At 43.7% G+C, this 71,070-nt stretch overlaps 3 protein-coding genes, 1 non-coding gene and 1 pseudogene across 5 annotated transcripts; 2 read left to right on the forward strand and 3 right to left on the reverse strand.

Moving 5' to 3' along the window:
• Positions 1–10,900: 10,900 nt before the first annotated feature.
• On the reverse strand, positions 10,901–10,973 carry TRNAR-UCG (transfer RNA arginine (anticodon UCG)). Its single transcript has one exon. It is a non-coding gene; the product is annotated as a tRNA-Arg (tRNA).
• Positions 10,974–22,340: 11,367 nt separating this feature from the next.
• On the reverse strand, positions 22,341–27,641 carry ATP5PD (ATP synthase peripheral stalk subunit d). 2 transcript variants are annotated; one of them, XM_066618159.1, is made up of 6 exons: positions 27,537–27,641; positions 25,834–25,964; positions 25,147–25,243; positions 23,925–23,996; positions 22,697–22,759; positions 22,341–22,556 (listed from the first exon to the last, which is right to left on the reverse strand). In XM_066618159.1, the coding sequence occupies exons 2-6, from the start codon at positions 25,953–25,955 to the stop codon at positions 22,425–22,427; spliced, it is 486 nt and encodes a 161-aa protein (XP_066474256.1). In that variant the 5' UTR covers positions 25,956–25,964; positions 27,537–27,641; the 3' UTR covers positions 22,341–22,424. The 2 variants fall into 2 exon arrangements, with proteins under 2 accessions (XP_066474256.1, XP_066474255.1); XM_066618158.1 differs by lacking the exon at positions 27,537–27,641 and adding an exon at positions 26,656–26,679.
• A 9,010-nt stretch (positions 27,642–36,651) lies between these two features.
• KCTD2 (potassium channel tetramerization domain containing 2) lies at positions 36,652–50,628 on the forward strand. Its single transcript, XM_066617936.1, has 6 exons — positions 36,652–37,130; positions 41,135–41,243; positions 42,002–42,093; positions 43,546–43,641; positions 45,274–45,399; positions 47,013–50,628. Exons 1-6 carry the CDS (start codon positions 36,801–36,803, stop codon positions 47,040–47,042), a joined length of 783 nt encoding a protein of 260 aa, XP_066474033.1. The 5' UTR covers positions 36,652–36,800; the 3' UTR covers positions 47,043–50,628.
• A 3,851-nt stretch (positions 50,629–54,479) lies between these two features.
• On the forward strand, positions 54,480–67,729 carry LOC136641777 (E3 ubiquitin/ISG15 ligase TRIM25-like). The gene is made up of 6 exons (XM_066617804.1): positions 54,480–55,064; positions 57,864–57,959; positions 59,016–59,249; positions 63,556–63,718; positions 64,257–64,319; positions 67,191–67,729. The coding sequence occupies exons 1-6, from the start codon at positions 54,480–54,482 to the stop codon at positions 67,727–67,729; spliced, it is 1,680 nt and encodes a 559-aa protein (XP_066473901.1).
• A 2,175-nt stretch (positions 67,730–69,904) lies between these two features.
• On the reverse strand, positions 69,905–70,023 carry LOC136643192 (5S ribosomal RNA; annotated as a pseudogene).
• Between the last annotated feature and the right edge of the window lie 1,047 nt (positions 70,024–71,070).

Below are 71,070 nucleotides of genomic sequence, written 5' to 3' on the forward strand. Positions count from 1 at the left end.
TAAGAAGTTGATGGTCCTTCAGGTAACCTTGTCCCAAACCATTTTAGGACCCACCATCATCCAATAAGCCAGCCAGGGACAAATGAAGAGACTGCCAAGGTGGCAACAGATAGCAGTACTGGATATGAGCCCTCCTTTGTGCTGCCATCCATAACTACAGCAGTGTTGAAGCAGAACTGATGTCCATCCATTGCTCTGTCAGTTTTTCTGACTGGTGCCACGGATTTTGCCCAGCTAGGAAAGCTGACTGGAAACCAGGCAGTGGCCAGGTGAAAGTCCTCCTTCACTGCTGCCAGTGTAGCTGCAGGTGACGTCAAGAAGGAGGACCTGCATTCTTCTCTTAGGTGATTTCCAGTTGCCAAGGGGGAGGGGAGTGACTAGCATGCATGCACTTTCCAAAGATAGAGGGAGTACACCATTGGGGAGATCTCACAGGACATTTGCCCAGGGCCCCCCACAAGGTGGAGCCGCCGCAGAGATATCCCAATTTGTCCAAGTCTTCCTCCAAGTATACAAAATAAGAATTTGCCATGTGCTTCTTTCTATTCTAGAGGACACAATACCAGAGGAGGAAGAGACCTGCTGCAATCATACCCTGGTAGGCAAAGACAGTGCCGAAAAAGAGACCTACAAGTTTCTCCAAAGCATCTGTTCTGAGCTGCAGCTAATGAGGAAGGAGGTGTCTGCCCAGAAAAACCAGCTTCCTGCTGATGAGGACTGGAACAAGTTTGTGGTTCTGGTGGAAAAGATGTTGTGTTTCGCTCGCACACTTTTTTCAGTGCTGTTTATAGCTTACATTATTCAGAAATGGATCATGGAAATATGACTCAATGGTCCTGTTGCACGGCTGATAAGCAACTCAGAACGACACAGGGATGAAGGTTCACAGGTTTTTATTTGAATTGTATACAATTGGTCTACGGGACTCATGTCCAAAGCATGGACCCAGTTTTGACTGGGTCCAGAACTCTTATACGACTCTTGGCCCTTTGTCTGAAAATCTAGACTTTCCATTTGCTGAAAATTTGACATCGTAAATGGGGCTAATTCCTAATAGGATATAGATAAGATACCATTTACATAAAAGATAGAAAATAGGTGGGCAATAAGTGGGCAAAACCATTGATTGGCTCTGATTTACATACAGGTGGGGTTTCACCTCAAAACTTAGCCAAAATTACACAATTTCCAAAAGTTTTCAAGAACCAGTAGGGTATGCTATAATATCATTTTATCCAGTACTGACCCAGTACTGACCCTTACTCACATCTATCAATCCAATTAGGGACTTTCTTGACAGGTCTCTGTACCATCCTCATTAAGAGGTGACCGTTATTTCTCCGCATGCTTTTCTCCTATGCTAATGTCAACATGGAAACACCTGTGAAGCCTTCCTGCTATGTTAAGGCTTTTGTCTGTTCTTAAAACTTTTCTAAAATCAAGCATTTTAGTTCTTTAAGAACTACTTCTATGGCTAATTCTATGTAACTATTGTGACCCTTTTAGTTTGGGTACATATGTAGGTTTGGCATCAAAGGTAACTTGGTCTCCATATGTATTGGAAGTATGAAATCTAAAAGTTACAGAGTCTCTCTAGTGCATTCTGGCATTAAGTGTATTTTCTGCCAAGGTCGTGAGGCCCATTTCTCCTGCTTACATTCCAGACATTGAGGCCTAACTGCTTCTGTAAAACTTCTGTGAAACTAACAAACAGCTTCAAACAAGCTTTTCACTATTCTCTGTGTTTCCATGCTTTAGCAATGTGACTTTTAAGCTTTCTGTATAAATGGTATGCTTTTAAAATCAAGCAGCTCTTTAGCATTGTGTGTATGCTATAGTATTTCTGGGCTATCCAGTGGCTCTAAGGTCAAAGGTCACCGGGCCTCAGTCCTTCCAAACAAAATATGCTTAGCTGTGATATAATCAAAAGCAGGGGTGTCCAAAGTTTTTGGCAGGACAGCCGCATCACCTCTCTGACACTGTGTCGGGGGCCGGGGGGTAAAAAAGAATTAATTTACATTTAAAATCTGAATAAATTTACATAAGTTTACACAAATTTACCTAAGTTTACATAAATAAGTTTACATAAATTAATATACTAGAAGTGCAACTTATATGAATGAATGACGGTCTTGCAATAGCTCAAGGCCTATAAAAGGCCTTGCACAAAGCAAGGCTGGCCTTTCCTTTGCTGCCGCTACTGCATCACAGACGTGAAACAGCAAGTAGTGGAGGAAGCCCTCATCCCACAGCTCACGCAACAGGTCAAACAGTCGCCCTCATGCCGAGAGCAGCTGTGTTGGGCCAGTGCGGGCTCCAACAAATCTCCGGAGGGCCAGAGGCTAATTGGAGACTGGGGGCTCCCTGAGGGCCGCATTGAGAGGCCTCGAGGGCCGCATGTAGCCCCAGGGCTGGGGTTTGGGCACCCCTGATCAAAAGAGAGAAGAGTTATGGATGCCATTTGTGCACTCGCAGTTTTGTTTTGCTTCTGGTCAAACAAGTTTTGCACGGTTTTGAAACCATATACTGTACCAACTTGCAAAACCCGAGGCAAAAAAAGGGTGAATATACTGTAAACATAAGAACAGCCCCACTGGATCAGGCCATAGGCCCATCTAGTCCAGCTTCCTGTATCTCACAGCGGCCCACCAAATGCCCCAGGGAGCACACCAGATAATAATAATAATAATAATCTTAGTCGTCAGATTTCTCCTCAGACTTTAATTCAAGGCGGTTTACATAGGCAGGCTATACTAAATCCCATTAGGAATTTTTACAATTGAAGAAGGTTCTGTCTTTCAAGAACCACAACATTTCAGATGGATCTTTTTATGATCTGGTATCACATTCTGGCCTCCATTTTCCTCCCACACAGGCTGACAGCGGCCAAAGAGCAGGTGGAATAACTCAGCTAGGCTTGTCAGCTACTTCAAGGTCTCACCGTTCACGGTGCCGGTGGCCTCAAACTGGCGACCTTCGGATGTTATCTTCAGGCAAACGGAGGCCCTACCCTCTAGACCAGACCTCCTGTCTGATAACAAGAGACCTCATTCTGGTGCCCTCCCTTGCATCTGGCATTCTCACATAGCTCATTTCTAAAATCAGGAGGTTGCACATACACATCATGGCTTGTAACCCGTAATGGATTTTTTCTCCAGAAACTTGTCCAATCCCCTTTTAAAGGTATCCAGGCCAGACGCCATCACCATATCCTGTGGCAAGGAGTTCCACTGACCAACCACATGCTGAGTAAAGAAATATTTTCTTTTGTCTGTCCTAACTCTTCCAACACTCAATTTTAGCGGATGTCCCCTGGTTCTGGTGTTATGTGAGAGTGTAAAGAGCGTCTCTCCATCCACTCCGTCCATCCCCTGCATAATTTTGTATGTCTCAATCACGTCCCCCCTCCGGTACCTCTTTTCTAGGCTGAAGAGGCCCAAACGCCTTAGTCTTTCCTCATAAGGAAGGTAAGCCCCAGCCCATCTTAGTCACTCTCTTTTGCACCTTTTCCATTTCCACTATGTCTTTTTTGAGATGCGGTGACCAGAACTGGACACAATACTCCAGGTGTGTACACCACTGTATACTGTATACACCACTGTATACTGTGCACACCACTAGTAGCAATCCCTCCTTTAAATCCCCTTTGACCCTCTGGAAAAAAAATTCTCCTCTATCTCTAGCCTTCATTAGCTCTCAGACTCAGTTGGTGATGCGGGACAAAATGTACAAGCAGCAGAATATGAAAAACGTGAATATGGAATTCTAAGCATGAGAATACGACACTTCTACTTGTTTTTGCTCATTAAGGTGTACAGTCTCAGTGAATGCAAATATTAAATATCTATCTTAATTGTCATGGTTTTAATTAATCCATTTCTGGAGACTTTGAGGTCAGGCAGAGAATTTGTCTTTGGATTTTTTTTTCTGAGGCTTTGGAGGGCCATTCTGAGGCCTGCAGAGGCCTGTAGAGTCTCTGAGTGGGCTCTGGTAAGTATTGGACTTCCGGATTTGCTCCTATTTGGAACCAAACTGGTGCAAGGGCAGACAGGAAGGCCCAGATTGTGACCCACTGTGCTTGGGGTCCTGACTCACACTTTGGGAACCGCTGGTTTAGAGCACTGGTTCCCAACCCAAGGTCTATGGACCACAAATGGTCCATGAGATTCTGAGAAGTGGTCCACGAGGTTTCAAGAGAAAAAAAAAGATCGCCTTTGATCACGTTCAGCATCTTGCCAAACAAGTACTCCTCCACAGAACCCAGAGTGGGAGGAGAATGGACTGCTCACAACCATAGCTGGCAATGAAAGCAGCACAAATCTTCTCTATAAATTATAAATCTAATAAATTTCTAATAAATCTCTATTAAAAATTGAATTGTATTTTTTGTGTGCAGGGGTGGGGGGGCTGAATGTGGTTCACGACAATCCCAATTTTTGCCTCAGTGATACACAGGCTCCTAAAGGTTGGGAACCACTGCTTGAGAGCAGGGGTGTCAAACATAAGGCCCGGGGTCCAGATGTGGTGCACAGAAGCTTTTTATCTAGCCCTCAGGCTCTCTGCTGCTGAGCAGTGCTGTCACTGCTGAAAGGGTGGCCCGCCTGATCATTGGGCTCTCCTAGATCTTGAAATATGATCAAGATTTGCATATTTTCTCTTCTGTCATTTGCAGTAATGAGTTCCTAAGAGAGAAAAAGTGCTTATTTTTCATCATGACCTGTTTAATGACATCACTTCCAGCCCTCAGCAGGCAACATGAATGCTATTTGGTCCACTGTATGAAACGTGTTTGGCGCCCCTGCTTTAGAGGGAAGAGGATGATTGGAAAATGGCACATAATAAAAACAAAAACAAAACTAATAGGTTCAGCAAGCCAGAAACCAATGCAATGCTCATCTGCAGACACTATCTAGTGAACCACTTTGCTTTTGTGCCATTACATGGAGCAGAATATTTTTTGTTCATTACAATCATGGTTCCTTGGTACAGACAATGAAACATGCGAAGCTGCCTTATAGCACATCAGGCTATTTGTCCAGCTAGCCTAATGCTGTCTATTTTGGCTGACTGGCGTCCCAGGTCTCAAGCTTCTACATAGACTGAAAACAAACAAATCTATTACTAGTAACTACACACAATCCCTACCCTAATTACTCACATTGTTCCAGAGTTCTGGTCTTTATATGTACAAATGCAGTGAGTGGGCATGCCTTTTCAGAAGCAACGGTTGCTGCAAAGAATGGACCTCAGAAATACACAAGAAGATTGTGTGCGTGTGTGTCTCAGACACAGAGAGAGAGAGAGAGAGCTCCCACAATATAGCCTGCTCTACCTGGATCTGAGTTTCCTCCTCTTGGACAACAACACTGTTCCCTCTAAGCCAGTGTTTCTCAAACTGTGGGTTGGGACCCACTAGGTGGGTCTCCATCCATTTCAATATTTTATTTTTAATATATTAGACTTGATGCTGCCATGATATGTGACTGCATTTGGGGAAATGTTACAGAAAAATACTTTTAACAAGCTACTATGTATATTCTTTTAACAATAATAGTAAATGGTACTGACTCCTGGGTAAGTGTGGGTAGGATTGCAGCCTAGGATTGCTAAAATTTTCCCGCTTGATGATGTCACTTCCGGTCATGACATCACTTCTAGTGAGTCCTGACAGATTCTCATTCTAAAAAAGTGGGTCCTGGTGTGAGAACCACTGCTCTAAGCTGTGTGGCTGTGCAGTTTAAATCAGAGCCCCGTGCAGCTTTCTTGACATTGATCTGGAACTCAGTGAGGATGATGACATCATTGCTGAGTGCTCTGGAGCTGCCACCACACCGCACCATTAGGGATCTGTATAGTCCCTGTGCAAATTATAGGCAGCACTGGACATCAGGGACCAGTTCAAATTAAGCTGGCTCCCATTCATGTTTCTTTGTTTACCAATCCAGGAAGAAGAGGAAGATGCTTGAACAAAGGGCAGCATCTAAGGATAATGGCTACTGCATCAGGATGACTCAGCAGAATTTTTAGGGTGTTGAGGCACCTCAGAAGCTTTTGGGGTTCAAAATATGGAAGAATAGACAAAAATTGGGCAGAATCTGAGATTTGTCCTGCAGCACTCATTATACTTGAGTGCCATTTCTCTTGCATCTACAAATCAGAAGAGTGGCTCAAAGAAGCATCTTGCTCCATACTCTGTAAGTTAGTAGTGAACCTCCCCAGCCCCACACCCCAGGGCAAAGGTCCACAATGGCACCCCCTGTAGGATGCCACTGCCCCTGCGAATTTCCCCCCCTCCCCGCTTACTAAAGTGCACAGTGCTTCGCACAACTCCAGGATGTGTCAGGGAAGCCTCCTGAAGTTTCCCCGACACTTTAAACTGTGCTTCCAGCAAACCGCAAGCACACTTTCCAACCCTGTCAGGAGCCTCAGAGAGGCTTCCACAGGGCCCTAAAGGTTTGCAAGGCTCTGCTCCTGGGGCATTTGCCCCATCAAGTGAATGGCAGGTCTGCCACTACTGCAAGCTGTACCTGCCTGAGGGCATAGTCCTACCCTGCGCTAGAACAGGCAAGCCAAGAGGTTTACACTATATCCAGCGCAGGATAAGTGGCTCAGACAGAGGAAAGGGGACACTTTTCCCCTTACCCCTGGGCAAGATGCCCTGGCCCCAATGGGTCTCCTTGGACTTCTCGGGCTCCTCCTTGGACTCCTCCTTGGACTCCTCAGGAGGTGGCATAAGTTCAAGGAGAGCGGAGTGGCTTAAAACTGCTCTGAACTCCCTGGAAACGGGGGTTGGGATCCGGCATAACTGCCGAAACCTAGGCCCACCTCCCGCTCCCCACCCACCCACTCCCGGGGCTACCCACTGCCAGCCCTCCCCCCACCCTCCCCCACCCAGGAACGCCCAGCCAGGCCGACGCAAAGTTCACGGAGTAAGCCGCCACAGAGGCTGGATTCAGCCTCTGTGTGCTGGCACACCTCTGTGCACCGATGCAGTTTACTCCTGAGGAGGTGCAAACATGCTTTACGGCACATTTGCAACCCTTCTGGGCCAGTGCAAGGGACTTGCGCCAGCCCATGGGTACCTCTGGATTGCGCCCTGAGTGAATCAACTCCTCTTTCCATGTGGCAAACTTACCATATAAATCTCCGCTTTGGTCATCTTGCCATCTCAGCCCTGGGAAACTATCTGAAATGAACAATCCTATGATGGCCTGGAATGAAAGAGTAAACAAAGCAGTGAGTTTGCATGGGCCAGATTGCAAGCCAGGGGCAGCAACTGGACACAGTCATAAGGCTTTGAGAAAATTACGTTGCAACATCGCAGCCTTCAAGTGATGGATGTGTGCCAGTGGAGACTAATCCCTACAGAAGCCAAAGTTCAACTGCCTCTAAATCTCGCCATTACATAATACATTAAATTGAGGTGATGGTAAATCCAAATTGGCAAGAGTTACCAGAAAGATAACGTAAGAAAGAAGACACAATAAAATTCAAAAGCATACAGATTTTCACAAAGATTGCTCAATCTAAGGAGTCATTGCCTTTGACAGGTATTGTGATCATACTTTAACTTGGATTAACACCACACTTCCATATCAAAGAAAGGCACAAGTCAGTTAGGAAAGAAACCAGTGCTGGTGGGAAGGCTGGTAGTGGTGTAGCCAGGGGCCGTGCCGTGGGAGGTGATGCCATGCACTGTGAACTGTTACGTCAGTTTTGGGTTTGGAGGAGGGCAGCAGCAGCTTCACAGTGTGGCTGCTACCCATCATTCTCCAGCAGCTTCCTGGCCAACTTTCAGCTTCTGCAGAGCCGCTGCAGGGCCCTGAGCGCAGTACTGTTTTTGGAGGCTTGCAGTGGCTCAGCAGAAGCTGACAGTTGACTGGGAAGCCGCTGCTTGTGGGACCCAGGGCATGTGCCCTACCTGCCATACCTTAGACATGCCACTGGAGGCTGTAGCCTTCCTGCTGGTGCCAACAGCTGCATGGACAGTAAGTTCAGCAAAGGTGGAGGGTGGGGGGGGGATGGAATGGGGCGGGATAGACAGATCAGGCCCAGGAGGGGAGTAGGATTGGTGGTGCCAGCATGTTAGGGTTTTCTTTTGTCATAATCATTATTTTAACATAACATTATTCTCTTATCTAATCAAGATTATATAGACACAATAGTGTCAGACAGGTTTTGTTTAAGAGCTTGATTGCAGACACCTTTTATGTGGTCTTGAAACTTTTTCTGCAAAGAACAAAGATCTATTGATAAGGATGTCGAAATAAATTCAGATATTCCATGTGCTAAGGAAGCTGGAATAATTCCTAAAAACATTAACAAAAGAGAAAATGTTCCCTCTGTCATCAACCCAACCTACTCTGGGGGATGGGGGTCTCCCTACATTGATATCATGGAGGATAGAAAAAAATATATATTTTCTTATCAGCGAAACAACCATTCATAATCAAGAGACTCCAAAAGTCGAAAGATTAAGGGACCTATCCTATCCAATTTTCCAGTACTGCTGCACCTATGGGGTACGCACTGCTTCCTGTGTTGAGGATGCAGTCACAGAGGCCTCCTTAAGGTATGGGAACATTTGCTCCCTTACCCTGGGGATGCATTGCAGTTGCACCGGATAGGACTGGGCTGTAGGATTGGGATTTGATTAAGTGATGCTTGAACCAGACTGGAAACTTCCTGTCCTCCCCCAGGGGTAGTACTATACAATTATTCCATGTTGGTGTTCAATTCAGTAGTCCTTTGAGAGGATCTAAAGGGCTGGGGCTCCTATAATTTGTTTTTATCTAGTGATATGAGTGTTTGTAATGCATTCGTGTCTTCCCTGACTCTATGCTACACAGGCTTTAATTGATTTTCGAAAGAAATACAAAATGTTGTAATTTACAGTGCAACACTGGCTGTACTAAATACAAATGCAGTCTGAGTCAGGAGAAACTGGAAGTTATCATAAAGGAGACGGTAAATAGGTGATCATTTCCTGTGCAACCAGTGAAAGGGGAAGATTGTGTGAAAATGCATATACTAACTTGAAAGAATCACAAAGAACAAAAAAAGTGCTCTATGCCACTTACATGGAGTATAATTGAAGGGTAGTGTATTAAATCCCACAACTGGCGCTTCAGATTCTAACCCACAAAAATAATTCTAACCCACAAAATGAATCAGATTCTTTCCCCCAGCCCACTATAAAATGTTTTGTGTGATGGGCTAGGCACAGTTCCACTTCTTCTAATGTTCTCTTTTGTTCCTTAAAGGAACAGAATTTCCAGTGGAGAACTAAACTTCAGAATAAGGAGAGCAATTTGCCAACCTCTTTTTTGTAGCAGAAGATGCACACAGAGAACTTGAGAAGCCTCAAAAAGGCCCATTGCTGAAATTACATTGTTTGTATGTGAACTGTCTTAAAAGACACACCGTTGATTGATTTAAAAAGGATTTGATCTGTTGAAATTAACAGGATTCAAAAACATTGAATTTGGGCTACATTCACTCATGGGGGTCATAGATGGTGAAGTTGACAGGGAAAATTGAGTGCTCCTGATATGCATAACTCTCCAGCCTGCAGAGGCAGACTAGCCTTTAGCCGCTTGATGGGTCAAAAACCCCAACACTACTGCCTTAGAGATAGGACTGTTGGAGAGGGAGGCCTTGTGTGCCACCCTTTTTTGAGGCATCACACAGAGGCAGCTTAGCAGCTCAGTGGCTGGGCGACGTCCCCTACGTTCTAGAGCAGGGCTGGCCAGTCCGGAGCTTAAGAGCCACATGCAACCCTTTGACATATATTGTGAGGCTCTCGGAAATATGTTGGCTGAGCTCCTTTTTGCATCTCAATTAATATTAAAGATACACAAGAAATTTCTGAACTTTATCATTATTTACTGGGTATAAACTTAAAGTCCACTAGATTAAGACATACGTTTAAATGGTGAGCAAACATTTTTAGGAATTTAAAAGCTTCTTAACTATCGTGGCTCTCAAACATCCCTCTTGCAGCTCTCAAATGTCTGAAGAATCTAAGAGCACAATCCTAACCAACTTTCCAGCACTGGCATAGCTGTGCCAGTGGGGTATGTGCTGCATCCTGCTGTTGGGGGGGGGGGCAGTCACAGAGGGCTCCTCAAGATAAGGCAATGTTTGTTCCCTTAACTCAGAGTTGCACTTCCCTTACCTTAGTGCTGGAAAGTTGGTTAGGATTGTGTCCTAAGGACCTGGGGCTGCAACCCTATCCACACTTACATAGGAGTAGGCCCCATTGACTGTAATGGGACTTACTTCTGAGTAGACATGCCTAGAATTGGGCTCTAGGTCCCCAAATGGAAAAATAGGGAAAGTCAGGAATTTTTTACACAGGTTTGGTCATCCTTCTTTCTTAAGCCAATGCAGTTTAACAACTGCTGAAACTGCCTACGTCAGTGTTTCTCAAACTGTGGGTCGGGACCCACTAGGTGGGCTGTGAGCCAATTTCAGGTGGGTCCCCATTCATTTCAATATTTTATTTTTAATATGTTAGATGCTACTATGGTATGTGACTACTCACAGAGAAATGTCACACATCAGTACTTTTAACAGGCTATATGCTTTTAACAATGATAGACAATGGGACTTACTCCTATGTAAATGTGGGTAGGACTGTAGCCTAGAATTGTTGAAATTTCTCCTTCTTGATGATGTCACTTCCGGTCATGACATCACTGCTGGTTGGTCCTGATAGATTCTCATTCTAAAAAGTGGGTCCTGGTGCTGAAAGTTTGAGAACCACTGGCCTAGATAATTACTCACATTGTCTCAATGTGCAGTGTTCGTACTTGGTTTGCAGTTTCTGTCCTCATGGATTCTCGCAGGGGGAAAAAGTCAAATGCCTCCTTTTCCCACTGATTCCATGAAGGCCAGTCAACCACGAAGGGACTCGAACCCTCAATCTTCTGATCCGAAGTCAGACGCCTTATCCATTAGGCCACGTGGTCATATAGCTGATGGGGCACATTGAGAAGGATGCTGCACAGGAGAATTTTTCTTGCTTAATCTTCCTTCCTCCCACTCATCTCTGTGCGTTCTGCAGGATGCAGCACATGAATGCACAAATGACTCTCACACAATATCGTCCACAGGCTATTCCCACGTCTTTCCCTTAACTCCAAGTGTTTCATGCTCCAAGGAGGAGCATTAAACACACAGAGGCTACAATCCTATGCACGATTTCCTGGGAGCAAGCCCCGTTGAACATAATGGGGCTTGCTTTTGAGTAGACCCGGTTAGGACTGGGCGCGCTCTCTCTCTCTCTCTCTCTCTCTCTCTCTCTCTCTCACACACACACACACACAGAGCCCATGGTTCCCACAGCGAGGACCAGCCAAGGGAGAGCCCAATCCTATGCATGTCTACTCAGAAGTCAGTCTCATGAGAGTCAGTGGGGCTTACTCCCAGGGAAGTGTGGATAGGATTGGGCAGGAGTTGCCTCTGGACTGTGCCTGGAGAGAATAAATCACACGATCCCAGGGGCTGTGGCCTCATGCCTAGCCAGAAGGGGGAGGAAAAAGCCCACCTAAACTCACGTGTGGGTGCGTGCCTCGCTCAGAGTGAACAGCACAAGGGGGGCTGTCATCATGACAAAGCCTCCAGGTGGAGAAAGCCCCAGTGGCGTCTACTTGGATAACAGCACCTCATGGAGCCTCCCTGGCCAGGGGTGCATGCATCTCTCAACCCCAGTGCCCACCCAGGGTGCTTTCAAAGCAACAGTCGTCCCCCCCAAGTTTCTCCTCCATCCACCATCCAGACCCCTCCAAAATAGTGCACACGTTTTAATCCTCCCTCCCAATTTTTCTGGCTCTGTGATATAGGATCGGACCCCATCCTAATAAACTTCTCAGCACGGATGCAGCCCTCAAGTCAAGGAACAAACATTCCCTTAATTTGAGGAGGACTCTGTGACTGCCCCCCCCCCCCAGGATGCAGTGCACACCACACCAGCATGGCTGCATCAGTGCTGAAAAGTTGGATAGGATGGAGCCCTAAATGTGTTCCTGAATTAGACCATTAGACCAACATTCTGTTGGTCTTTTTTTTTTCATTGAAAAGATACCTTGTGCTCATGGTGATCAGATGTCATCACCATAAAAGAGGACCAGGTACCCCAAAATGTAGGATGCCCCCCAAAATGACAAAATAAAAGCTAAAAACATTCGTCTATTGATTTCACATGGTTAATTTAAACACTACATTCCTTATTATGAAATTTAAAACTATGTTACATATAATTTATTAATTACAAGAAGCCCATACACTGCCTGCAGGGGCCTGCTCACAGGGAAAACATTTAGAGCCCAGTCCTATCCAACCTTCCAGTACTGGTGCAGCCACAATGCAGCCATGAGGAAAGGGAACAAATGTTCCCTTACCTGGAGGAGTCCTCCATGACTGCTCCCCTACTGCAGGATGCAGCGCATGTTTCAATGGCACAGCTGCACCTACGCTAGAAAATTGGATAGGATTTGGCCCTGCAGTTCTTTTCCAGGATAGGAGGTCAAAAAAGAGGACATGTCCTGGAAAAAGACAACATCTGGTCACCCTGCTTGTGAGCTCCCGGGGAAAGGGAACTGGCCTCCCAGTCCCTTCTGTTGTAAAGCACCATGCACATTTCATGGCACCATATAAAGGATAATGGTAATAATTATCGTAATTATGATTTTCATAATCATTATCATCCAAGAATACAGAAACCAATGGGGAAAATAGGAAAGAAGTACAGTACACTCTCCCATTCAGTACACATAATTAACCCTCGGCAGAGTTCAGAATTACTACCACAACAATAAGCCACAAAGACCTATCATTATTATTATTACATTATCACTTTTTGAATCATTTTGAACACATTTTGAATAATTACATCCATGGCTGAGCTGATTCTTGGGCATGACCTGAGAAACAAGTAACTACTGTTGAACATAAGCCAGCGGTGTTATGCGACTGTAAAAAAACAAAACAAGTTAATGCAGTGCTGGACTTCATTAACTGAGGCACAGAGTCCAGATCACAAAAGGCAATCATTCCATCCTACTCTGTACTAGTCAGTCCTCACTTTGAATATACTCCATTCAGTTCTGGACACTACATTTTCAGGAAGACATTGATAAACTAGAATGAATTCAGAGAAGGGCAATAAAGATGATGAGGGATCCAGAAGCCAAGCCCTATGAGTAAGTGTTAAAAAGAGTTCAGTATGTTTTCAGCACCATTCTATGCATGCCTACCTGGAAGTGAGCACCATTGAATCAAACTGTACTAACTTCTAAGTAAACATTAATAGGATTGTGCTGTTAGCCTGCATAAGAAAAGACTGTGATGTGATAGCCACCTTCAAACATCTGAAAAGCTGGCACAGGGAAGGAGGAGCTGAGGGCAGGTCTAGAATCAATGGGTTGAAACTACAGAAGAGTACAATAGGCCATGTACCTAGTGATGCTGATCCTAAAGTATTCACTACCTCATTTTGGTTTGGGAAAGAGGAAAGCTGGGGGGTTGCACTATAACTTGTGATCCAAAAGCCCAACTTTGCCCACCAACCATGTAAATTGTCTTGATTGGGGCTTGACAACATGATTTTTTTTGCTGCCTGCCTTAGGATTGCATCACCAGAATGAGAGAAAAGTATCTAGTAAACCACAAGGTGAGCAGATTATGTTCATCTTGGGGCACAATCCTAACCCCTTATGTCAGTGCTTTCCAGTACTGGCATAGCATGCCAATGGGACGTGTGCTGCATCCTGCAGTTGGATATCATTTACAGAGTTCTCCTCAAAGTAAGGGAATGTTTGTTCCCTTACCTCAGAGCTGCATTGCCCTTATGTCAGTGCTGGAAAGCACTGACATAAGGAGTTAGGATTGCACCCTTGCTTGCACACAATTCCTGGAAGCCTGGATTACAGCTGCCTCAATTCAAGAAACAAAAAAAGACTTAATAGCATTCTCATAGGTTTTCAGATGACTCGCCACCCTTCTTCCAGAGGCTTTGTGTCTGCATGACACACAGATTGCACAGGGGATGTTTGGAGGTCCAATGATAGGGACAGCCACAAATGTTGGCTTTCTCATGATTAGCAGCTACAAGTTGTCTCCTTCTCTCCCTCCGCCCTCACCAAGCCACTGCGCCAGCCTGACTTGGCCGGCGTGACTTTACCTGTTGTGCTGTCCTGTGGGACTTGGCTGGCTTCTAGAGGCCGGCACACACCCTCCTCTCTCAGTGGTGCAAACCCCCCGTGCTGGTGCAGGGGACTTGCGCCAGCCAAAGGAGAGCTCTGGATTGTGCTCTGGTCTGTCAGGAAAATACGGTAGATTATGTCTAACTCCCCCCCCCCACACACACACAGTTTGGATAAGTCACATCCAAAAATTAAACAGCCATATATTAGTGAAGAACTTTATTTTTCCATCAAAATACAGATTTTAGGACAGTATCCAAAGAATTGTGCATTAGTTGCAGAACTCTTCAACAAGAAATAGCATGTGGAAAATGCAAAGGAGTGTCAAAAGCAGTTTGTAATATGGAATGGGGAAGGGGGTCTGTGTTCAAAGACAGAAACTCAAAAATCCCCCAAGCACAGACATCTTTGGACAGGACTAAGGTCAATAGTAAATAGTAAGGTAAATAGTCAACCCCATTTCAGACCTTCACATTTCATGTGGCATCAGTTCTCACTCCAACTTCCACACACAGTGATTGGTTACATGTGTAAAGAGCTTGGGTATGTATTCTGTAGTTCCTGTAGCACCTAGCATGTGCAAATAGTGTTCAATTTGTGTTCAGCATGATCCATCCTGCTCCATGCACAGTTCTACAGAATTTGAAAGCCTGAAAACAATTACATAAGAGACGGTTCTCCTTGCAACTTCAAAACACTCACCATTTAGAAAAATAAAAAGAGTTAAAACGAAGTAAAATATTTCTTTTACCTACGAGTGATTTATCTATGGAACTCCTTGCCACAGGATATGGTGGTGGCACCTGGCCTAGATTCCTTTATAAGGGAATGGGACAGATTTAGGGAGGAAAAGACCATCACAGGTTATGAGCCATGATGCAATCTCTGGGTTTTGGAGGTATTTTACCTCTGAATGCTAAATGCAAGAGAATAGCAACAGGATACAGGCAGCTTGTTGTCTTGAGTGCTTCCAGACAGCCCAATCCTATCTACACTTTCCTGGGAGTAAGCCCCATCAACTCAAATGGGACTGACTTCTGAGTAGACATGCATAGGATTGGACTGTGAGTCATCTGGTGAGTGACTAGGACAGGGGTCTCCAAACTTTTCGGCTGAAAGGCTGCATCAAATATCTGGCACAGTGTCAAGGGCTGGAAAAAGAAATAAAATTTAAATAAATACATTAGAGATGGAACTTAGATGATTGACTGAAATGAATGAATGAATGGGTTCAAATGTCCAGGATTTCTCCAAGTACCAACACAGCCCAAGAAATAAAGCACACACCCTTAAATGGACCCCCATTTCCCCACCCCACAAGCACAACTCTGGTTGTGTTTGGTCAGCTGGGCCAGAGGTTCTCTTGGGATCAGAGATTGGCAGCGGGCTGGATAGTGGCTCTCCGTGGGCCGCATCTGCCCCTGAGCCAGGGTTTGGAGACCCCTGGACTAGGAGATTCAGGAAACTGAACTAGATATGCCGTTGGTCTGATCCAGCAGGGCTCTTCTTATTTAAACTCTTTTTGCTTTTCATATTCCTTGAGAATCACAGACAGGAATTCAGTTATATAGACAAAAAAAATTGATTGGCAGATATGAAAAGATAAAGATATTTTGTACTGTATTTCCAACAGATTAGCCCATGTAAAGAAAAAAATGACAAAAGATCTTATTTGAATGCAAACTGTACAAAGGTATGCATGAGGGTTGGGTTGAACAAATTTTGAACAATTACAGATAATTGTGTAAAAATCACATCCACGTCCACTTTTGATGTGCCAATGGAGACCATACAGAGGCAGAGATAAAATGAGAACTGCAAAGATGAGCTGGCTAAGGAAAATAAGTATTTTTTTTCCTCAAAAAAGGTAATGGTTATATCTTATGGTTGCAGTTTTGATTTAAATCCCTATTAAACAAGGCAGATTGCACCCATAATAATAAACTCCACTTGTTTTTTCCCCTGGTATCATACATTCCTCTTTCCCTTTGATATATTTTACCCATGTACAGCCTGGTTCTTGTGATTCATAATCTTACTGGCAATTTAGAGAGCTGGTCCCAAGAGTGAGCAGAGTGCTTTGAGCAATTATAATTGAACTCATCATTAAGACAATTTAGATTTCAAGTTGCATAAACTTCCATCCTTCCACATCTCTAATTGCACATCAAGAGAGCAGAGATGGCATTGTCAGACAGGTTGGGCACTTCCACAAAGGATTAGAACAGGATCACTTGGCTCTGCCTTTTCCTTGCCCATCCAGCAGGCTAGCAAGGAAGGAGAGGAAGCCGGCCTACTTTCTTTCTCTTACCTTAGGTCCACTGCTACCTCTACTGGCCTTGTTGAAACAAACAGGATAGGTGGAGCATGCTGGGAGCCCTCCCACCTTTACAACTGGAAGCAAGCAGGAAGAGGTGCAGAGAACCTCGCAGTAAGAGGAAGAAGGGGAGACCTTTGGATCCCCACTCTCCTTTTCTGCATGGCACAGCGATTTTCAACCAGTGTGCCGTGGTACACTGGTGTACCGCGAATGCTCTGCAGGTGTGCTGTGGGAGTTGATGGGAGGGTCATTCATCAATAGGACCATTGGGGGCGGGTGAGCCCCTCACCAGCAGCATGGCATGCCTTGTTAATTGTCAAAAGACTGATTGTGCACCTTGACAAGTTCAGCACCTTGTCAATGTGCCATGAGATGAAAAAGGTTGAAAATTGCTGGCCTGGCAGCTTCCTTAAACTAAAAAAGGAGAAAGTGGTGGCACCAATGGTGAGATGCACAAGTGCCAATCTGGGTGTGAGTTTGTTGTTGTTTTTAAAAGGATTTCGTATCATCAAGGTTGTCCAGTGGGGCTGTTCTTATGTTCTTAAGGTGAGAATATCATGTATCCTCAATACATGTATCCTCAATCTTGTTGGCAACCTTCAATCTCGAAAGACTATGGTATCGTGCTCTGAATGGTGGTTCTGGAACAGTGTCTAGTATGGCTGTGAGTGACAATCCATTCCACACTGGGAGCAAGTGCAGTCTGTCCCTGTCCCCCTGGCTATGGGCCTTCCTTCTTTGCCTCTTTGCCTCAGTCTATTGGCCAAGTGTCTCTTCAAACTGGGAAAGGCCATGCTGCACAGCCTGCCTCCAAGCTGACTGCTCAGAGGCCAGGGTTTCCCACCTGTTGAGGTCCACTCCTAAGGCCTTCAGATCCCTCTTGCAGATGTCCTTGTATCGCAGCTGTGGTCTACCTGTAGGGTGCTTTCCTTGCACGAGTTCTCCATAGAGGTGATCCTTTGGGATCTGGCCATCATCCATTCTCACAACATGACCGAGCCAACGCAGGCGTCTCTGTTTCAGCAGTGCATATATGCTAGGGATTCCAGCTTGTTCCAGGACTGTGTTGTTTGGGACTTTGTCCTGTCAGGTGATGCCGAGGATGCGTCGGAGGCAGCGCATGTGGAAAGCGTTCACTTTCCTCTCCTGTTGTGAGTGAAGAGTCCATGACTCGCTGCAGTACATAAGTGTACTCAGGACACAAGCTCTGTAGACCTGGATCTTGTTATGTTCCGTCAGCTTCTTGTTGGACCAGACTCTCTTTGTGAGTCTGGAGAACGTGGTAGCTGCTTTACTGATGCGCTTGTTTAGCTTGGTATCGAGAGAAAGAGTGTCAGAGATCATTGAGCCAAGGTACACAAAGTCATGGACAACCTCCAGTTCATATGCTGAGATTGTAATGCAGGGAGGTGAGTCCACATCCTGAACCATGACCTGTGTTTTCTTCAGGCTGATTGTCAGTCCAAAATCTTGGCAGGCCTTGCTAAAACGATCCATGAGCTGCTGGAGATCTTTGGCAGAGTGGGTGGTGACAGCTGCATCGTTGGCAAAGAGGAAGTCATGCAGACATTTCAGCTGGACTTTGGACTTTGCTCATGTATCCTATGTTAATTAACATGACATTTATTGCAATTGTTGCTTTATTATTGTCATATTAGTTAAAACAAAAGGACAAAACCATTGCTGTATTTTGGAAAGTACTTATTAAAAAAAACAAACCACCTGAGCCATGAATTCCAAAGATGGGGTTCCAGATTTCAGAATAATTCTTCCTCTTATTACTACAATCTCCTTTTAAAACGCTAATCAAATAGATCACCTTCACAATGCAGAGTGGACTGTGTCCTTGCCCAGTTTTGTTTTAGGTTCTCCAGAAAATGTTCTCACTGTTACATAACACAATGAAGATAGAAATAATAGGGAATTAATAATATAACTAAACTCATATTTTCAAGCAAGGGTTAAAAATGAATGTTTGTTTTCCCATTCAACGGAGTGAAAAACTATAAAGCAATATCAAAATGTACAATGTGAAGATCTTTTATGTCAAAATTCAAATGCATCTTTTGATTGTTTTTTTACCTGCTTCAAATAAGAAACCTCATAAACTGTTTAACTGCCAAATGGTACTTTCCATTGCATGTTATCTATCAGTGTTGTTTGCTGTTAAATACTATTACTTGTTAAATGCCAATGTTTTTCAAGCTCTCCTCCAAAAAAGCCTGGTTTCTTAGGGAACTTCTCAGGGTATTGCATGAGAAGGAGACTGATGGAGGCAAAACAAACCCAAGCCAACACAGTATGTTTAACATTGCATCTTGTGTGGCCCAGTTCACAGTGGGCAATGGGAACTGTGATGGCCAGCACTACTCTGTAAGAGTGGAGTGTACACTCTAAAAGACCCAGAATCCTTTTAAATGCACAAGGCTTCCTGGCAGACAGCAATGTGAAAAAATATTCCCTGAAGAATTTGAAAAGCATGGACATAATAGACTGGGTAAAGGCTAGCAAACAAATTCAGGTCAGAAAACAGACATACTGGTGATCCAGCCAATGCGGTGGTTTTTGATTTGTTCTGGATGAGGATGCTTTCCTTAGCTTGGATGCTATTGGATTGGCTCTGCTCCAACTTAAGTAGAAGTAGAGTCCAACAGCAAGGGTGTCTTCTATTAACTTTGGTTGGTGTGCCACCTTCGCCCTCTCCTGGGGAAGGAAGATATTGCCACGGCCAACCACGCCTTGATACATTCCAGACTCAATGTGCTTTACATACATATGGCTTTGAAAAGCATCTGGAAACTGCTGTTGGTCCACAATGCAGCACATTAGATCTTAAATGGAACTTTCTGCAATAAGTACATTGCACTTGTGCTTGTGCTTAGAGAACTTCACATGCCTCCCACTCGTTTCTGGGTTCCAGAAAGCAGTTAGAAAGACTAGGAAAAATTCAAAGTGCTAGTGCTGGACTATTTGTTAAGAATCCTAATGAGCACAAAAAAACCAGTATGGTTTTTTGTTTTACAGTAACTTTCTTCCCATTGTAGTTTCACTACACAAGCAAAACAGTATGCAGAAGGAGGGCAAGCTTAAATTTGCCATCCAAAATAAGTTTGCAAAAACAATATGTTTTTGCTCATTGCTGAGTCCAAATGCTAGTCAAAAGAAAGCTGGTTCTCGCTCATGTTCTTCTTTGCAGCTTCCCATGAAGAACAGATCTATTAACACATCCTGAATGTCATCCACATGTCCTCTGTTTGTTGGATGTTGCCATTTGGTTAGGTTCCAGCAGGTCTGAACTGCTGCTTTTAAATTCTTTAAAATTGGCTTGCAGAACTTGCTTGTAAATGAGATTTCAGTGTTCAGTTGATTCTTAATGACCTGAAGGTTGCCAACAGCCTTGTTATCAACACCATTTGACAACCCTCCAAAAATATTTTTCTTTAAGGTGTCTTAAAGACAGGGAACAAAAACATCAGAAACAAAGGCTGATCTTTAAAGTACTTACAGCCCAATCCTAATTGCACTGGTACAGGCAGGCCAGCTGGCCTGCCCTGTATCCAGTGAGGGGTTGAGGCTGTCTGCTGCTCAGCCTGGGGCAAGAGGAAGTGATTCCCCTTACCCCAGGTAACGTGACAGCAGTCCCAATGGGGCTACTTGGATCTATGCCACCTAAAGATGTGGTGCAGATCCAAGCATCCCAGTGCTGTGCTGGGTTGCTTGGGAGTGGGGTTAGGATCCAGCCTAAGTGCCAGATCCTGGCTCCATCCCAGGCCCGGCTCGCCCATGGGCCCGCCCTCCCCCTGCCCTGGAACACTCCAGTTCTGCCCTTTCCATCTTCCCCAGATCCCCACACTAGCCTAACTTGGCCAGCACACACTCACCATTCCGCTGGTGCAATGGCACCGAGTTTGGCCTCCTGACTTCTTACGGCCCTTTTGCAACACCTTGAAGCTAGCCAAGGGCAACTCTGGATGTGCACCCTTAGTAACACATTTGAGACATAGAGTATATCAATCACTGAATGGAAAATATTTGTAGATGGACATGGTGATAGCCACAGAAACAATATTCCTACAGTTTAATCAATATAGCTTGTAGTTCACATTGAGACGCGAACTAAAGGATGAAAAAGGGTATGGATTCCTCCTCAGAATAGTACCTCAATAACTCCACTATTTTTGTGTAATATTTACAAAAATAGAGCCCACTCTTCCTTATTGCAAAGTGCTTTTGTTTTCCATCACAGAGGCTGTGTTTGTTTTTCATCTTCTAGTGCTAGAGTTATTTTTTTCCTTCATGCTAGGGTTACATTTTTTGTTTACCTTCTAGCACATTCCCCAAACTATCTTTCCTGTGAGTTTGGAGCTAGAAAACATGGCCACCACCATGAATAATGTTATCCCATTGCTCTGATCTGAGGAAAAAACCAGGCACAGCCATCTTGTACAGCAAATAGAGAAGGCAGTAGGGGAGGGGTTTTTTAAACTTGGGCAAAAGGAGCCATCCGTTCTCGAAATTTAAAAAGCATTATACAGAAGTTAATAACTTGAAGTTATTACTTTAAGTAACAACTTATTATTAACGGAAGTTAATAACTTACTTTAATAACTATAAGGCAATGATTAAATGTCACAAAAACACTCTGAAGTACATTCAACACAATTTTGCTTCCAATCTTTAATGAATCGAGTTTCTAGCATGCTAGAGGAACACTAACGACTTCACTTCCAGCTATGTTCTAGCCAAAAAATGAATGCGGCCCAAATATGCTATCTGCCTGCAAGAAGTAGATCCAAGGATGCGGGAATTTTACTTCATTTCTTACTCCTGTGTAATCATTAAGTATGCCACATGGAGGGGAGGGGAGATGCATTTTCAGAGGTATTGAGCCACTCACCCCAACATGAATGTTGGTTAAAAATCATTTTTCCATATAATTGGTGTGGAGAATAATGTCCCCTATTTTCCATTGCTGAACTGCTAACCATACGAAGTTAGGACATAATATGTTAGATGACAATGTAACTAAACTCTTCCACCTACAGTTGGAGCATAAACATTTGGGGATTGAGGGCCCAATCCTATCCAATTTTCCAGCACCGGTGCAGCTGCAATGCAGCCCCAAGGTAAGGGAACAAATGTTCCCTCAAGGAGGCCTCTGTGACTACTGCCCCACCACAAGATGCAGTGCATGCCCCATTGGCACAGTTGCCCCAGTGTTGGAAAATTGGATAGGACTGGGCCCTAAGGCCTCCAGAATTTTTAATTCGGGGGTGGTAGTTGCCCCTTTGACAATTTGTTATAACAGTCAAAGGGGTAATTACCTCCCCCAAATTAAAAATGTTTATGTTCCCCCATATGTTTATTTTCCAACTGCAGCTGGATGAGTTTAGTCTTCCCAACTTCTCTGGATTATTAGAATTCAAGTATATCCTGCCTCAGTAAGCACCAGCTATCTTAACAGGATACCACCATTCAGAGCGCGATACCATAGTCTTTCGAGACTGAAGGTTGCCAACAACAGAATATGTAGCTTTCAAATACTTGACTGTCCTTACCTTGTAACCCACAAAACAATTCTAGTAGACCCCAGAACAAGTGACTGAAAAACACTCAAGGCCAGCTTAGAAGCAGGGGCCAGGATCAGCAATTTTTGCCAGATCACAGTAGCTTTCAGTATTCCAGAACAGAAAGGTTAAGGGTGAAATCACATGTAGACTTACTTGGTATTAAACCCTATTTAAATTTCATAGTAAACCTACAAAGGATGCAGCTGTAACACTTCTAAAATTGAGAAGACAAACTGCCAAGGATCCAATACAATTATTTTATTTAACAGGTTCTTGAAGATCCTAGAATTGATGGACATCACAAAATGTTTGTAGGCATAGAAGCTTTTACAAGTCAGCAATTGGCTTGTGTGGCCAATATGGATATTTCTGTTTGTCCAATTTGGTTTCAGGAAACGCTTCATTGTAATCCTCAATTGTCATCTGATCAAAAGGAATCATGTTTTTAAACTTGTGAAGCTTGAAAGAGAAGAAAACAGAAAATCATGATCAACACATCAATAAAGAGGAGTGTTCAAACTAAAAACAATCAAACTTATTTAGCAGTGAATACAGCGCTGTGCAGCAGTTGATTTGCACCAAGAAAGTCAACAGCTTACCTGCTTCTCGTACTGGACAATACGGTCTTTAGAGGCTTGTATATAGGCAGCAGCACTCTTGGCCTGCAAGAAAGTGAATTATTCAGCAAGCAAGTTAAGTGACATTCTGAGATGCTGAAGAACTTTGTGTTGCTTCAGTTCCAACTCAAATTCTGTGGGTCTAGACACAGCACCCAATCCTGCTATGAAGTTTTTGCCAAAACAGTCACCCAATGATGCATTCCCACATTTAAAAAAGAGATGCAAATAAATACAATTTATATAAATTGGCAAGTATGCATACAATGAAGATAAAAAGAACCTGCCCACAACAATAAAGCAACACACAGAACCAAGCAAGCAAATGCTTCTAAAAATCTGCACAGGTTTGTTCTCCTATGCAGAAGAAAACATCTATTAAGTCCTTTATAAGATGTAGGCAGAGTATATCTTCTTAAGAAAAGTCCATGCGGCCAAAAACACTACCCATACAAGGAAGTATTAGCCCACCCCTGGTTGTACAAAGATGTGTGCACACTGGGTATGCTCAGTGGATATTATGTTGCACCTGCTATGATAAGTACTGTACATAGGTCTACACTACCATTTGTACAGTATATCTGCACATCCAAGTGAATGAACTGGCCTTGACTTATTGCCACTTAGGATGAATAGTTGCTATATAAAGAACTACCAATGTAGCATAAACAAAACACACTGGAAATAAGACATTTGAGCTGCAATCTTAAGTACAGTTACAAGGGAGTAAGTCCAACTGAACATAATAAGACTTACTCCTAAATAAACATGCAATGATTGCACTGTTATTACACCTCTGATGGATTTTGAAACCAAACTGTAACCTTCCCACTTGCACCTCCTGTCCACCCTAATTTGCGTTATCAGAACTTATTGCCTAAGTAAGTGGAAGGTCTCTTTCTTTTTTTTTTTTTACACAAAAGAACACGTTTTAAGATTGTCATCTTTGAAATACATTTGGACCTCAACAATGCCACTATTTAAACAAAAGGAACCCCAACATATGCTTGATCACAAAGATGGAATATGTTAAGCTGAGAGCAGAGCATGATGTCCCTAGTGCAGTTTGCCAAGGTGGGATCTATAGGAAGCTTTGACCAAAGATTAAAGTCTCACAAAATCTGCCTAATTACCAGTAGGCCCTTCCTAGTCCAGATCACCCACACATATTCAAGAGATGCTGTATAACTGGACAACAAAAAACACTCACCGCCTCTTGTTCTTGGGCATCTATCTTAGCCGACTGGGTATCCACAGGCTCAGGAATTTTGAGTGCCTTAAACTGAAATTTTAGAGAAAATATTTCAGGGTTGTATCATTGGCAGAATCAAAGTTAACTCTGTCTGAAAGGCTGCATTTTTCAATGAAGAAACTTCAAAGAGCAGCATAAAACCACTGAATTTAGAATTCATCAAGACAGACTATTTGTTCAGACTTGAATCAGAACAATGCTTTCCTGACATTACAGGTGGCAATTAACTTAGAAAGACCACGGAGATAATCTTATCACTAATGACTAATATTACTCTGCTATTGTGAATTATAGTACTGTGCTTATCTTATGCACTTAAGTTTCACAGACAATACCTCTTGCCATTCATGGACTTTTGGCCTCATTGCTAGCATTTTTTTCCCTTGATACCCATGTGCACGTATGAGTACACATGCAACTGAGGATGCCCTTTATAAAGACAAAAGTAACACTAAAGACCATTCCATCATCCAGAAAATGATGAAAGAGCCAGAAATCTGGCTATGAATAAAGTAACACAGTATAATTATTGTCATAACAAGGTATGAAAATGATAACTCCCTTGTCTTCCTCTAGTAGACCTTCTCAGGCTTTACTACTTTGGGCCACAGGAAGAAAAAGGAGCACACAAGGTAGCCACCATGGCCATGCCCCCATCTTAAGCACTTGCCTGCAGAAACAAGTGCTGAATTGAGGAAGTTTCTCCTACATTCTTGAATTCTGGCCACTAAAGATTCCAAAAAACAGAGGAAAACTGTACCCAGGTTCCGTACTTGTATTGCAAACAAATGCTAAGCATGGGGATGGTGGTGGACTTGGTCACAGAGTAAACTGGCATGGAGGAGCATGTCTTGTTGCATACTGCAACTCTAGTGCCAAGATCATCCAAAAGCCTGCTGGAAAATAGCATTTCAATTGTACAACCCTAGATTGCAGGACATGCAGAAAACCCTTACTTAGATTAGAGGGACTGTACTTTAGTGTAGTATTGCATGTTTTGCATGCAGAAAGTCCCATTTTCAATCCTTGGCATCTCCCTATAGGGTTGGAAAGACCCCTTTCTGAAATCCCAAAGAGCCATGCCTGTCTGAGTAGACAATGGTGTGCTAGATTGGCCAATAAGGCAGCTTCCCAAGTCCATAGACTCAGAAACACCCCAAGCATCATAAAGAAGTCTTACTTTTTTCTCAAATTCATCCACCATGCCAGGTTTGGCAATTGCAGTCTTGTAAAAAGCCCAGTCTATCACTGGGGGAGTCTCTGGCAAAGAAGTAAGCCTGTTCAGATGAAAAACAAAAATATATTAGAACCACGGCTAGAAATTTCAGAGTATTTTTTGTTCTGCACCCAACTAACACTCTTGTCAGTAGGAGTGGTTAATGAAAGATGCCTATATTCTCAGCTATTCAGCAACACCTCTAGAATTTCATATCTCACTCTCTACCTAAAGTACTGCAGAAAGTCAGATTTTAGCCATACAATTTGTTTACAGCATAGACAGCTCCTTACGACTGTTGTTAACACAGAGATAAGCAGAATATTGTCCGGAAGCCAAAGGTGACTACAATGAAAGTGTCACATGGTAAAATTAGTTGTTTACTACAGTAAGTTGATGCCTATCTCAGCAACAAATAATAATAAAGCACAATTTAAACCAAGAATTTTACAAAAGCATTGAATAATGTGGTTTAGAAATCCTGTGAACAGTGACTAAAATAAACTGTTAAAAATACAAAATGAATTCTAACCATCAAATATAAATGAATATCACCAATAACACATAGCTTGAACTTGCCCCACACAAATAGTGAGGCATCTGAGAAAGAGTGAACAATTCTACCAGCGTTCTAGACTTGGAAATACTCACTTGGCTGAGAGAGTATCACTGCGTGTTTTCAGGGCATTAAACATGGGTCTCTGATTGGGAGGCACTCGCTCTGCAAATGCCATCCAGTCTACGGCTTTCAGAGCAACTCTGCGGCCAGCCATTGTTGCAACCTAGAAAATTAAACAGAAAAGAAAGTAAACAGAAAAACAAATTTATGATAATTTATGGCATGAAAATGTTCTTAGAACTACCCTTTTCTGTGTCTGCATTCCCCAATATGTTAAAGAGGAAAACAAGTTACACATGCAACTGAAACAACTGTAAACACTTTCTCTGCTTATTCTAGCCTCCCCCCACTTTCTGCAGTCTCCTTTGCATAAACATCAGGACTAATTTGATGAATTTCAAGATTTTTTTACTCCACATAAAAATTAACAGCAGGAGAAAAACTGTGAAAACAGAACACCTTTCAGCTTCATTTAAAACTAGAATGAGGCTAGGTCTACCATCCCCATGCATCTAGGAGTCAGCACCACAAACTCAGTGATGTTTATCTCCAACAAAAGGTATCAGGAGCAGGCTGTGAAGCTCAAAACTGTGTTTCCAGAGACTCACCTAACGATGTTAAATAAATTTATTGTAATTTAGCATATTGCTTGAGTCTTTAAGTCATGGATTATAACATATTCTATAAGATCTAGTTCCAATGTTTCACTTTCAACTGTGAAAAGCATCCTCAGGGGTTGTAAATCAGGGGCTTAAAGACTCAAGCAACATAGTCAATTATGCTTTAAACCAGTGGATCTCACACATTTAGCACTGGGACCCACTTTTTAAAATGAGAATCTTGTCAGGACTCACCTGAAGTGATGTCATGACCGGATGTGACATCATCAAGCAGGAAAACTTTTATCAATCCTAGGCTGTAATCCTACCCACACTTACCCAGGAGTAACTCCCATTTACTAGCACCTTTAAAAGAATATGCATAGTAGCTTGTTAAAAGTACAGGTCTGTAACATCTCCCCAAACATAGTCACATATCATGTGTCAAGTACCATCGTCTAATATATTAAAAATGAAATGAATGGGGACCCACCTAGTGGGTCCCAACCCACAGTTTAAGAAACACTGCTTTAAACTCATCCAGGCACAAAACACTTAGTATGTTTGTAAATCTTATTTTCCTTGTTCAAACTACAGATAGTTATTATGGCAAATATCACCTTGTTTCTGTAATAGTGCCTAATAGTTATGCAAGAGCAAAATACAGATACACAAGATACACAATACACAAAATACGATGCACTAGTACAGTATTCAGCTCTAAGAGCCAAATCCCACACTCAGAAGTTATCACTGCAGTCAATGGGGCTTACTCCCAAGTCAGTGTGGATAGGATTGCAGCCTTAGAGCCCAATCCTGTGCAGGTCTACACAGAAGTAAGCCCCATTGTAGTCAGTGGGGCTTACTCCCAGGTAAGTGTGGATAGGATTGCCTCCTCAGTCTGCTTGCAGGTTACTAGTTCACTGTTCCTAAAGCTCCAGACAAATCAATTCCAGGAGACTGGGAAGAGGGCAGGCACCACCATCAGGCCTATAACTCAGAAAGGGACACTGAAGAAATCCCACTAAGGATGCAAAGAAATCCCAATAGTATAGAAGAAGGAGGGACAGAAGCCCTCTGACCAGAGGCTATTCGAAAGCAGCAAGGCCACCCCAAAGGACAGATGCCCCACTCACCTTCAGCAACCCTTCCTGCCAGTGCCAGCAGTCGCCGGAACCCTGCTCCCGGAAACAGAGCCTGAAAGCACCCAATCAGGACTGGTGGCTCAGTGTCACCGAGAAAGACGTCCGCACTGCTCTCCTCTTTCCCCGCTGCAATCCTTAGGCAGTCCCTTGCAAGTGAACAGGGCTCAGGGCGCGCCCCTAGCGAACTGAGCGCTGCCCTTGGGGGCCAGGAAGGGGCTGATGCTGCACCGTCAGTGCCACAGCACGCGTGTGCGCGCACTGATCGTGGCTGCAATCCTAGCAGTAAAGTCTCATTAAATCCATGGGGCTTACTTCTGAGTAGGCACTGCAGAGCCTCGCTGTTAGCCTGCAAGCCGCTGCGTGCCTGCTCAGAAGTAAAGAGGGTGGACTGCAGCGGGGCTTAGGCTGCAGCCACAAGCCCGCTTCAGGGCACGGGGGTACCCCCAGCCTAGACGCCCGCTTGGCACTGAACCAGGGCAGAGGGGAGGGGAGGAGGGACAGAGCAGCTCTCAAAGGACTCCGAAGGGAGGGCGTGCAAGAAGGCACTCTCTGTGCCCACCCCCTTTGCTGGGAAGGCGGGCACCAGCAGCCACCAGAGCTGGGCGACTATCCTAACCACACTTAGCTGCGAGTAAGCCCCACCGACTCTAATGGGACTTGCTTCTGAGTAAGCATGCCTAGGATGAGGCCCTCAGGCTGCAATCCTCTCTACACTTACCTGCGAGTAAGCCCCACTGACTCCAATGGGACTTGCTTCTGAGTAGACACGCACAGGGGTGGGCTGTAAGGCTGCCACAGGGCAGTGACTGAGTGCTCCTCAAGGTATGGGAACATGTGCTCCTTTACCTTGGGGCTGCACAGGTGTCAGATTGCAGCCTTAGGGCCCAATCCTATCCAATTTTCCAGTGCTGGTGCAGTTGTGCCAGCGGGGTGTGCACTGCATCCTGTGGTGGAGGGGTAGTCATTGGGTCCTTCTCAAGGTATAGGAACATGTTCCCTTACCATGGGGCTGCATTGTAGCTACGCTGGAGCTCAAAAGCTGGATAGGATTGGGCCCTTAGTTGCCCAGCTTGCTCGCTTCAGCTCGGGTGGCTGCCGGCGCCCACCTTCCCAGCAAAGGTGGTGGGCACAGAGAATCCCTTCTTCCACTCTCTCCCTTCAGAGTCTTTTGAGAGCTGCTCTGTCCCACTTTCCTTCCTCTACCATGTACATTTCCATCTCACCTGGCAAGCAGACTCCTGTCCTCCCCTATGTGGGTATCTTAGTTAGCGCTAAGGTACCTGGACTGTGCTAGAATGGAGGGATCATGGGAAGAACACCCACCTCATCAACAGCTTTTTAATGTCTGGTGGTTTCCAAAACCTGGAGGGAGAGAGAGAATTCCCCATCTCACTGTAAACAATGCATTGTGCATTCAGTATTCCATGATACAAACAGGGAACTGTCATGCTGCTGGGGTGACTCTTAAAATCAGGGTTCTCTGTTTCCCCTGAAGTTAGGACCTATGGCTGGGCCTCCTGTTTCTTTCAATTCCTGCCAACCTGGGTTGGTGGCTGCCTGGCTTTCAAGGAACCCTAGGCAAGTGGAGAGAGATTATTTTTGCCCACTGTCTGCTCCAAGGCACAGATGCTTACAGAAGGGACTTCGAATGCTGTTTCCAACTGCCCCTCAGGTCACTGGTGCCTGCTTAACAAGACCAGCCAGAGCTCAGGGCTAGGGAACTGCCAGCTCAGACTCTCCAGCTTCCTGGATTGCTTTGGCCTTTGACACTGGAAATGGATTGACTTCTATAAAGGCAGCAGCTAGGCATCTTGACACAGGCTAGGGTCAGATGGGGCTCACAGGTTGCAATCCTAGCCACCCTTACCTGGGAGTAAGCCCCATTGCTCAGCCTCAACCCACGCTCCAGATCCCACCCCATGGAACTGGGCTGTCTCCATGGCAACCTCTGGCTGGTACCCTTCTGCCCTCCATGTGCCTCAGGGGGCAATTCTCTTCAAGCTCACCCTCCCTCTAGGCACAGGGCCAGGCTCATCCTGCAGACCAAAGTGGGCAGTCTCCATGGCAACACCTCAGTGGCACCCTTCTACCCACCAAGTTCCTCTGTGGGGTCCTTCAGCCCATCCTCCAGACCACACCTCTTCAGACTGGGCTGTCTCCATGCAGGGGCAGATCCAGTGTCTGTGTTTGGGGGAGGCCAGGAGCACCAGCTTGGCACTGTGCCCAGCCTGCTCTTCTTTAGCTCCAAGACTTCCTCCTTGCTCGGCAGGCCCATAGCCAGGATTCTAGATCTAATCTTATATAGCCTATTATCTGCTTATGCTTATGTAGAGTAAGGCTGCAATCCTATGCACACTTTCCTGGGAGTAAACCCAATTTAACACAATGGGGCTTACTTCTGAGTAAGACCTGCATAGGACTGCAGCCTTAGGCTGCAGCGCTATCCACACTTCCAATCAATCCATTATTGATTATAATGGGATTTACTTCTGAGTGGACATGCCTTGGCTTGGGCTCTAAGGCTGCACTCCTGTCCACACTTACCTGGGAGTAAGCCCTTGACCCTAATGGGACTTACTTCTGAGTAGACATGCATTGGCTTGGGCTCTGAAGTTCTGAATGCATCTTCTGCCTCCTATAAGTAGAGGTGTTTGTTTCTGGTGAGTTAGAGCCCAAGCCTATGCGTGTCTACTCAGAAGTAACCCCCATTATAGTCCATGGAGCTTACTCTCAGGAAAGTGGGACTAGAATTGGGCCCTAAAACAGAATTACAGCCTGAGCCTTACTGAACACAATGGGCTTACTTGTGAGTAAGGAATATAAGACCATTTTCAAACACCTTCACCTATAAGCACTGGCAGACCTAGGGCAGAGCAAACGGGGCAAATGCCCCAAAGCTGATCCTCTGGGGGCACCTCCACCAGCCTCACCCCTTTGTCCTTTTCTTAAAGGAGAAGGGGCACTCATTATCTCTGCTGGAAGAGCAGCAAAATGCTCAAAGTAAGTCCCATTGTGTTCAATGGGTCTTACTCCCAGGTAACTAAATAGAGCCGAGGTATTCAATTTGTGTGTCCCGGCTCCCTAGGGAGGCGTGGCTGGCCTTCAGGAGTGTCCTGAGGCATCTGGGGAGAGAGGTGGCTGTAGCTGCTCAGCTGCACCTGCTGCCTCCTTACTTGCTGCTTTTCTGCAGCTGTGAATGAGTGGGGAGTGTGAGGTGGGGAGGTGGGAGAGAAGGCTGGCTGGGCACATTCCTGGCAGGCTTCAAATGGTAGGGAAGAGTAAGTACAGAGGGGTGCAGGGCTTTCCTCTGCTTGGGAAGGAGGGAGCCCAGCCTGCGGGGGATGTCCAAATGCCCCAGCCTGCATTCCTCCATCTTGCCTGGGGGGAATAGGGGCAGCATCTGCATCTGCTGGGGTGTATGTGTGTGAGCATGCCCCATCTACTTTGGGGTGAGTTGTAATCTTGCTCTGTGAGGCTGCAATCCTTTCCACACTTTCCTGGGAGTAAGCCTCATTGACTCAAATGGGACTTACTTCTGAGCAGACCTACATAGGTTTGGGATCTGTATCAGCTTAACCTTCACCTTTCTCCAAAGACCTTCACCTTTCTCTTTTTCCTCCCCCTTTAAAAAAGAAAAAAGCCACTCTTGATGGTCTTGTCTCCAAAAGTTTTTTTTTTTTTAAAAGAGTGCTGGCAGCTGTTTATTTGTTTCTAGTGTATAACATCTTCATCCACATTTTGGGGGTAACTGAGCTGAGGTGTTGTAATGGGGAGCCCTGGCCAATGGCCACAAGGATCAGGGGAGCCATGGGCCAGAAAAGTTTGAGAACCACAGACATAGAGGATTCCAGCCTGAAAGTCAGTTCCTTCCATTAAGAACTTTTTCTTCCCACTAGAAGTGTGCATCCTCTGGAAGGAGGGGCTTGGGGGTCTTAGCTGTCTGGAAAGGAGCCCACCCCAGGCAAAGCCTGGGTGAGGAGGGGTGGGTAGTCTGGGGTGACTTTTTGAGAAGTCCCTGGCACAGTGGAAAGCTGTTAGGTTCCCCCTCCCCCAACACACACACATACACAGCTGATACACATTAGAACCAAATCATGAGCATTCATTTTCAGTTCATTATCATGTTTAATGTTAAGCACCAAAAAAAAAGGGGTGGTGGGTGGGGAAAATTAAAGGATGCTTCATGGTGAAACTGCTGGGGGGAGGAGAGAACAGAGACAGCCCTTAAACTTCTCTTCTGTTGCTTTTGACATGAAAGAATCCCAGTCTCTCCAACCTTGAACTTAATCAGATTCCCACAGCTTCCCCCTGGTGCAAAAAGTACAACTGAATTATTGCTTTTCATAGAATGTCACTGTTAAAGGCATAGGATATATGTGGGGATGGGACCCAAAGCAGGCTGCCACAGTAAATGTCGTATGGCCTTGCTGGAGAAGCAGAAATCTGGCTAAATGATCCTGTTTGGGCAAAATCCTAACCAGGTCTACTCAAAAGTAAGTCCTATTTTGTTCAATGGGGCTTACTTTCAGGAAAGTGTGATTAGGATTGCAGCCTTTGCCTCCTAGCCTGGGCTAACCCTGGAGTTTCCTGCCAATTTCATGAGCGCTGTGCACATTTTAGGAAGCAAGGCCACTCTGCCAATCAAAGATGTTTGAGTGTGTTTGTAAATGATTAATGGCACCTTTGTTTTGTGTCTGATTTAAATATCATATGAGGGCAGAGTCATTTTCTGGGCATATTTGCTTAGGAGAGATCTGTGTTTATATCAAATGCAAAACTAGAAACATAGAGAATTATGCCCCAGAAAAGAAGGTTGTGTTTTATGACAGGCTTGCAGGATTAGATGCACTGATTTTAGTCCCTGAAAAATATCCTTTGCAAATACACCATTCTAAGCATTACAGTTTTCATATTATAACATGGTATACCTGACTCTATGGACCCAAACATCTTTACCTTGTAAGTAAATTTAATTTATTTTAGTGTTGTTTGCAAATAAATGTGCTCAGGATTATGATTTATAGGCAACTTCTTACATTGCATTTTAAAGAGACAGAACACTAGGATGCAGTTGTCTCTGAGAGAATGTTTTTGATCAGATACTTTCAGAGTTCATAATGCTACTTAAGACAGAACTGTATGTGTGGGAGATGAGCCAAGATTGTAAAATATTCACAACCCTGTGACAATTTAGGGCCCAATCCTATCCAATTTGCCACTGCCAGTGCAGCTATGCCAGTGGGCATGCACTTCATCCTGTGGTGGGGAGGCAGACACAGAGCCTCAAGATATGGCAACATTTGTTCCCTTACTTTGGGACTGCAGCTGCACTGGTGCTGGAAAGTTGGATAGGACTGGGATCTAAGGCTGCAATCCTAACCTCACTTTCCTGGGAGCAGGACCTAAGGCAAGGCCAAAGGGAAAAGCCAAACTTATGCTTAACAGGCCAGAAGTAAATACAGTAAAATGTCATGATGTTTTGTTCAAATGTATGTATGAATCAAGTGTACATGATGCCAAGATATAGTCATGCTAATGTTATGTTAGAGAGAAAATATGTATGTTTAGCATGTTCACAAGCACATTTGCTTACTAGATATAGGGAAATGTATATTTGAGTTTAAATCCATTTTACCCAGAAGCCTTAGAGGGAGGACCACAAGCTGGGAGTCCTCAAGGGAAAGTCTGTTAGGAAGGAATCAAGGATACATCCCCAATTGCTCTTTTATAAGAACAAAATTAAAGGAGAAGTTTAATAATGTAGAGGCAATGGGTAAATAAGTTAGGAAATAAAAGAATTAGTTAGGAAATAAGTTTGGAAATAGGGAATACAGGAAAATCAGAATAAACTTTGTGTGACCCTTAGAATCAGAGCTAGGGGTAGCAAGTTCGTTAAAGCAGGAGTAATGAAATGGAATGTTGCAAGAGATTCCCCAGTCATAAAACAATTTGACACCTCAATTAGATTACGGGCTTCAAAGAATCCCTCTTGACAAGATTAATGACATCTAAGTTCAAACTGCTTGCTGCTGGAGTTAATGCAGCCTCCATCTGCATGTCAGACTGGAACAAAGAAGCAATTTGGATTTTAAAAAATCCAAACAGCTTTGAGCCTCTTGAAATCAAAAGACATTGTTAAACCAGAATAAAGTTTTAAAATAATATATTTACAGAGGAACAGTGTAACATCTAAAATAAAGTTAGCCTGCAGACTGAAATGCCTACATTTAGACAAAGAGAGTCTTTTATGATCTCTAAAACAGTAACAAATTGGCCAGGCAATAAACTGATGAACTCTAATGGGGGTAATGAGGGTTAACTGATGAAGTCGTAAACAGAAGCAAAATCATTCTAAAAGACACTTAATTCCTGCAACTGAATAGGGAAACAGTAGCTTGCATTCAAGTTTGCCTGTAAGTAAAATGCCAGCTTCTGAACAGTTTGAATTCAGAAGCTCCAGCACCAAATAGGGACTTTAAAAGCTGTTCTGAAGTCATTTAAAAGGAAAGTAGCACATAGAATGTTACAAAATTTATTGTTTGTAAACTCAGAAGTTAGCAAGTATATTCTTTGCTGAATATTAGATTAATAAAGGAAAAATTAAGTTAAAAGGATTTGAGTCTGCCTTGAAGTGAGGCTTACAGATAGATGCTGTACAGCTAATTTGGAATGTGGAATTCTTATCTAAGCAGGAATATTTCAAATTTGACAACTAACTAAAATGCCCAGACTTTCCTAGGTGCCAGAATAGATAGTGAATTTAAGAATATTTCTAATAATAAGGAATAATTAATCCTAGTAGACATGGACTCATTAGCAGAAAGTCTGTTCAAAATCAAAGTTGACAGAACAGATATGAAACTAGCGGACCAGATCAGACGGAAAGCTCTTCAACCTCTCCAGACTGAGAGCAAAATCCAAAGTCCAGCTGAAATGTCTGCGTGACTTCCTCTTTGCCGACGATGCAGCTGTCACTACCCACTCTGCCAAAGATCTCCAGCAGCTCATGGATCGTTTCAGCAAGGCCTGCCAAGATTTTGGACTGACAATCAGCCTGAAGAAAACACAGGTCATGGTTCAGGATGTGGACTCACCTCCCTGCATTACAATCTCTGAGCATGAACTGGAGGTTGTCCATGACTTTGTGTACCTTGGCTCAACGATCTCCGACACTCATTCTCTCGATACCGAGCTAAACAAGCACATCGGTAAAGCAGCTACCACGTTTTCCAGACTCACAAAGAGAGTCTGGTCCAACAAGAAGCTGACGGAACATACCAAGATCCAGGTCTACAGAGCTTGCGTCCTGAGTACACTTCTGTACTGCAGCGAGTCATGGACTCTTCGCTCACAACAGGAGAGGAAACTGAGCGCTTTCCACATGCGCTGCCTCCGACGCATCCTCGGCATCACCTGGCAGGACAAAGTTCCAAACAACACAGTCCTGGAACGTGCTGGAATCCCTAGCATGTATTCACTGCTGAAACAGAGACGCCTGCGTTGGCTTGGTCATGTCGTGAGAATGGATGATGGCCGGATCCCAAAGGATCTCCTCTATGGAGAACTCGTGCAAGGAAAGCGCCCTACAGGTAGACCACAGCTGCGATACAAGGACATCTGCAAGAGGGATCTGAAGGCCTTAGGGATGGACCTCAACAAGTGGGAAACCCTGGCCTCTGAGCGGCCCACTTGGAGGCAGGCTGTGCAGCATGGCCTTTCCCAGTTTGAAGAGACACTTTGCCAACAGTCTGAGGCTAAGAGGCAAAGAAGGAAGGCCCATAGCCAGGGAGACAGACCAGGGACAGACTGCACTTGCTCCCGGTGTGGAAGGGATTGTCACTCCCGGATTGGCCTTTTCAGCCACACTAGACGCTGTGCCAGAACCACCTTTCAGAGCGCGATACCATAGTCTTTCGAGACTGAAGGTTGCCAATACAGGATACAGGAACTACATATCAATGTTGGCAGAATCCGATAAGGGAGATGCCTCAGGAATGTGAGAGAGAGGCCTCCAGAGAAATATCTCTTGAAAATGCGACTTATATCAGAGAAGAGAGAGATTTTATAGAAATCAGAAATCTCTTAATAACTTTGTTTAGAAAATAGATATGAAATATATGAATGCAGAATAAGAGATAAAATGATGATTAAAATAAGTACAAACATTAATTAAAATAAACAGATAATTACAAAATTAGTGTAATTAGGAAAATTAAGATAGATGCACACCGCCCCCTGGCAAGTCCTGAGAACAGTGCATTCTGGAAATATGATAGCACTAGGAAGGAGGAGTTATGAAAAATCCCCATTTCTGACATCGTGGGCTCTAACAAATAGGATTGGGATTTTCTCAAACAAAGGACCCTACAGGTATATAAGGTAAAACCCAGCAGGGAAAATTGCTTTTGTCTGGGACACTGAGAGACCACAGCTCTCTGTGTTCCCCATTTTGAACCACTGAGAGAAGCCCATTGCTGGCAATGAATAAATGTTTGCTCATTTTCACCAAGCTTGCTTTTATTTTTATTTTCAACTTTGCTCTTCAAGCTCATGTTTGAGCTTGTTTGAAGATTGCTGCGGACACAACAATTAACGTAACCACCTTGCAACAGACCAATTGAACACAATAGGACTTGCTTCTGAGTAACTTGCTTAGGCTTGTGCCCTACAAAGTAATGTGGCACAAGTTTTTGTAAGCTAAAATCATTTCATCTGCCATTTTTACATTGCTATTTTCTATAATACAGTAATAATAATACATTTAATTCATTAAATCATGGGGTAGCCACTGCCTATAAGTAGCTACAATGTGCTCTCCTAATGAGAGCAGTCCTGGCGTCAAAGGCAACCAGGAAGTGCCTCCTGCAGGCAAAGGACTTTTCCTTCCTTTCACGTCTCTATGGTATAGACAGGCCCGGAAGCATCGCATCTCTATTATTATTTCCTGTGTAGCCGCCCACTCGCTCTAGGCTTGCTGGAGGTTTTATTCTCGGTGCCTGGCGTTGACTTCTCTCGCCCCCTCCCTCCGGAGTGCTTCTGGTCAGGCGCGTGCGCAGTCTCGAGGGAGGTGGAAGCGGCGCAGAGCGGTTGGTGACCCGGAAGTGCCTCTTCCTCCCGGAAGCCCGACTCTCCCTGTCAGGGGCATTGGGATGATGGCTTCCGAGCGCCGTCGAGCGCAGCTGCAGCTTCTCCGCCTCGGCCGCTGAGCTCAGCCTGCCTGTCTGCCGTTCGTCCGGGAAGAAGCGGTCGCCCAGAATGGCGGAGCTGGCGGCCGCGGAGGGGCCGCCGCGGGGCCGCACTCCCAGCCCGCTCCCGCTCCCGCTCCCGCTGGCGGGGCCGCCCAGTCCTCGCCCGGCCGCGGCTCCCGCCTGCCCGCCCCGCAGCCCCGAGCCCTCCGCGCCCGACAGAGCCGCGCCGGGGGGCGGCGGGGGCAGCAGCAGCAGCAGCAGCGGGGGTTCCAAGTGGGTCCGGCTCAACGTGGGCGGCACCTACTTCGTCAGCACCCGCCAGACGCTCTGCCGCGAGCCCAAGTCCTTCCTCTGCCGCCTCTGCTGCCAGGAGGGGCCCGAGCTGGGCTCGGACAAGGTGAGCTGCTCCGGGGCGCCTCTTAAGCGTGCCTGAGGCTGCAGTCCTCTTCCCTGGGAGGAAGCCCCACTGACTCTAATGGGACTGGTTTCTGAGCAGACATGCATAGGAGGGGGCTCTGGGGCTGCAGTCCCAGCCACACTTACCCAGGAGTAAGCCCCATAGACTCTAATGGGAGTTACTTCTGAGCAGACATGCATAGGTTGGGGCTGTTATTCACTAGTTCAAGCCACCAGTCCAACCTCACGCTGCTCATCTTCCCAAGGGAAGCTCATCTTCCCAAAGCAGCATCTGTTGCAGGAAGCCCCTTCTCATCCTTCCTAGTGAAGGAGGTTTAATCTGCACATGATTCAAAAGGGAGGCTCGTGCTTTGCCCCCAGGTACCCCATGGCTACAGTAGGAGCCTCTGCTCCAATGAAAATAATAATAATAATAATTAGGTGAAAAGGTGAAAATGAGTTGGCGCACACACAGGGCATGCTTCCTTAAAGTAGGGGTAGTCTGTCTGGGTTGTGGAGGTGGGATATATGTTTTCCTTGGTGAACATCTCCAGTTTCTTTTTCCTCTCTCTCTCTCTCTCTGGATATCCTTATATGTTACAGAACTTGTCACATCCCACATTCCACTTGGATTGGTGGACACATGACCGTTTACTGAGCCTTCACTGACAATGGTGTACTTATTTCAGAATGCCACAGATACAAGGGAGGGCACTAGGATGCAGGTCTCCTGTTCTTGTGTGCTACCTGAGCCATCTGGTGGGCCACTGTGAGATGCAGGATGCTGGACTAGATGGGCCTCTGGCCTGATCCATCTGGGCTTATGTTCCCTTATGTGTATATTTTTACCACTTAGAAGTCAGTAAGGAGAATCCTTGTCCTCAATTGTGGGTGTGGGGCAAAACTGGTCATTGGTATCCACCCAAAGTCTACTAAATGTACTACCATCTATGCCCAATAAAGGTTTGTAGAGTTGAGTTGAGTATACAATCTACATGTGTGGCCATTTGGTAATTTCTGTAAACCTCTGTAAATGTAAACCATTTATCTTTGGCATGATCATCCTTAAAAATTATTCCAGAATTATCCCTGCATAGAATCAGTTTTCTGAGCCATATCTGAAATTGCTAGTACTTTTGAGTGTCTTTGTCTTCCTGAGCCACTTACAGAAGAATATTCTCTACGCACGCAAGGGGAGGAGAATTCTCTTAATGTTACAACCCATACTGTTAAAGACTAGAATTTTGCAGCTTCCCATTATTTCTAGCTGAAATGTTAAGGAGCTGTATGGGTATAGCTATGTGTCTTTAAAAAGAGCATTCCCTAACCTAGCACTTTGTGCCTGCCTCTTTCCAGAATCACTGTATCCACATGAAAAGGCAAGTCAGCACTTTTGGTAAATGTATCAGACATATAGTTCTTCAACTGTTACCTTGTAGATGCCCCATCTTGTCTGATCTCGGAAGCTAAGCAGGGTCAGGCCTGGTTAGTACTTGGATGGGAGACGGCTTGGGAATACCAGGTGCTGTAGGCTTATACCATAGTCTTTCGAGACTGAAGGTTGCCAACCATAGTTCTTCTCTCCAGAATATCAGCAGTCTCTATATATAGCTAGTTTTTATCTTGAGAAGCTGAGGTGTGGCTAAGTCTTGTCTGCCCCATGCCATAAATCCGTAGAGTTGCTGTTCTCTTTCCTTTCAAGTTACTAACCTGTTTTGCTTCCTCTACTTTTCTTCAATGAGCACAGCAACTACTAATTGCATTTGCCAGCTCATACCCTAGCACAGGGGTCTCCAAACCTCGGCCCTCAGTAAGCTTCGGTCTAGCCCGTGTCCAGCCTCTTGTCCCCTGAAAGCCTCTGGCCCACTTGACTGAACATGACCAGAGCTGTGCTGATTGCATCTGGAAGGTGTTCTGGGGACTGGAAAGGCTGAGTGAATGAGCCCACTCATTCATTTATTCATTCATCTAAGTTCCATCTCTAATTTATTTATTTAAATTTTATATTTAAATTTTTTTCTGGCCCTCAGCACAGTGCCAGATATTTCATGCGTCCCTCTGGCCAAAAGGTTTGGAGATCCCTGCCCTAGCACATCAAGTGAAAATATTTATTTATTTATTAAATATGTGCAATTATCCACAGTTGTGTTTTTTCCTTAAGCATTGCTTAATTTCCCCTCTCTGAAAGTAGGATTTTTAATTATTTTCTTTTTCCTTTTGCATAGTTGCAAGATGGGATGTGGAAAGGATTGGGCTGTAAATATGAATGTATTCTCTTGTACACAGTTGTCAACTGCCTTAATTCAGGACCAGACTTGCACCACAGATCTTAAAGGCAAATTATGCATGAAAGATCCAAATTTGTCACAAGTATGGTCAGTGGTGAAAGTCAGTGAAATAAGGAAGGACTAAAAGCATTCAAAACTTTTACTACAAAACATTGGCCAAAACTCTCTTTTAATGCTTAAAGGCATGTGACCAGAATAACACATGTTTAAATAGGTGTTGCATGTCACTGCTGATAATACTGAAATATTGTGGAGGATGTTGTTAATCTCCTGTAAAAAACGAAGGGAGAAAATAAGGTGCTTAAAAGGTGTTGTTTAGAATTGGAAGCACCATACACACAAGAGAAATTAAATGTATATATTTACAAATTATTATTGTTGTTGATATTATTATTATTACCACCCAGTCGCCTCGTCAGTTAGCAAGGATTACAAATATATTTGTAAATATATTTACAAATGGCTAAAAAGGGCTGCCATGGTCTGTATTCATCTTTAGTTGATACACAAGAGGATTCATGGTTTTGTCAATCCTAAATATGTACAAGTAGACAAAATAAACAAAAATAGTGCAGCTAAAGAGTTATTGTGTTCATTTTTGCCTGCTCATTTCCTTCATTCAGTTCACATTGTTGAAGCTGGGGAAAAAATTCAGGGGTAAATAATCTTTATTGACTTTAAAGAACTGCCATTGATGGGTGTAAGAGCAGTTTACTTGAAGGAAATGAACATAAGATCAGGTCATTGGATGGAATGCTCTTATATAGGCCTCTCTTTTAAGCACATCATAGTGTCATCTGATAATAAAGGCAGGAATAGGCGTTTGTTCCTACCTGTCCCTGTGGGAGCTTAGAAATACACGCTTTCCCATGTCCCATAGTGCACTGCTTGCTCTGTACTATTATCATGACAACATTTAAAAACTTGCTTTTCTGTGTTATACTTCATAGGACAGTAAAAGAAACAAACTTGAGTATAAATAAACCTTTTAATTTATAAAAATATGTGCCTTCTATCTTACATTTATAAAACAAAATGTGCAACTCTCCTGGCTACTTCTGGACTGTCAAATAAAGGTGAAGAATTATTAGTCCCTTTAGAATCTTTGACATACACTTATATTTGTATGGAAGACCTGATTTGTTCAGTCATTGAGTGTTTTCAAATGGGTGGTAAAGGCTCACCTCTTCTCTTTGGTTTTTTGTTAATTAAGTCTCTGTCTCTTGTTGTCATCTTTTGCTTGTGTGGGTTTTATTTGGTGTGGATTTATTAAATATTGTTGATCCGGTTACTTAAGTGTTGTAAGCTGCCCTGGTAATTTCTGCAGGGATGGAAGGGTGAGGTATACACTTTTTAAAATATTCACATAATGTCCTTGACTATAAATAATTAATTACAATGATTTAGAATTTATTTCTTTACACTAATGCAGAAACTAAAGTTGTAATATTTGACTGGTCAATCAGCCAAGGTTTTTGTTCTTTAACTGCTCCAATGGCCCAGGTTAGAAATTAATTTAGTTTAACTATACCGTCTAGATGGTTTAGTACAGATTCATCTAGTTAAAAAGAACCCTCTTATTTTCTGAAAAGAGTAGACATTCTTTGCAGAGAAACAAATTTCCATTTTCCATGAAACTAATTTCCACAGCCAAATGTGTAGTTATGTTAAACTGTCGTTGTTGCATTAGAATCTGACTCTGGTGTGTCCCTAACAGGATGAAACAGGGGCATATCTCATTGATAGGGATCCCACATACTTTGGTCCAATCCTGAACTACCTCCGGCATGGAAAACTCATAATAAACAAGGAACTGGCAGAGGAAGGTAAGAAAAAGGGACTGCAGTGCTTTATCTCACTTTGATTTATATCCTTGGAAAAACTGGAGAGATCCTTAATGGATGTTGGCCATACTCCAGCCCAAAGGTAAGTGCGCTTAAGCCTACTGATTTCAGTGGACTTGAATATATTTAATTCTTGGCTGGAGTCAGGCTATAGGTTGCATTTTTCTGTCTTGTGCTAATGTGACAGTTCATTTTTAGACAAACCCACAGAGGATTAGCACAAAATATTCTTGCTCATGGAAGTATTTTTGATCACATATTCTTTGGTAATTATCTGGTCCAAGACATTCTATAAAGAAACAGTAGTGACCTTTTTATTAGGTCTTGTTTTCAATTAAAAAGTGGTCTGCAGAAACTTTTCTGAAGAGCTTCAAATGGAAGGAACACTTTTTCTACTAGAACTCCCAAGTTATTTTAGTGGTCTGTAATGAAAGGGGGAAGTGTTCTTCATTGATGAAATACTTGTGTTTCAGTATGTTTGAAGCAGCATTTTCCCCATTCTTTTGTGTTTGCTCATAGTAAAATTAGATTTCAGTAGCATCTTATCTCTGATCATATTAATTACTATGTTAAGCAAAAGCACGTGTTATCTCAGGCCCTATTAAAAAGCTATTGCAGTATTGGAGCATAAAGTTCCTTACATAAGATCTTTGGGGGGTTAGCAAGGTGGTGGTTTCTAGAATTCTTCCCCTTGTGAAGGTTACCAACATCTTACCTATACTTTTTGCTCTCATTCCTAGGTGTCCTGGAAGAAGCTGAATTTTACAACATTGCATCTCTAGTGCGGCTGGTGAAGGAGCGAATACGGGACAATGAGAGCAGAACTTCTCAAGTAATCCACACTGAAAGGGAATGGAAGGGAGAAATCTATCCTTAAAATAAGAGATCCACGCACTTCAGAGTGGCTTAGTAGCCTATTTGTGATGGTCACTGACCCCTTCTTTCTCCAGAAGACCTGGGGCAGGTGCAGAGAGGTCTTCTCCTGTGCTGGGCTTTTGCAGAAGGCACAAGTAGCACCTCGCTGCTACTGCCTTCTACAAAGTGAAGCAGAGAGTGAGAGAAACCGCTCCTTTCCTTTTCAAATTCTGCATTGAAGAATGGAGGGTTGTCTTCTCTCCCTCACACTAGGTGTTTAGGAAGGCAATACTCGTGCCTCTTACACCCATGCCTCCTCTTGCAAAATCTCAGTGAGACAATGAGGAGCATGCTGGATTCTGTGGTGGGAAAGTAATCATGGAGACCTTTTCAAGGTAAAGGAATATTTGTTCCCCCTTACCTTGGGGGTGCATTTCAGCTGCATTGGCAGTGGAAAGTTGGATCAGATTGCGCTGTAAGACTTCTTCCGGGGGGTGGAGGTGGAGGCAGTCTTAAGTTCTAGAGGGAGAGAATTCCACAGGTCAGGCATCACAGTACAAAAGGCCCTCTCATGAGTCACTGCCAGTTGAAAGATGCTGGTGCCCATAATAGGGCTACCTGAGATGACCTCCGAGGACAGGTAGATTTACAGGGTATTCCTCCATTCATAACGTACAGTGTAAATTTTGTTACCAGGTCTGGAAACTTATATTAGAATAAATTATGCACACTTGTACACATTTAAAGTTCATGTTTTTCATATTTGATAAAGAATGAGATTTTTTTTTTTCTTTGAAGAAAAGGAAAGGTAAGACTGATGCAACATGGGGCTGGAAGGAATAGATATGTCGCAATGTGTAACTGAGCTCAGAGAAATTGAAGTGTGCTTGAGATTGATGTGCTTAGCCTCCACTTCCCCGGATGCCTGTATTAGCAGAAGGGAGGTATGCTAAGTTCAGGAATCTCATAAATAAGGCTCCCGGAGGCCCCACCCATGGTGCTACTGAGGAGAAGGGCAGGCTGGTTTCCTCCCCACCTTTGCAGTAGCACTAGAATAATGAGGCCTTTTGGTTGCTGTGATGTCTTTAGCTTGTCAAAATATATACACCAGTGTTTGCTACAATATGGCATAGCTATCTCTGTGCCATAAGATCCGCATGCTACCCATCTACCTACTAAGACAATTTCTGGTTTTTATTCAGCTTCATTTTTTTTGTCAGGCTTTTTATACCCATGATGACTAGAAGTGTTCTATAAAAACATACCTTAAAATGCATCTTCTCAGAAGTCATCAGGAATCATGAGATTCTACATCAGTTTTTTGAGGCTAATCTGAAGCTGCATTTCCTATTTAATCAGACTTTTTCTGTTTCACAAAATCACAGTACAAACTTCTAATTTGCCGGTTGGCTTTTCCTTTGTGTTTCAGGGACCTGTCAAGCATGTATACAGAGTCCTGCAGTGCCAAGAGGAAGAGCTCACCCAAATGGTGTCCACTATGTCTGATGGATGGAAATTTGAACAGGTATCCAGTGCTAATGAATCCAGTGCATGCCATCCAAAAGAAGGGACCATCTATATGGGATTGCTTCATTGTATTATATCTTATCCGTCCTCTCATTATTTGCTCTTGGGAGAGGATTAAGAGTAGTCTAATCATTAATGTAGCTGTGTATTTTCCTTGGAAACTTTTTAGTTTTAGGGAATTTTATGTTCCCTTGGGAAGCTCCATAAACTGTACCTAGTCTGCTGTGCTCAAACTATTGAAGTCCGGTTTCTGAGCCTATAGCCTATAACACGTTGCTAATCAATTGTTGGGAGAAACCTGATTCCAGACCTGCCTTCCTCCCCCATCAGCACTATTGGTTTTGATAGTATTGACATCTGGATAGCAATGGCAGTTTTTCTTTCATCAGTGAGTGCTCAGTTTGCTTAGTATCTTCACTATTGGAGATATTTGCAGTATCAACTTTGGCTAATACGCCTGATCTTCATTATAGGATATTTGCTTTGGATTGTTACCTAGGTTTCAATCCAGCCAGCTATATAAAGGCTGAACATCTCATATTTGATCCCTATTTGATTACCTGTGCCCTGGCAAGGACTGGAATGAGTTGAGTTAGTCTGTAACAGTGAATGGCAGGAATTTGAATCAGTGAGACAGCACTTTCAATGCATGCTTTTCAGACTTGCCCATCCATCCCATTATACGTCATGGGGTGACGCAGTACACAATAAAATCAATTTTATATTTCTTCCTATTTAACTATAGCCAAGACATTCAACCTTAGTTCTGATTGTCCTTAAACAGGCAGGGATGGAGGGGATTGTTACTCTTGCTTTAAAAGTCCCCATTGTGCTTTTTCAAGTTGATTAGGGTGTTGCTGTCGAAGCATTGAAAGTAGATATCCTCAACAACAAGTTGTAACGGGAGCATTTTCCAAGTTGTTGAGTCACTCTTTAGTGACTCCTTTAGTGACAGCCAGCCATGCAATGGAAAGCGTGATTGCTGCAAACCTTTCCCCTCCTCCTTTTTCCTCCTCCCTGGGTTTCTGCAGTGATTTGTAAGTCAAGAACACCCTTGACTCCTCCTCCTGTCCTCCCTCAGCCAAAGACAACATGAGAACCTCCATCCTTTTCCCAATGACAATCAATTTCTCCCTTCATATCAGAGAAGGCAAAAAGCCCCCTCCTGCCTCCCCCCCCCACTTAACTGGGAAAGGAAGCATTAACCCTTCCCTGCCTCATGGATGGAACTCTGCCTCTTGCCTGATTGGAATGCTGGCCCCACAAGGTTTTTCATGCCGCAAAAACAGTAAGCAAGCATAGGCAGACTCAAGTCAGCTTGCGTGGGATGAGTGTCAAGTCAGGGGGGCCCTGACTTGTTTTTTTTCAGATTCTTCCATGTGCGTGACTCTCAAATTGCCGAGTCAGCAAAAATCACACCTCAAGTTCAAGTCACTGACTCAAGTTCCCAACCCTGCTAGGGATGCAGAGTGCTTTGTCATGGCACTGCAACAAAGATCGCAGGGTCCAAAGCCAACTACTGCTGGAGCCTAGGCCAGGTGAAGTTTGGCTCTGGTCTTATAAGGCTGATCACCACATATTGGATCTTGCTACATATAGTCTTTATATTCTTTGTTTTCTTTTCCATCAGCTAATCAGTATTGGCTCTTCCTATAACTATGGAAATGAAGACCAAGCAGAATTTCTCTGTGTTGTATCCAGAGAGCTCAATAACTCTACCAACGGCATTGTTATAGAGCCTAGCGAAAAAGCAAAGGTGAGGAACCTTACGGTGACAGAGCATGTCTTTCTGGATCCAGAAAGCAGCTTGCTTATAAAGTGTGCAGCTTCCAATAGTTGGGTTGTTGACTAAAATTTAACTGCAGCTACTGTCCGCTATTGTCAGAAATTGTGGAAACAGAACAATAAACTGCTAAAATGTGGGGGAGGGAGAGCTTTCCTGGGTTCTCAGTATACACTTCAAGTGGCCAACTTAGAAGATTTTTCTCTCCTCTCCATAGTTAATTTTTTTTGTAATGTTTCTGAGAGAAGGTTTCAATTTCTAAATGCTTGGACTCAAGAAAGCTTATTTCCTCAGCTTGCATCGGCTCCTACTCGCATGCGCTGCCAGCACACACTGTTGCAAACGTGTCATAAGGCACTTTTGTGGGCCCTAGCACCAGTGCTAGCCCAGCGCTGGCCAGTGCTGGGCTAGCATCGGTGGAGCACCGTAGCTCTGCCACTTGGTGCTCGTGCAGACTGCTGAGAGGTGGGGAGGAGATGTTCTGGGGTGGGGGAGAGGGAGGGTAGGGACAGAGCAGGGAGGAGGTGGACTGACACAGAGGCTCTTCATTCTACGCTGACCTTCGGGTGGTCATAGAATCGAGTAGCCCCATTGCGGGGCTACTCGGTTTATCTGGGGGAAGGGGACAAAAGTTCCCTTCTCCTGAGGAGGAGGCGGCAGCTGCCTGGAGTGCTCAGATGCAGTAGCAACCATTTTTGTTGCCACTGCAGCACCTCACGTCGGGCAGCTCAGGATTGGACTGACCCTCTCTCACATAGCTGTCTTTATGAATCTGAGCAGAGAACATTATTCTCCTTCTATAATGTGAAGACAACAGTGTATTCACGGATGTGTTCATATTAACATCTGTGAAGATACGTATGCTACAGCCCTTCTCACTTATCTCTCATCCTCTCATTCCCATAAGAATTATGGGAAAATCTTATATTGGTGCAGCAGACTCTCACTTTATAATGGGTTCATTTTGCATTCAAATAACTTTAGTTGGACATTCTGTAATAAAACAAGGTTCACTATACAACAGGTTATTCACTTTACAATTGCCTCATCAGGACCTTCTGGGTGATAGATAAGCTAATCAGTGACACAAATGTAAGTGTTTGGTAGTCTTGCCAACTGCAGCATTTTTAACATCAGTGTACAGAGGGAAGGATGTATGGCAGTGTACAGACAGAAGGATACTATCTTGTAATTTGTGTTTTATAATTACAACATTGTAAACTGATAACCATGGTCTCTAAAGAGTCAGTGGGCACTCTGCTTAGTTCTTAGGCACTCTGCTTTGGCTTGGTTCTTAGACAGAAACTTCACCTTCCAAGGTCTTGGAATGAATTATCAAAAGCCAATGCATTTTTGGGTTCACATACATTCTGGACCTCTGTTCTACCAGAGGGAGAAATCCAAAGTTTGATCTGACCTCCTAGAACACCTTCCTGGGAATGCAAAGCAAATTCATCCCATTTTCTGTCACCAGAACTCAAAACAGAGGAGGACTACACATTGGGTAAAATGAGAGGTAGACCTTACTTCTGTGAGGGACTTGGTCATAGCTAGTTACTGATATGCTGGTGCTTCTCTTTTTCCAGATTCTTCAAGAGCGAGGATCCCGGATGTAATCTGAGCATCTAATACTTCACAACTCCCAGATGTTAAAAGGGCAATCTAGCTGGGCAGAGCATTTCTCCTGCAGTCCAACCTTGCTTTTGTACAGTAATTAAACTAACACAAAGCAAAGCTGAGCCTGTCCTGCCAGTGGAGAATTAATCCTGGTGAAAACCAAAGGCTCATCCCACCCCAGTCACAGAATGAAGAAGAAAGAAGAGACTCTTACAGCTGGATAGCCCCTTTGCCTCACTACCTTTTTCTTTGTCTTGGCATAGATGTGATGGGGGGGTCCTCTTTGAAGCCTTTTTGAGCTCCTTAAGTTATCCCAGGCATGGCTGATCTAGAATGCATGACAGAGAACATTGGATGAACAGTGTCATTCCTTGTAGTTAAATCAAGAAACTTGTCCCATTTAGACTCACCCAGATCTCACAAAAATGGATTTTGAAATGAGTGTCTAAACTAGGAACATTCCTTAGGTTTTTTCCCTCTAAGCCTTTTTTGGTTCTTGCTTTATATTTGTTGTTGGATCGGTTACCTGCTAGATGGGAAATCCAAAGTTGTTTGAATGGGGGGGGGGATCATGCCCATACAGGGGGCTTGACTGAAGGGGTTTTTCTTCTGATAACACTAAAATATGAGCTATAGGCATTTCTCACAGTGTGGTGTGGTCATTGCTCTGCACATATCTTTAAAAATGTGCAATTCCTCCCCCCAAGCTTCAGATTCAGTTGTGCTGCCACTTATTCTTTGGTGTCAGGGGAGAGTGGCAATGAGGCTTATGCCCCATTTCTCTTGCCAGAGACTAGGATATAGTCCCTTGGTTTAATTTGAGGTTTCTCTTTTATCTGGCAGATTTGTTCCTGCCAAGTTCAGCTTTGCCTTGTCTCAGCAGCATGAAGTAACCCCTTTGTTCTCTTGCTGTCCTGCATTACAGCAGGTTTTCTTTTGTACAATAGTTAACTTGGTAGACTTTAACTCTTATCCAATACATTTGGGAATGGAGGGTCCTTTACTTGCATATGTTGATTCTGCATTTTTAGTCCCCCACCCCTTTTATTGTGTCATTTTATTCTAAATAACTAAGGGGCATTGCACAGGGGGGTTTCTTTGGGGGGGGGAGTGTTGAAAGTTGCCAAACTATTGTGATGTTTCTTGTCCAAAGTGATATGTGAACTCTTGTAACTCTTTTTTCATTTGGAATGCCTTGAATGGACGTGAAAATGTTGTGCCTCTCTTGAATTCTAATCTTAGCCAAATGGGACTCGCTGATCATGTCAGTGAATTTGTGCCATCCCTAATCAGTGAAATGTCCCCTCCTAGTTGTTGGTAAATGGAATCCCTTAAGCATTTGTGCATGGTACCTCCTCTCTACATCTTAGCTTTGTTTCTTGTTGGTCATCTTGGCCTTGAGTTAAGCCCCAGTTATATTGAACCAAAGTTTCAGAGAAACTAGAATGCTTTGGTCTTCTCCAGGCAATAATGGAACCTCCCATATTAGCCTGTGATCACTCACTCTGAGTGGTGTGCTTGAGATTTCCTGCCAAGGAAGTGCAGTCATTGTTTTCATGTTTTATGGTGTTGGGTAATGAGGCTTCCCTTCCTATTTCTTCCTTGTAAACTTTAGGGCTGAGGGGGAGGACAGTGAGTAGAATGCTATTATGGGAGACCTCATCACCAATACAGCAAAGGAGTTCAAATCATGTTTGACACTTAATTCCCCCTACCCCATCTTCTGTTGCTTTTCACTTTTCTTGTGCATATATCACAGAGCTTCCCCATCACTTCTACCAACATACCTCCAAATCTTCACTGGAGGTTAGAGTTTGACTAACATGTACTAGTCCAGTCTCTGTAACAATAGACTGTGCCAAAGGTCTTGAGACTAATTGTGTCACTTACCAGCTGCTGAAACTCAACTGGCTCCATACTGTATTGAACTAAACCAACCTCCCTGTCCTATCCTGCCTTTCCCGTTTAAAAATGTGTTGGTGTTGGCACGACTAGCCTGTATGTCTTGGCTGGATTTAACTAACACTGTGATGTGTACATAAATCTCTGAGTATCTTGTACCTTCAGCCTTCGTCGGTGTGTGTCCACAACTGAGAAATAACCAGGTGTGTGTGTGCTGTTAGGCAGTATAAGAACCACAGGTGTATAGCATTCACGTGTACCCTCATAATCTCCTTTCTCCTCTGGGGGGGGTGGGGAGTGGGAGGTGATATGAACTAGTTGAAAGAAAAACAGGCTAATGATACCAAGAGTAACTGCCATTTCCAACATGGCCTAACCCAACTCATCCCCCACCTTGCTGGGCACATAGCAGTGTTAGGTTTGCTTGGAAGGAGACCTTACTCTGTAGTTGACCAAAACAAATACCTCATTGCTTTGTTTTCTTTTCTTTTATGGTCACCAAAAACACCATGCATGGGGAGGCCCCATTTGAGGAGTGCCTGATGTCAGGACAAAGATTCTCATTCTGTTACCTGCATCGTGCCCTTGGAAACTGCTCCATTTGAATCTGGAGAAAAATCAGATTGCAGGATGGGCCTTATCTGGCTTGACATGTTATGTATTACAGCAAGATTGGAACTTCCTTTCAGCAAGGTTGAACAGACCTTCTCTGAGGGAAATCATAGTGTTTTTACCTGAGAAATGGGGCAGTCCTATCCTGTATATTCCACTTGCTGCTGATAACTAGTGAGAGGTTTTCAGTGGATATAATTCTTCACTGGAACACAATTGCCTTCTCCCTACCTTTCTTTATGAAGCAGTCTCAACTAAAGCAATTAAACTTGTTGGGACCTTCCCTGGAGTGGTGAGCCGTTTAGTTGGAAATAGAAACAGTATTAGGGATTGGAAAAGCTGCTAGCTTTCCTAGTAAAAGGGCTTGAAATCCAGCTACGGCAAGACTTTGTTCCAGCTCATCCACCTGTGATATTCTCTTTCCCCACCATGTGACAGGTCACCTTCAAGTCCTGTTAATCTCAAGAGCTGGCTTCCATGTTCTGTACCAGTTGCATCTCTGCCTTTATAGCAACAGGGCTTTTCCTTCCATTTGCCTTTATCTCAGTCGAAACTTTCTCTCCTAAGCTAAAGCTGGAAAATAAATAAAACCCCTTTTTTCCCCCCTGCGGAAGGCAGTAAACTGGGAAGAGAGAAGCAAATAGCAGAACGGATATTGATTTGGGGGGTTTGCATCTCTTGCAGAGGTTTTCTTTAAACCATTAGCTAACCCCTGGGGACCCAGTGATAGGTTTAGTTTCCTAGTGGCCAATTGTTCCGTTACAGCAAGGTTGGAGATAACCTTCTATTAAAAGTGTCTTTGTTTCTGCACATTTTTAATCAATTTTTCTCAGGGGTGACTGAGTGGTCCGGGGGGGGGGGGTTATCCACAAAGGGGTTGGGGTTGCTCCTCGGACCTCTGCAGCTGGGCCGTGGGCTCCTCACCCTCAGGTTTTGCCTGCAAACCTAGAGGTTTTGTACAGTTTGTCACATGTCAGTGCCCTTTGCTACTGTTTCTCTTTGTTTATTAAATGTGTTTGAATAATAATGGAGATGCTGTGATTTTTTTTTCCAATAAAGATTCTGACATGATTCAAGTGTTGCAACTATTTTCTTGTGTCCTGCTAGTCTTGCCTGTAATAAGGAGTTGATGTGTGCAAAATATGGCAACAAGTTATTGGAATTTACAGTGCTGTCCTATTCATGTATACTCAGAAGTCTCACTATGTTCCATGAAACCTGCTGTCTTGTGACTGTGTTTAAGATTGCAACCCTAGTAGCCTCCTTCGGTCGACATGATGCCAAGAAGAGAAGCAGCAATAGCTTCTAGTTATCAGAGTTCAGTTGGCGAAAGAATGCAAGCTTTTAAGGCTTTCCACTCAATACAGAACAAGCACAAGGAAGTGTCATGGAATGGATAAAGGGCAACAGAGACAAGGTGTGCCTTACACTGCCTACTTAGGGCCACATTAGACATAACATTAATCACAATGTTTGCCAGCCTGGTTGTTTCAATGTAAATAGCAAGCATGGGGTGGGGGAGAGGACAGTGAGGGAGAATAGTTGTACCAGAGGGTAATGCTTGAATATTGTCATAATTATCTTGATTTTATAATTAGTCCCAACTTCATAAAACTTTGCACATTAACCATAAGATAGAGCTATAAAATAGCCAAATGTCAGGACTGGATAAGGGATAACTGAAATAGAGCAACTTGTGAATTTTCCCTTGAAGTGGCATTGCCACCTATTTGCCTGGAAAAAAATAGTTGCAATCCAGTTTTTACTTCTGCCGGTTTAGATTTTATAAAAAAGTAGAGAAATTGCAAGGGTACTGTCCTTTCTGGTTTGGAGAATGTTTGATGTACATTAATTTAAAAGTTTTATGTCATAGTAATATTGTCAAAGCCTGTTTCATTTCCAGTTAACATAGTTCAACTTTTTACAGGTTGCAAAGAATAATGCTCTGAATAAATTGGTACCATGATCATTTTTTTTTTGTAGTTGTTACTCTTATATTGACAACTACTGTAAGCTTACAAAGGTAGGCATGCTTATCTTAACATCATTTCATCTGATTTGGGTAGGGCTATCCATGGCCTCTTGGTGCCTGAGGCAGCATGCCAAATCCTACATCATCCATGATTATCATTCTTGTTCTGGTCCCAAGTTTGGTTAGTTGAAAGATTTATTGGATCATTTATGATGCAGGATGGTGAGCTGTACAAACATTGACAGCTTCATCAGTATTCCTTAGGAGGTAAATAATTCATCCTGAAATATTGGGGCATAAGGGCTGCTTTCCTCTAAATACCACTGCAGTAGTTGAAAAGTCTGGCAGTTTGGGAGATGTCACAACATTTGTAAAAAGTTGAAGCATGTTTCTTTTGAGCTAAGTAGCTCAGCATGGACTCTTAAACTGTAAGATTCTTGCAAGGACAGCACAGAGTTGAGATGAATGTTTCATTTGAATCTGCCTGGGCAATGACATCATAACCAGAGTGCTTAGCTCCCCCTTGCAGTTTGAACTGTGATGTCACCTAGCAAACACAGACCCTTCCCTCCTCAATGGGAGATGCTGTGTGGAGCCAAGAGAGAAACAACTCAAAACTTGATGTTACTGGAGTTGAGATTCCAATCTATCGTGTGTATGGAGCAGTGGAGGTTGACTTTCAAATAATGTCAACTAGTTGCTATATTGCCAGATTATTTCTCAGTGTTACAGAGCACCAGGAGTGATCTTGAATCTCTGCTGACAAGGTGAGCTTGGGGATTTGTTGCACTGATTAGAATTCACTCATATTCTGAATTGTAGGATCACACAGTTTTTATTGCTGGAAAGAATACCACTGATCCCCTGCACTGAATTAAGGATTCAATTTCCAAATAGCTTTCAACAGTTATCCTATATATTTTAGTCTATGCTCATATGGTACAGCAATAATTTCAGTGTGTGAAAAGCACACTGGCTTCTGAGAAATACATTTCTTAAACAGAGGCTTTTGTGAGGCCCAAGTACCCATCTATTGGGGAGGGGGGAGGTTTGTCCACTACGCTTCTGCGTGATTCACTCTGCCAGTCTTTCAACTGACCTCCATTGTGGTCTGGTATTTCTGTATCAGATGCGACTGAATGAGCCAAAGTAGAGGTGCAGCAGATGCCTCTGTCCTCGAAAGAGGCTGCCTGTTGCATCTCCACACGAGCTACTGTTCTGAGTTACTGGTGACTGCCTTCCTATGAAAATATATGCACAGATCAGACACAGGTGTGGAAACACAGGAGATAGGTAATTCTTACTCTTGCCTACTGTAAAAGTAAACCTCTTTGTGTGTCAAGAGTGAAGTTGTGCCTTCAATTTTATTTAATGCATTTCCACGAGTGGAAGTACAGTACTCTATTCTAGGGTACCCAAGGCAAGAAGTGATATCTGCCCATCAGTGTATATTGCAGATTAAAAGCACTTTTGTTCCCCTTTGTTGTGTAGAGTTAGCACATTCTAGGCAGCACTTACACTGCACATTTTCTAAGCAACTTGTGTGTTATATACTCTGTGCAAGTAGGAACTTGGGTACTGTCCCCTCCCTGCCCCAGATAAACCTGATGTCATTTCCAAGTAAAGTGGCCATCTGTTGGATACAACTGGCAATGCCATGAGTGAGAGGCTGCTGTTCCTTCTCTGCTCAGTGAATTGCAGATCACTGGTTGCTCAAACAAGCATCCAGGTCATTTTATGAACTCCAGTTCCTAAATTAGTCTCCAGTTGTTTTACGGGCAGAAATGAGTAGAATTCTGCCTCCAGAGCTTTCCTCAGTGGCACCTTAAGAAGTAAATTGTCTCCTGCCTTCTAGTATTAAAGCCAAGACAAAGTACCTTTGAACGTGATAACGGATAAGCACTAGGCCCTTATTTAAGTGGGTACACTGTAGAAGCATTATTAATATTTACTACAGTTGAATGGTAGGCTACCTGTATGTAGATTCTGACTGCTCTGCCCTGAATTTGTTCTCAGCCCAGTGCACGTAGGCCTGCTTATTTTAGATTTCACGCATTTGTAAAACATTTTGCAAGTTGACCATTCCTACACCGTGTGATTCGGTCAACCCAGACACAGGAGATGAAGGGATTATCCCAGACCCAATTTTGAATTTCCAAATAGATCTGTTAATTTTTATGTTCTATTTTATTTTGGGGATTTACATCATGCATTGTCTATTTTGTATCAATGTCACCATAATAAATACATACAACAGCAAGGCCTAAAGTATAGCAGTAAAAACGCAATAGCTCAAAACATAATAAAGCACAAAGAAAACACAGCAGCTCTTTGACATATATCCAGTCTGGATTACAGTCATCAGTGCCTTTAGGCTTAAGAACACCATATATTTCATTACAGGATAACATTTCAGGTTGTAATCGAACGCTTTCTACAGAATAGTGCTTAAAGGTGAGTGAATGTGTGACCATTAAAGCTGCCTCTTTTAGCTTTAGGGCTGAATTAAGTGGTTATAGTAACTCATTTTTTAAAAAACAAACACTCAAACCTTTGGATTGACTAAAATGGTGCACCTGATAAACTGGGCAACACATTTCATTTTTATATCTACATTTTTAAAAGAATTAATTATGCAAGTCCTTACAAAAATCTTGGCTGACAGCCAGGTACAGTCTTGGTAGAGCCATTGCCTTTTCTCACACACAGGAAAGATGGTAATTAACATATTGATTAATTAATATCTTCTAAAAACAAGAAAGCATCCTTTTTTTTGTCAGAACTACTGTTTTATGCATCTGCTGATCTACGTGTTATAGTCAAGTCAATTGTACCTCATGCAATTAATCCACTATGCTTTTTTATAAACAAATTAAAATAGGTGCCAGCCCTGCTTTCCAGAGTGTTGCAAGCCTAGTTATATTGGCAGAGTCCCAGCCAAAAAGTTTCCATGAGCAAGACGGGCTTTCGTTTCCTGGAGGACAACATTGTGTGTCCAATATGCCTCGAGGTGTTCAGAGACCCTGTCACTACCGCCTGTGGACACAACTTCTGCATGAATTGCCTGAGGGTTTATTGGGACCACCAGGCCTTGATTGGGGAACAACCCTACTGCCCTCAATGTCGTGAGCCCTTCAACTCAAGACCTCAGCTCCGTAAAAACATCACCCTAGGAGAAATCACCATGAAATTCTCGCGAGAAGAGGCACAGGGGTCAAGGAAGCTGGCAGGTCCAAGGGACGTCCCATGTGATTTCTGCTGCCCCAGGAAGCTCAAGGCGATCAAGTCTTGCCTGCATTGCATGGCTGCCTTGTGTGAGAACCACATCCAGTCTCACTATGATGACAAGACCTTTAAGAACCACCAGCTGGTAGAACCCGTCCGTGACCTGAAGGACAAGATGTGCCTAAAGCATCGCAAACTGCTAGAGCTATTCTGTAAAATGGAAGGCAAGTTCATCTGCCAGATCTGTGTCCGGGAGGAGCACAAGAATCATGAAGCCATCTCTCTAAAGGATGAAAGGATCAAGAAAGAAGTGAGTATTGTGCCTTGAAACACACCAAGCAAAGTCTAATTTTCCTAGAAGGCAGCTTTGAGAAGTAGATAACACATGGCCTATGCAGAAGTAAGATCCATTGTGTTCAGTGGAACTTACTCCCAGGGAGTGGCGTCACTAGGGTTTACATCACCCAGTGTGGGAGGCCAGCATGTCACCCCCATGATCTACCCCCATGCCCCATACCCCATGCCCCATACCCCCATGTCACTACCGCCCATGCAGTGGACATGGCAATGTCCCAGGTGGTGGGCGTGTCAACACATCATCACCCCGCCATGCTGGGTTTTTGGCTATAACTTTTGATAGAATAGAGATATGTCAACATCTTTTGTTTCATTGCATTCTTCATGAAACAGCGCATCAAATGATATATAACATGATGGTATTATTCCTAAAAATTGGAATTTTAACAGTTTTGGCCAGTGCTGGTGTCACCCCCCGTGCGCATCACCTGGTGCGGCCAGCACCCCCCTCCCGGGAACCTCCTAGCAATGCTATGCTCCCAGGAAAGTGTGTGCAGGATTGTAGGCTCAATAACTAATTCTCACTTAAAATTGCTTGCCAACAAGTTGTGGATACCACAGGTGCCACTTAAACAACTGGTTTAGAAACTGCAGGGGTAAAAAAGGCATTGCACCTTATGGGCCCGACTTGACCCTGGAGCTTTCAGTAGCTGACCCCACCATATACCTGATTTCCTTTCTCAAAGTTTCTCCTTTTTCTATCAGTAGGAACAAATCTTTATTCCTTGCAGATGCAGGAACCGGTTCTGCCCTTTGTCGTCTGTGCATGTGTCTCATGCTTATCATGTATTTTCAGTCTGTACTGGTGGCTTGCATTCCAGTTTCCTACTTCTCCCCCTTAAAATCTCACAAGTTTTCTGCAAGTATATCTCTGAGGCAAAATATCTCAGTGGCAGTGAGAGGAGACTGAACAAAGGTGGTCATGCTCTGATTACTTTTTTTCTCAACTTTTTACTGAAACTACACACAGTTTTATCCTTGTACCCAGAGGGCTAGGAAATTACTTGCATTTTTTAAGTAAGCACAGATTCTTTTGCACGCAGCTACAGTACTCTTTACTGCATTGCAGACCATATTCAGCAATCCATGACAGAATCTGAAACCGATACCCCCCCCCCCCCACTGCCCTGTCTGTAGCAGAAAGAGAATTCAATTTGCAATGCTTAAAACAGAATCCTTCATAGATTGCCATTGTCATGAAAATGTTAACACTCTCCTGTCCTAACAAGGTATCCTTACTGATGATGCTGTCATACCCTCTAATTCTCAGATGTGCAGATTACACATCTGTAGACATGAGAAGTGGTTCCCAACCTTTTTTTCACTTGCATACCCCTTGGCAGCCCATGTCCATCAACTGTACCCCTCATATTAGCAAAATGCCTGTAAATTGACATAGTGGCTGTTATTTCAAATTTATATGTTGTAATTGTAAATAAATGGCCCAATAATGGGATTAAAAAGCAATGGAATAATTTGTATAAAACACACAGCAAATATTTTATACATAACAAATGCTCAGTGTGATCCTTGAGCTTGTTTTGAGGCACATAGTTTTTAAAAATCAGGTTCAACTGATGTAAGATACAGTCTTAAATCTGGAACTGCGTCCCGCTTACTTCGGTATTTATTTTTTATGAAGGCATAAGAAGAGAGAGCCATATCCACTAGCTCCATATCTTTGTTTGTATAGGTGGCATTTTGTAAATGCCACAATAGTAGAAAAGGTTTCATGCTAACATTGGATAATACTTGCCCATACACTACACACTGGGGCTTAGGACAGTCCTCATCTCCTAAATACTAAACACCCATACTTCATGTATTTAATCACAGTATTGTGTTTTTTTACCTGTTTGAAGAACTGAAGACTGTGCCTTTTCACTGTTTTGTATCAAAGTATTAGGCACGTCCTGAGAACTTCTTAGTGATTGATCATTTTCCACATTATGTTTCAGCTCTTTTACTGTACCAGTTTTCAACCACTAATCTGTATCGGATAATATACAAATTGATGACCAAAAACTAGAAGTTGGTGAGGCTTTTTGCAGCCAGCTAACTGCCTTCATTCCTGCCTTGCCAGCACCACAAGTCATTCTAATACAGACCTGCTGTTTTCCACCATTACTCGCTTCTTTACTGAGTACCTCTAAAAGTCCAATCAACTACCCCTGGGGGTACACGTGCCCCAGGTTGGGAACCACTTCTACAGAATTATAGCACAATTCTCCCACACAATTATCTGGTGTCCATCCATCCCCCACACAAATAGTGTTCTAAAGCAGTGTTTCTCAACCAGTGGTACTTGTACTACTGGGGGTACTTGAGATAGTGTCCAGTGGTACTCGCAGAACCCTCCGCCACCTGGCATTGAGACCAGCAATGCGACAAGCAGCAGTAGGAGGCTTGGTGGGCAGAGCTCAAAAAAGCCCTCCCATCTGCTCTGAGCCTTTTACTGGTGTTTGTCATGTTGTGTCTGGTCTCCCAATTAAAAAGTACCTGGCGATGACCTCATCACTACTTAACTTCTGGTGGTACTTCCAATAGGTGTACCATTCGAAGTGGTACAGCAGGGGACAAACGTTGAGGAACACTGTTCTAAAGTTCTGAAACCACTACTGAAAAGAGCCTGCCTCTTGTGAAGGCCTGCCACACTTCTGACAACTGGGACATCTGAAGCAGGGCCTCAGATGACATGTGTATATGAAGTGCCCAAGATGCTGCTTTCACATATTAATTATGTTTTCCCCAGGTCGAGGTCAGAAGAGTGCATGCCAATGTGGAAAATCAGATCTTGATGTTGGCACTGGACAGTCAGCAGCACAGGGGGAGAGTGAACTATCTTATGGTGAGAAAGCTTCTGAGAATAGAGCTAGAAAAAGGAGTTGAATACACAAAACAGGATGGATGCAGATTCAGGGGCACATTGCCACTCAATGTTGTACTACCATTCCTTGTGTGGGATATATACGTACCTGTACATTTTGGAAGTCTCTGCTATTCTATCAAGTACCCATGGCTCTAACTGGCTCCCAGCTTGATCTCCTGATTGGCTGAGAGCTGTATCTGTAGGGCTGGCACCAGAGTCTGAGGGGGCCTTCAGGCCAAGCACAACTGTGGCAGGGGGGGGGGGAATGAGTATGCACGCATGCACATACACACAAACGCTGCAATTCAAGTTTGTTGGTTTATCTGGCCAAACTGAAGAAATGAAAAGGAGTGGTCTTGGAAGAGGAGGCCTCTTCCTCCAGCACTGAGGCCGCTCTGGGGGGGGGGGTTGCCCTCCAACATTGCTCTTCCCCTTACTGGAACAGAAGCATGATATCGCAAGTCCCCAGCCAATCAGCTCTGCATACATTCTCTTCTGCTGGAAACTAGCAAAACCTCTTTGGAGCTTACACTGCTGAGAAGCTTGTACAGATGGGATCTCGGTATCCCACTGATTTGGCATCCACTGATTTGACTCACCACTGATACCACAATCTACCTTTAAATGCCTTGTAACAAAGAAGAAAAGCACCAAAATTCAATTTTCTACCTTCCTGCTGTTAAATAATTACAATTTCATTCCATTAGATTCTAGTATTCACCCCATCTAGTGGATGAATGTGGTATAGTGTCTATACCAATGCATTCTGGGGCAACAATGGCGGAGCAAGAAACCTGGAAGTGGGCCTTTAAAGCTATTTTTCCACTGATTTGGTATCCACTGATTTTTTTAATCCACTGGGGGTTTCTGAACAGATGACCTGTATTGTCTAATCAAAATGGGTCAAATAGGTTCCAAAGTGGTTCCTAATTATAATTAACAATCCAGCCCAAGAATTCCACAGAGTGTGACAAAATGAGAACCGGGGGTAAGTGAAGACAATATAGTGAGCGTGATGTTTCTGGTCCCTTTCAGAAAGTGGTGAAAACCGCCAGAGATGAAGTGAATCGGGCCTTTGCCGAGGTACTGAAAGAGCTCAAACGATTACAAACCAAGGTGATGGACTTTATAGATCAAGAAGAAAGATCTGCCTTAGTTGGCATGGGAAATTCCATTCAGCACAGGCAAGAGCAACTGGCTGATCTCAAACAGCAGAATATGTGGCTGGTGACTCTTGTTGATGACCCTAGTGACAAACAGTTCCTGCAGGTAAAGTTCATTTTATTCCACTCTGAGATTGGAGTACAGTCAGAGCCACTGTCACCTGCCCTTTGCTTGCATGATCTGGCAGCACGGTTAGCAGCCTAGCCCTGATTATCTTGATTTTTGTAGAGCCATAGGCAAAAATGTATAATGGGTCTTTCTACTAGTCACCAGTGTGGTCCAGTGGATCAAGCATTTGCCTTGAGAGAAGCCACTCATTTATGGAATCGTTGAATTAAGGTCATCACTATATTCATTCACATTTCCTGTACAGGTCATCACTATATTCATTCACATTTCCTGTACATAAAACTGGTATCATAAGGTCCTATCAGACAAGCTTGTTGTAAGGAGAAGGAAACCTGTCTACAGATAAGGCAGATAATAAATAATGGTTGCTTAGACTGGTACCACCACTGAGGACAGTCTCTTGCCTTTGATTCTTTTAATTCCTCATCTCAGAGCCTGCCCTTCTCTCTATGTCTGGGCCAAAAGCCACTTCTGGTGCCTTAGTACAGTATTGAAAACATCTCCCTGATCCAATCGTGTTATGGTTAAGAGTCAGGACACTATCTTTTGTGACACTAAAGCTGCAGTCATCTACACACTCACTTTACCTTTTTAGTATAGGCCAAGTTAAGCACTCACCTGTGGAAAAAAAAGCACAGCTATGAAAGACATACAGCCATTTATGGAGAATAAAGACTTACAGTCTTTTGTTGTCTTTAGAGTCTGCAGACTCTGCTTCTTGGTTCATTCCAAGTGGAAGTCCTCTTTCCCACAGAATGACCACCCCTCCATCTCTAGCTCTTTTTGTATTCAACATCGAAGGCTTTACCAAAATCTTCTGAGTTGTAGGGGAAAATATTAATGAGCATTTTCATAGTGCTGCCTGATGTTCAAGCCCTTCACAGGTACTGTTGATATCTTTAAATAAATTATATCTTTATTTATCTTTAAATAAATAAATATATACAGCATATATATCTCCATATTTCTGTTTAGAAAGTGGCTTATTTAAGACCACATGGTGTGTTCACATTGGAGGCAAAATTGAACCAGGAAGACCTGATTCACAACTCAGTCTTTTACAGCCCAGTCCTATTGGGACTCACCACCAGCTAAATGCTTGTTCTGCTGATGGTGACTAGCAAAAAACGATTGTAAAGTGCGCTCTGGCAGTGCACTGACCAGTGCTGGAGCACTGGTGGGAAGGCTAGAGCCTTTCCACATGCATCAACAGAGGAAGGTAAAGTAGTAGGGGGAGGCAGGGAGGGGGTGGAAGGGCAGAACGGGGCAAGGGAAGTAAAACTCGGTGGGGAGGGGAAGAAACTGGGCTGCGGGAGGTGGAGGATCCGGTGGCAATAGCATGCGCTGGATCCTATCCTCTCTGGCAGCAGCTCCTTTCCCCCTTTCTCTCTTCAGATACGTGCCAGCAATTTTGCTGACACAGGTCTGAGGAGACACATTGAGGGGCAGGAAGCTTATGGAGGGGAAAGAGGGTTTAAATTCTCTTTCGCTTCCAAAGCCTCCCACTCTGCCTTCCCTGCTGGATACAGAGTGAACCTTCTCAGTGCAAACGCCCCAATTGGGGGGAGGATAGAATTGGGTCAGGCTTTTAGCCACTTCATGACACTACACCAGCTCTGCAGTGAGAATAATTGTGGTGAATTTATGCAACTATGCGCTTTGCGTAATTTATTCTATTATTTCCTTGACGTTCGAAAAGAAAAATAAGATTGATTTATTCATGAATGTTTTGTATTTTCTTGGCACAGAATTTCAGTTTGGAATTGGGAACAGGCTTGGTTTGGAAACTGCTGACCCTTCCTATGACTTTAGTCAATCTAGTTTTGTAATAAGACGTTTGGTGGTGGACAAATAAATGTGACTAGAAAATGCAGTGCATTTAGAATGGCAGAAGGAAACATATATATATGGAGCTGTCTTATATTGAGGCTATTTGTTGAAAACATCGGCTTCAGTGGAGGATTTTTGTCAAGAAAACAGCATGGGGAATATGTTTATTACTGACTCCACATTCTGTAAGGCCCACTTCCTGTCCACTTCCATATTTTAACTCTTAAATGGTGGGTTTATTGTCATATACAACTTGGCCCCCAGTCAGACCACTGGTCCACCTAACATAACTCAACCTTCTGACCGACAGGGGTTCTGCAAGGGTTCTCAAGACCTGCTACTGCCAGAGGTCTTTTTGCTGGAGATGCCAAAGTATGGAACTGGGATTCCCTGCTAGCAAAGTTTGTGCTGTACTACTGAGTTTGGGCCCAATCCTATCCAATTTTCCAGTGCCGGTGCAGCTGTGCCAATGGGGCGTGCACTGCATCTTGTGGTGGGGCACCAGTCACAGAGGCCTCCTTAAGGTATGGGAACATTTGTTCCCTTACCATGGCCCTGCATTGTGGCTGCACCAGGGCTGGAAAATTGGATAGGATTGGGCCCTTTGTCATCTCAAGAGAATTGACGGGGACACAGATGGGAGAAGAGGGAGTACTGCTGAAGAATCTGCCATTTCCAAGGGCCTTGGAACTCTTTTCTCTCATTCTTGGCCCTTAGAATGGACAAGGTTCCCTCCAGCCTGTTGCTACCCATACTCCCTTATTAGCATAGGAGGCAGAGAGAGAGTCTCTTTGTTCTGTGGAGGGAAATACCCCCACCACTTCTTCACCTTTCTTCTGTTCAGAAGAGATCCAGGAACAAGTGTGACAGAGGAGGGCAGAGGGCATATTTGCATGGCCAGACTTTCATCACCTGCCCATCATTCAGTCACCTTTCTTGCATGTTTACAAAACACACTTCATGCCGGTTTTGGGTCCTGAGCCCAGTGCTGGCAACAGCTCCCTTCACAACATACAGAGCTGCCTTGTGCAAGAGACTTCATGTGACCCTCCCAGCCCCTTGTCATCTGCCCCTGCTCTTAAGTGCTCTTTCAGCATCTGCTGATTTTAAAATTGCCAGCCAGTAGCTACTGAAAATCCTCCTTTGCTATTAAAATGTCAAGAGATGCAAAATGTATTTGGTGCTTGAACAGCTGGGAGGGGTTTCACTGAGAGGTCAAATGATAACACAGAATCCATATCAGGTTACTTGATATCCTATGAGATATCCTATGAGAAAACAGTCTCTGCACCACTGTCATTGTATATTGGCACAAACTGAAGTTAAAGCTAGGGATAGACTCACTGCATAGAGGTGAATTTGACTAGATACAAACAGCTGGAATCATTAAGATTTAGCCCATAGCGCAATAGCAGTACTTAGTGATATTCAGGGTGGCATTAGATGTTGGCCAGGTGAGACTCTGATTAAGAGCTCATATCCATTAAAGGGCCCACTGACCAAACCCCTGATGTCCCAGGACCTGTTGGCAGTGGTGGCCATGGTGTGGATGATATTCCAGTGATGTTGTCCATTTCCAAGTGGTAGGCATTTATGTGTAAAGGATATCTTTGATTATTATTTGTTACTTGCATTTGTATCCTGCTTTTCCTCTGGGGGCTCCAAAGCAGTGTTTTAATCTTACAGCAACACTGAGGTAGGCTTCACCCTTCTGCCACTTATGGAGTCTCCCCAGCAAATCTCCCAGTTGTGTTATTTTTAAACAGATATTAAATAGATAATAATAAATAGATATTTTCTCTATCCAAGTTTCACAAATGAAAGCAGGACCTGCTGGCAGTGGGATAAAAATCATCTTTGCTGGGGGAAATTAGAGGGTAGAAGGGGGTGAAGTGTCCCTTCCATTGAAAATGTTTTGCATTTTTGCTATCTTGGGGAATTTAGGTTTAGGAACATGCAAATGTCAGGTTAACATATACTATAGTTCCTCATCAGTCTACCTACTGAACAGCCCACTTCCTGGATAGAATACTGAAAAGAGATAAGCAGGTACATATTATGACAGGTCTAGCCACTATTCTCTAAAGAATCAGAAAGGAAAAATGCTACAAAAATGTTCATAGTTGTTTTCGATATTTCTGTACTGAGTCAGAAATTACAGAAACTAATGAATTTTTAATAATAATCTATGACGATTATAACAGTATAATGAAATAACCTAAACTATTAATTTTCCAGAGGTATGCATCATGTTAAATACCTCTACATGCTGGGGGCCTTTCTATTCAGAGAGGTTCAAACACATCTGAAAGCACCTATTGGATAGTTAGAGACTCTGCCCCAATGAAATAAGCAAAAGTTGTCCAATTTCAGTGCCAAGGAGATCCAAATTCTTTAATCTCAAAACTTTCTGCTGAATTGTCATAGTTTCATCTCTTGATTGCTCCCACAGGACTTCTCGAAAGTAAAGGCAATGTCTGGCTGCCCAGAAGCATTGATTGGTCTGAAATGTGAGGAACCCACTAGTTTTGTAGGGCTGAAACAGACACTGGTTGACTTGAAAACTCAGCTGTCCATGGTTGGACTCTGCTTTATTAACAAAGTCCTTCAGAAAGGTGAGTAAGCTGGTCTGCGGGAGGCTCCTTTGCAAAGCTATCTTGCTTGCAGTCTGTGCCAGGTTACTCTAGTTTTTGTTTCTGACCAATGCAACTTTTGCCTATTCCCTGCTTAAAATGAATGGGTGAAAGCAACTGAGTAAAGAAACCCTTGCTGGTCTCTTGCCACCATTAAGGCAAATTCATGGGAAGAGCAAGAGATGGTGAGAAAGCTCATCACATAAGACATTTGTTGAGGCTTTAAGATGCCAAAGGACCCAATCATTATGCGACTACAGATTTGCAGTGTAACCCCATTTGTCTTTACTCAGAAGAATTCCACTATCTTCAGTGGGGCTTCCTCCCTGGTAAACGTGCAGAGAATTATAGCCTGATGAAAATTAAGAATGTAATTGCAAAATGATGAAGAGTGGACAGGCAGCTTAAAAAATTAAGATCAAATCAGGACTGCTCATGGCTGTTGATATGTGTTTCTCTCTCACACACACACTCACCCACCCACTCCAATGAAATAACTTCAGCCCCTTTTGTCTTTCAGGGATCACAATGGTACCCTATGAAGTGATACCAGCACCCACAGACCAGAAGAGCCTTCTAAAGCGTAGGTGCTGCAGTTTCATTCATTTTCTTACTGTTGTCCAGGGACGTTTTAAACTGTGGAAGTCGGCAGGGTTGTAAACCAACAGACCTCAAAAGCTAAAGTTGTTACAGTGATTGGGGGGTGGGATTTGCCACAGCCCAAGGGAGTAGAATGCTTGTGGAAGAATGGCATGACTGCTTACAATTACTGGAAGTAGCCTGCTCAGGATATGTAGGTATTTTCTAAACTCTGCTCTGCTACAGTCCTGCAATGATAGCATTTTAGCTGAGATGCACATGCCATCAATCCATTGATTGAGATGCAAAAGCATATGTAGGACAACCAAGAAATAGGAAACAAAAAGGGAAAAATGCAAAGTATAAAACACCAGACCATAAAGATGTCAGGCCAGACCATAAGAATAAATAAAATTCCAAAAGCACAGTGGTATGTTGTGCTTAGTGAAATTCACATTGACCTTTGCTCCTCTAATGCATGAGAGAGAATCAATGGCAAAAGACAGGGTGGTCTAGTGAACTCAGCCCAAATACAAACTAAACCTTTGTTTTTACTCTGGGGGGGGGGGTTTCAATTGTTCTGCTTCCCCCAACTCCTCCAAAATTCAAAGGAGATGTAAATTGATCATGAATTTGCATGTGGAAGCTGCACACAAGTGGCTGGTCACAGACAAGGAACTGACTTACCTGGGAATTTCAATTGACTTACCCTGGTCGCTATGGTCATGTAAATGAGCCAATTTAACTCATCCTTAACTGTGGTTTATGATCCACTTGTGCCTAATCCCACTTGTACCTGAGAATAGGTGTCATCCTGCATTTTTGACAACAGCATTTATATGCCGAAGATTATTGTGAGGCCCTGACAATGGAAGTCACTCAAGACAGTCTCTAAATTTGAATTTAAGTTTTACATCATCAAAAAACAACAGCATGTAAATAAGCCATTTTGACTCATCCACTTTGCAAGTTCTGCATGAAATAAAGCCCTCCATTTCCAAAGAAGGGCAGAACATTCTGCCAAGCAGATCAGAACTGGCTGAATTTATTTGGTCTAAACTGAGCATAGTTGCTGCTACAGGAAAGTGTCTAGTTATTCAACTAATCTAGAGAGAGAATTTCTGTCTCACACTCCTTCCTTGTAGGCTATCCATATATATCCTGGTTCCATGTTAAATGAAGGCATGGAAGCTTAAATCGGATTTTTAAGGTGAACATAATGCCTACATTTGCTTGAGCAAATTTTTTCAGTGACTCTTGCATTTCCTATCCCACTTTTGACAACACTCACCCTTGCTAATGAGCATGAATGAGACAGCCATTCAGCAGTGCTTTTAGTGTCATGTGGAAAGACTGTGCTGAAGGTGAAACTAGGCCAGCCTGACCAGGCATAATGCAGTATAACAGAACTGAGATCCTGCTGACTCTTTACACAGCTGGAGTGGGGAGAAAATTCAAGACACAGCCTGGGTGGAAGGGAGGGGTCAACTACGGCCCTAGTCAACATACCTACTGGAGAGATCCAACTCTTCCTGTGAGAATTGTCCTAGTGACAGGTCTGTGCTTGTAAAGGGGAATCCAAGCACCCCAGTCCTAATGTTTCAGATTTCAGGGTGGTAGGATTGTGAGGGGATATGCTGCACATGCCAGACTTTTTCTTCTGTTAAGAGCAGAGGAAGACTGGTTGGAATCTGACAAATAGATCCACTTCATAAGAATTTTTCTTTTTAAGATGGATGTAAGAATTAACTGTAAATGGGTCCATTGATAAAACTGAAAAATCCAAAGAAAGTAGGCTACCATCAACTAAAGGTGTAATATTCAGGATTACTATCCCACTTAGATAGTAAAGTGGATGTAAATTGCTCAAAAATTGACCTGGATTAAAGTTATAATTGTTACTTTATTATTTTTGACATTGGTTGAAGCCTATTGAGGTAAACAAAAATATGTGATATTGGGTATTCCCCCCCCGGGGGGGGGGGAAATCAACACTTGCCATGGCACAACATAGCATACTGGGGTAACAGGCATGTGTCTAGATGGCCAAGTATTTAAGGGGGGAGGGTTGTTTGTTTTGAAATACTCTGCTTCATCGCCGAGATTCAACTGATCATAATATTGGGAATGGGAAGGAATATGTACTCTGGAATCAGATTGGCCAGCAACTCAGGGATTTGGCCTTTCCTTATGGCTTGCAGCCTGCCTCGCTTGCCTTCACCACCAGGATTGCTTTATTAAATTTTTCCTCTACTCAGACAGGCACCTTTGACATGGATCACTTTGTTTGCTGCTGCTCTCTGCTCCTGGCACATGATAAACACTATAAAAAGCCAGTGGAATGCAGTGGGCTGAGCACTAGAATTCATTTAGGGAGATCGGTCCCCACCACCACCCTGGCAGTTGTTCAAGATGTAAAAATTGGACAAGTCACAGACTCAGCATGATGTGCAGGTTGGCCCCCAGATTTGAATCTCTCCCCATCCAAGGAAATCTCTGGATAAATTTTGAGTCAATTGCCATTTCTTAGCACAGCCCATCCCTCAGGGTTATTGTGAAGATAAAAACAGGCATGCCCCAGTCTTGCTTCTCTGAGCTTTTTAGGGAAGGAAAGATCTACATGAGATAAATGATCAGGTTAATCTAGCTTTCCCTGTAGGAGGATTGCTGTGTAGTCTGGATATGGGACAATTTGTGGAGGTTTCTCCTTTGGGCAAGAGGCCACAGTAAGTTATTTGTAGATTTCTTCTAGACCCAGTGACTCTGGTTTTAGAAATTGGCTTTGTGGATTCTTGGTCTGTTCCTCTTTCTCCTCCTTTCTGGTTTGCTTCCTTTTGACACTTTTTCCTTTTCTTTTTTGCTGTTCCTGAAACAGATTATTGCAATCTGAATTTTGATGCCAGCACTGCCAATGAAGAGCTCTTCCTCTTTAAAGAGACCCACTCTGTGCTGAACATGGGGATCTTGTTGGAGAACTACTCCAAACCCAGCCAAGGATTCAACCACTGGCCACAGCTCTTGTGCACCCGTAGCCTTTGTGAGGGCTGCCATTATTGGGAGGCGGAGATTTCCAATGCGTGGTTGGGCTTGGGGGTCACCTACAACTACAGGCACAGGACCGAGAAAGGATGCATGTTCTATCTGCTGGGTAGGAATAACAACTCGTGGTGCTTGGAATGGGACTCGGAAAAGTTCTCCGTTTGGCACAATAATATCCAGAATGTGGTGAAAGGCAGCTTCTACAAGAACATTGGGGTCTTGCTAGACTATGCTGCCGGCTCTTTGACATTTTATGGCATCGCCAGCACCGTGAACCTCATGTACCGTTTCCTTACCACATTCACGGAGCCTCTGTACCCAGCTGCTATGGTGAGCAGCGGGGCATCTATTACTTTGAAGCAGCACCCAGAGTAGTGGCAAAAAAAAAGAGGAAACTCCTTAGCCAAGGAGAATTTTGTTGTTGCTGATAAAATGTTCTTTTATCTCATTACTGCTGGGGCAGGACTCTTCATTTTTCAAAAAGATCACATATCTACAAGCAGAAGCAAATGCTGCTATGAGCCTTGTTTGCAGTTGAGATTGTTCTGTGAGATCTCGATTTTCAGCTCTGGCTCAGCTCTGCTTTGGAACTGAGAGAGAATAACTACTAGGTTATTCTAGCCTTCTCCTTTGGTTTTCAGATAGGCCTCACCAGAGCATCACCTACTCCTGATTGGTTTTAGGACTGGTTTTGATGGGCATATACAAGACAACAATTTGTTTGGAGTTTAACCCAACAGGGTGTGGACAGAAGCACATTTCTGCAAGGGATTTTCCAGCCCTCTCTTCCCCACGGCGGCTCTGGTAGCCCCCCCCCCCCAAACTCTGGTTCTGAAGACTGGGCATCCTTCAAAGCAGGATGGCATGTAGTACTGGGGCTATGCCAGGCGAGCAGAACCAGTGACTCTCTTCCCTTCCCCTGCTTTGCAACAGATTACAACATTTCTCTGCTGGAGATCCCTGTTCCCACTCACAGGATTACATTTCCTTGGGTTCCTGGAATGATTATTGCAAATGATTGCAACAGAAATGTCTTCTGTTCATGCAAAATAAGTTTTGAATGTAACCTGTTGGTGTTGTATCAAAGTAACAGTCACACAGTTTTCCCCAAAGAATCCTGGGAACTGTCATCTGGTGAGAGCACTGATAAACACTAGTTGTCCTTCACAGAACTATAGTCCCCAGAGTTCCCCGGGATGAGGAAATGATGATTAAACCAGTTTGATTCTGTGCTGTAGGTATCCCTGATGAGGTGAATCAGTGTTACATCTGTATAAGGTTGCCAACATCTGTATAAGGTTGCCAACCTTCCAGTATTGGCTTGGAGTCTCCAGGTATCAACATCAATCTCCCAGTGCCCAGCAAAAACAAATCTACAGGTTTTAATAGAGTCTCCTCAGGTTAATGACATTGTCCTGTTGTAAAAAGAAATCTCCAGGAATAGTTTCCGTCCATGTTGGCACCCCAATGAACATGGGAGCTGAAAGGTCACTCCTAACCAACCCTACCAAGTCCACCCCATTTTGTTAGTAAAATATTGGCATCTACTGGCTTTTGCTGCTTTTGCCTTGGGGGTGGGGGAGACCACCACAAGGCAGGGACTCCTAGTTTGTCCATCTTCACACTAGTGAGACTAGCTATACAGAAATTTGATAAATCAAATACAGTGCCTTCAGCCCTGCAAGTTCCTTCTGCCTGGAGAGCCAAGAAAATCTTTCCTACACTGCAGAGAAGGGCAGGGCTGTGTGCAATCTGCAGTTCAGGCCACATTGTATAAGTGTGGAGCCTGGCACTGGCACAGAAAATAAACTAAGCAGAAGGAATAATAGATGTCTGCTTCATTTGAGTTGTGTACACACGGTTCAGCTTTCTCAGTGTGGAATTTGGATTAGTGGCATTGTATACGTGTGACGCTAAATATGAGGAACCCTAAACGTAGCTTACAGCCCAGTACTGCCTGCCCAGGACTGGAGGAACATGATGAACTTGCAGCAAAATATAATCTGACGCATCCCATGGTTCTAAAACTACAGTTCCATATGTAAGTATGCAGAATATCACTGGGCTTTGTGGAGATTTGGACTCAACCTCTACCATGCCTTATTATTTTTTTAGCCATAGCCGCAGTGGCCTAATAGATAAGGCACTGGCCTCCTATGCCAGGGATTGTGGCTTCAAGTCCCATCTGGGGTGAGAAAATGTTTTATTTAATTTCACATGTGACTTCACAGTCCTGTAATTAGCCAGTTGTCGCATTGTGTTGTACTTCTACAAGTCAATGTGATGCTATAGAGAGAGCACTGGACTGTGACCGGGGAGACCTGAGTTCAAATCTGGGTTCAGAGCTGCAAACCTCTCAAGGCAATCTGGGTCTGTTGTGATTTTTCAGTCTAACTTACCTCAGAGGATTGTTTTGTTGTGAGGCTTGAATGGAGGGTAGGGGAGAGAATCAGGTAAACCACACCACCCTGAGCTTCTTGCAGAAGTGGTGGCATAAAAATGAAGCAAATACATGGTTGGCAACCTTCAGTCTCGAAAGACTATGGTATAAGCCTACAGCACCCGGTATTCCCAGGCGGTCTCCCATCCAAGTACTAACCAGGCCTGACCCTGCTTAGCTTCCAAGATCAGACAAGATTGGGCATGTGCAGGGTAACAGTTACATAGACAAACTTCTAACAGACTCATGCCCTCACCTTCTCTGTACATGTAATGAACAAATCTATGTGGGTTATTTTATTTTCAGATCTCTGGTACCGCTCATACGTTGCATGCTAGTGGCTGATACCTGGGGGGGGTGTATGGCTGGCTGTGCTAAAGTGCTCAGTCTGAAAAAAAGCAAGGGGCCATGCCTCAAGCCTGCCTGCAAAACCTGTTGGCCCCCTATCTTTCTGCATGAGATTAGCTGTGGAGAAGGAAAGGCATTCTGCACATGCTCAGAAGCAGCCGTTCCTTCAGTCATCTTGCACATTGAAAATGCCAGTCCATGCCTTACATAGGACATTTCATTTGGAGGGGTTGGCACCAGTTTCTGAAGATCAGTGCAGTCTGACACCTGAGAGCTCTGCTCAGGTTAACCAGTTGGTGCTTGGAAAGTGCCCAGGAATAAGCAAAGCAGCAAGCACAAGAGTTTGAAAGTTTAGCAGCAGCATCTCATGCTAAATTCTGCTCAGCATTTCTTAGTTTATCCATGCAAATAACTTAGCATGATATAAAAGGGAAAGGCAGCTTCATACTTTTCTCATGCTAGGCTAAATGTCACCCTAGACAAAAGTTTATTTAACTTGGTCTATTCCTGAGAAGACATGATTTTCTTGTGGTTGTTCCTGTTATATATTAGCTTTGTATCTGAGAGCTGATCTACACAACTGTTTATAGGTAGCCAACAAAGTCAACAGCATGTGGATTTTTTCAGTGGGTTCTGGTTTATTTGACCCAGACTTGTGAATGTTCTGATCAGCTACATCCTGGAATTGTTTCCACTCTCACTTTTCAAAGCTTTTTCAGGATGTGACATCAACATTTGGACCATATTGACACGTTGGTAGTTTGAGGCCACTCTGGATGTTCCACTTTGATGGTTTCATAACTCCCCTAGGTCAGTGGAAGCCCACTCCACCATAACCATGTGATCAGAAGTGGCATTGTTAGGGGGAAGTTTCTGCTTCCCCAGTTTAGCTCCAGCTTTCTGAGGTCCCCTAGTCCCCATGAACCAA

The sequence above is a fragment of the Tiliqua scincoides genome, chromosome 2 (genome assembly GCF_035046505.1).
Source record: "Tiliqua scincoides isolate rTilSci1 chromosome 2, rTilSci1.hap2, whole genome shotgun sequence".
Taxonomy (NCBI): domain Eukaryota; kingdom Metazoa; phylum Chordata; class Lepidosauria; order Squamata; family Scincidae; genus Tiliqua; species Tiliqua scincoides.

Bases quoted from the DNA above. Each gene is read 5' to 3' on its own strand.
- KCTD2 (XM_066617936.1), top strand. From the start codon at position 36,801: ATGGCGGAGCTGGCGGCCGCGGAGGGGCCGCCGCGGGGCCGCACTCCC. The intron at 37,131-41,134 runs GTGAGCTGCTCC...TGTCCCTAACAG, and splicing joins CCGAGCTGGGCTCGGACAAG to GATGAAACAGGGGCATATCT. The intron at 43,642-45,273 runs GTATCCAGTGCT...CTTTTCCATCAG, and splicing joins ATGGATGGAAATTTGAACAG to CTAATCAGTATTGGCTCTTC.
- ATP5PD (XM_066618158.1), bottom strand. The intron at 22,760-23,924 runs GTGAGTGTTTTT...ACTTTCTTGCAG, and splicing joins ATGCCCAAGAACAAGAGGCG to GCCAAGAGTGCTGCTGCCTA. The intron at 22,557-22,696 runs GTAAGCTGTTGA...TTCTCTTTCAAG, and splicing joins TTGTCCAGTACGAGAAGCAG to CTTCACAAGTTTAAAAACAT.
- LOC136641777 (XM_066617804.1), top strand. From the start codon at position 54,480: ATGAGCAAGACGGGCTTTCGTTTCCTGGAGGACAACATTGTGTGTCCA. The intron at 55,065-57,863 runs GTGAGTATTGTG...TGTTTTCCCCAG, and splicing joins ATGAAAGGATCAAGAAAGAA to GTCGAGGTCAGAAGAGTGCA. The intron at 59,250-63,555 runs GTAAAGTTCATT...TTGCTCCCACAG, and splicing joins GTGACAAACAGTTCCTGCAG to GACTTCTCGAAAGTAAAGGC.